Source organism: Leptosomus discolor, chromosome 6, assembly GCF_034619465.1.
Source record: "Leptosomus discolor isolate bLepDis1 chromosome 6, bLepDis1.hap2, whole genome shotgun sequence".
NCBI lineage: Eukaryota > Metazoa > Chordata > Aves > Leptosomiformes > Leptosomidae > Leptosomus > Leptosomus discolor.
The window spans coordinates 19,070,675-19,142,288 of record NC_141396.1 but is presented as its reverse complement, the minus strand read 5'-3'; the positions used below and the strand labels follow the sequence as shown (position 1 = coordinate 19,142,288).

Here is a 71,614-nt window from a genome sequence, read left to right as displayed (position 1 = left end):
GGGAGTTGGTGATGCAGTATATATTACAAGAGCAGCTGTGCAGTATGACATAGTGTAGTACTTCGTAGAGTTTGAGATTGGTAGATGGTGGGGAAAGGAGGACTCTGCATCCTTTGCGATGTAGCTCTAAATTCATTCCCTGGGTCAGAAACATGCTGTTAGCACCATGTTGTCTTTTGCCTTTTGGGAATTGCTTTTTCATAATTAAAAGTAGATTTCTTGCTGGGAAACCCTTGACTTTGTTTGCAACAGACTGAACTAAGCTGCATCTTGTCACTGAGTTACTTTATATGGGATTTCTTAATACATTATTTGGTGTGCAACTGGTGCTGGCTAGCCTGTCCTTACTCTGTGTTGGTCTAAATTGCCACCTAGGAGAAGCAGGGGCATACCAAAACCCTCTGCCCCCCTGGGGTCTAGGGCTCTTTGGAAACAACGCACCATTTTCTCCATTGTCATTAACTGCAAGGGTAGGTCCACGCTGCAGTGTCGAAGGTGAATGGCTGGTTCAAAGACAAGACACTTCATTCTGCAAGGAGTTTTTTGGTACTGATGGCAGTTCAGCTGGGTTCCTGGGTATAAGAGGAGAAAACCCAACCTCCCAGTGCCCCACACAGCAGTATAGCTGCAGGAGGCAGCATAATGCGCTAAGTACCAGGTGAAAGCCAGCCAGAAGACATTAAGTGCTGCTGTCTAGATGCACCCATGCAAGCATCACATATGCTATACCTCCACAGGCAAGTCTGGCTATCAGATTAAGACAGACTCCTGCCAGACCGACTCACCTGCAGCACAGCAAGAGCCCTGACAGAATCTGTCAAACCAAAATATTCCAGTTAAATGCCATGAGATACAGGCGGGTTTTTTAAATAACACAACTCATAAGGTAAATACTTTTGAGGACTTCCCATCTAGTGAAGAGCTTGGATTTAATCTTCAGGGTAATGCCAGCTGCTGACCTAAGATACCACACCATAGCCAGCTTTAACAACATCCCACAACACTAACTGGTTGTACCTCATATCACAACTGAAATTGTTTAAAGAAGTTGAGAAAATCGACAGATTGAGCTGGCACAGTAAGAACCAGGTGTATCAAAATACAATTTATTCTTAAAATGCCTAGTTTACACTTTAACAGCAAGGGGTACATAAGGAAAAAGTGCAATTAGTGGAGGAGGCTTATTTCACCTTAGTATTTATCGTCTTGCTGCACTGGAAGTAGCTTCAGACTCAGGATATTATACTTCTTAGCAATGGGCAAAAATGTGATTTGTATTTTAAGGTTAACACCACTTCTGTACAGCTAAAAGATGTGCCAGTATTCACACCTGCTGAGTACAGTATTGACCAATTTCTCACCCAAGTCTTGCATGAAAAACAGATCACCTTTACCATTTGACAGCTCAGAAAGCTAAATTATAAGCATACAGATACAAAATATACATTGGTTTACTGAAGTCTAAAAAACCCACAACTTCAGCAAATGAGGTACAATAAACCAGAACAGTTTTCTATTTATGTGCAAGCCTATATTTAATCTAGAAAAAACTAGCAGCAACCCTGCTCTTTTAAAGAAATTAGCTTTCACGAAGTGCAGCTAATTCACTGTCTTCAATATGAAGGACCTTGCCTATGTTACACACTTGTGAAGTTATCACTAACTTTGCAATAAGGACCAGGATACTCGAACATCAGATGTTGCAAGAGTAGATCAGGCGATGAGTCAAATCTAATGCTGCTACTGACTAGGAAGATTACAAATCACTTTGTTTTGTCACCTAACCCTATCTTTGGCATGTAGAGTGGTTTTAAAAGACTTTTAAAAGGCACGTTTTTCTTTTAACATTAGAAGGTAACCATCTGCGTGCCGAGTAGGATGATGAAGTCAAGGCTAGATTTGTTCTCAAATTCAAGACATTTATTATGCACAAAGCCAACGAGGACAGAGAGGTGTTCCCAAAGCAGCAGTCACTTCCACCACTCTGCATTGTTTTCTGTGTTCTCCTTTTTATCCCATAGAACTTTCTCTGGGATTTAGAAGACCACCTTTGGAAAGAAGTAGTTAGAACACTGTACAATGCCAAGTTACACAGCACATCTTATGTCCTCCCCTTCTCCCACTTTTCCATCATCCTCTCCAAGTTTCTTAACCTATACAGAAGCCACAAATCCTAGCCATGCATTCCTACCTGCCTCTGCTACAAGCACACAGAGGGTCATTGCAAGCCTCCATCCTGACAGCATCGCCTCATCTACCGCACTCCTAATAGGTGCCAAATGAATTGTGATGTTCTCTTCACGTAACCTCCCCGTGCCCACACACATACTCTCTCACACACACAGTTAACTACTGCTTGCTAAGATACCATCGCCTTCCATACTTCCTCACAAGAGTCTCTCTCCTAGTGACTCCGGAGAGTCTGCAGCAGAAAGCAAGCAGCATGTACTTAAGAGACAGGTGTGCTGTTTCTATAGTAGGTGGCATACGCATGAGTTTTATCTTGGTTTTCTTTCTTCCCAACGATAAGTTTTGGCTGAGAACTTCAGTAGCGTAATATGGTTTAACGTGTCTCACAGACTAGTGAATTTGGGTTTGTTCAGACAGCCAACAAAACCTGCCAGGTGGTTTTGTCACGTAGTATGTGAACCAGAAAACTAACACTGTTCTGTTGCCAAATGGAAGAACATTTCCTTGCTAGTATTGATCACCAATATGGTGATGAATTTTCAATCCGTCCCAAGCTCTGCCACTGTGGAAAGAGACCACTGGACAGCCTTGGACTGCCTAGTTGATCAGGTTCTCTCTCTTGTCCTCTCCTTGGAGTCTGAATATCTACACAGTCTTTCTTAGTAGATGGTATCTGAACGCCATCAGGCTTCCACTCTGCGTGGAGAATCTTGTAATTCTGACCCTCATTATTGTCCCAGAAGGTATGTTCTGCACTTTGGTAGGAAATGCAGAACTCTATCTTCTCTTCAGAGGAAATGGCAGGAGGCAAGTCAATGGTAAATGAGAAGGTATCATTTTCAGAATCACTGTAAACATTGTTCATGTATACACACTCAATGTCCGTGTAGGTCTTCCATGTATCAAAGGTAATTCGAACCTGAACCTTTTTTTCAAAGCTCACATTTTTTACTTTCACAGTGCCTGACAGCACTTTTTCTTGCAGGGTGCAGTTCTCCAGGCAGACCAAGTTCTTCTGCAGGCGGTTCCTGAAGTCCAGGTAGTCAGCTGAGGGCCGAGGGAAACCCAGAATCAAGCTTTTCTCCTCATGTAGCTTTAAGCCAGATGTTATGTTTTCAAGGCCTAAGAGGTCAAACTGAAGATCCCACCCAGGGTGCTCCTGGAAGTCTGAGAAGGTGTGTATCGCCGTCAGGGACAGCCCCTTCGAGTCTGCAAACACAACTCGCTTCTTGGCTCGAGCTGCTGAGTGGTTCCAGTCGCTCTTCTGAGCTTCAGAATCACTTTTCACATGAAGACACGGTCTGAGAGGCTTGAATCTGTTCACAAAGTTGTTTCTTTGGCAGTCCTCAAGGGGGCTGAGAAAACTCTTCAGTGGTGGAGAATGGGCTAAGCAAATTCTCATGGCCACGTCCACCGGCATGATGGAGCTTGGCAAGGGTCTCGGGTCCAAGATCTGTATCATTCTGAGAGGAGCAGAAAGACAGGATGTTATTATTTCTTACATCAGGTAAGAAGCTTCTTAAGAATGCGTATTTGCTTCATCTGCTGTCTTAATTATTCACGGCCTCATCTTTGCACGGCCTTAAATAACGCAGCCTAAATTAAAATTGACAGTTCAAGCTAAGGAACTAGGGTGAGACTATTCAGTCATTTCTTGCTAATTCTGAACTCTTTCAATTCAAATGTAGTCTCGTTTGCTTTTTCCAAACCTCCAAAAAATAGATTTTGGTGACAGCTCATTAAACACATTTCCTTGAAAATATACATAAGAACATTCTAGTAACCAGTAAACAGCTCTATTTACAGTGGAAGTGCTCATCCACTTCAGCCTCCCTTTTAGAAACTCTGAGCCAGGTCTTAAAATTCCAGCAAGCTGGATCAGCTGATTCATCTCTGAGCAGAGACAGCACTATATTAAGCAAGTCACCTATCCCATCAGAGCATCGAATGGTCTGCTATGTACCTTGATGCAGAACCATCGCGCTGTGGCTCTGAACAACCCTAAGTGCATTTGTTAGGCACTCTGGTTTTGGTTAATTCAGATGAATAAAAGTGCTAAAGCACCTTTGGAAATACTTTCTATGAGCTATTAACCCAGGTCTAAGTAACAGAGCTCTTTTGCACTGTTAACGTTGACTGCTGAGCGAATAGGAAAAAAAAAAAAGGGGAGGACACAAGCTTTATTTTTTTACCTCATCATGCTTAGAAAAATCTTCTTATAATCACCAAAGTCCATGCTGCAAGTATTCTATTAAGAACGCTACAGCTTTATTTGTAAAGACTTATTCATAACCCTCCCTCTCAGATGATGAAAGCCACAATTACTATGCAAGAACACAGCCCATCCAAAGCCGGTTAGCTTGAGTATCTGTAAAAAGAGGGGCTCCCACTGCAGCACATCCCTTCTGAGGAGGATGCAGTCCTTGCTGGAAATGCGGATTTTTGTTGAGTCACGGGAAGCCAGAGCGTTTGCTTTGTCACTTAAATAAATGGCCTTCTCCTTCCCAGGGTTCTCACTGGTGTTCCAGAGCCTTGCCAAAAAAGGCAGAATCTGCACTGGCCTCTTAATTCTTCTCCTTGCTTTTTTATTGTGCCAGGATTTGCCATAATAAGTAGGACGAGGAGAGTACCAACATGAAATCAATCAAGTTTTGCTTTGCTTTAATAGGAAAAGAACCAAGCCTTCAAAATACTCTCTCTACAACTTTCGTGACCTCTCGATACTGCTCCTAAGCTTTTGCAGTATCAAAACCCCAAACCCCAGCCAACCAAAAAACGCCCCCGCCACAACCTGGGAAAGGCAGGCTGCTCGAAGGGGCAGAGCCGCACCGCCAGCACAGGGCGCGCCGGGCTCAGCAGCACCCACGGGCACGACGAGCGGAAGGACGCTTTTGCGGGACTTGCAGGACCGGCGGAGGGGAGGAGGAGAGCGCTGCCAGCGTGAGGCTCTGTTCCCCGGGGCTGCAGGCCGGTGCCCGTCGTTCCCGCGGGCCGGAGGAGCGCGCTGAGGGAAAGCGAAGCGGAGGCACCCGCGGGGGCAGCGGGCGGCGCTTACCTGCTGCAGTGCATGGGGCCGCGCCGCCGCGTGCTGCTCCCGCCGCCGCTCCGCGCCTCGCCCGCGCCGCCGCCTTTATGGGGCCCTGCCCGCGGCCGGCGGCCAAGGGGCGGCCCCGGCCCCGGCCCCGGCCCCGCGGGGGTGCGGCTCGGCCGGGCCCGGCGCGGCGGGGCTGCGCGTGCCGCAGGTGCGCGTGCTGGCGGCCCGCGGCGGCGGCGGGGGGCGGCTGCCGCCGCTTCACGTGTCGCGGCTGTGCGGCGGCGGCGGACCCGGCGGCGGAGCGCTCAGCGCCGCCCCCGCGCAGCGACACCGCGCTTTCCCTCTGGTTTTGTTTGTCCTTTTAGTCCCTCTTTTCCGCCCCCCGTTTTCCCCCTTCCTCCTCTGTTTTTCTCTCTTTTTTTCTCACCTTTTCTTCCTTTTTTCTTTTTTCCCCTTTTCCCCCCTTTTTCCCCCTTTCCCCTTATTTCCTTTTTTTCCCCTTTTTTCCTTTTTCCCCCTTTCTTCCTTTCCCCCCCTTTTTTCCTTTCCCCCCCTTTTTTCCTTTTCCCCCCTTTTTTCCTTTTCCCCCCTTTTTTCCTTTTCCCCCCTTTTTTCCTTTTCCCCCCTTTTTTCCTTTCCCCCCCTTTTTTCCTTTCCCCCCCTTTTTTTCCTTTTTCCCTCCTTTTTTCCCCTTTTCCCCCCTTTTTTCCTTTTTTCCCCCTTTTTTCCCCCCTTTTTTCCCCCTTTTTTCCCCTTTTCTCCTCTTTTTGCCTTACTTCCTTTTTTCCCCCTTTTTCCCCCTTTTCCCCCCTTTTCCCCCTTTTTCCCCCTTTTCCCCCTTTTCCCCCTTTTTCCCCCTTTTCCCCCTTTTCCCCCTTTTCCCCCTTTTCCCCCTTTTCCCCCTTTTTCCCCCTTTTTCCCCCTTTTTCCCCCTTTTTCCCCCTTTTTCCCCCTTTTTCCCCCTTTTTCCCCCTTTTTCCCCCTTTTTCCCCCTTTTTCCCCCTTTTTCCCCCTTTTCCCCCCTTTTCCCCCCTTTTTCCCCCTTTTTCCCCTTTTTTCCCCCTTTTTTCATTTTTTCCCCCCTTTTTTCATTTTTTCCCCCCTTTTTTCCTTTTTCCCCCCTTTTTTCCTTTTTTTCCCCTTTTTTTCCTTTTTTTCCCTTTTTTCCCTTTTATTTTCCTTTTCCCTGCCCCCCGCCCCCCGAAAGGCTCAGTGCCCTACTATATTGCCTACTTATGGCCAAGCACACTTACTCTTCCTGTTTTCAGGGTTCTCAAGTCTTACTGCAACTGTTTAAAAGGGGGAGTCAAGCAGACCCCTCCCTGGCAGGAATCAGTCTGCTGATCTGGGCCGGGGCGGGGAGCAGGGAGCTACGGCCCTGCAGGAGCCTGCTCCAAAGCTGTGCCTTACCCTCTTGTCTTTCTTCAGAAAGGCAGGAGACAAGGCCTGACCAGAGCAGCTGGAAGACAGGCAGGAGTTTCAAAGTGGGCTTGCTCAAACACCTGCCTTTTCAAGCAGACGGAAAGCAAAAGAGGATTTGCTACATGGGATTTCCATGTGAAGTGGATATTGTTTCACATGTCAAAGTAGGGCTGCTTCAAGTCACTGCTAAGGGATGTTACCTAGCCGAACAAAAGTAATACCCAGTTGAAATTATAAAGTCAGCTTCATTGAAAATGAGTCGGTGTCCTACATTGTAAGATAATGTTGCCAGGGCCAGAAACCTGTCATCCTGGTATTTGACTGTCCTTGTCTTCAGTGAAAAAGTGCTTTTGAACATTTAATTTGAGTGGTGCTGGTGGCTTCTCACCTCCCACGCATGGTGATCTGTGCACTCTGAGGATGCGACTGCTGTAGTTCCCACATTGTATCTGTTGCCTGTTTCTAGAGCAAAGGGACAGAATTGATAGAACGCAGCCCCCACAGTGTTAGCCATAGCAATGCTGTATTACCGCTTGTGTCCTGCCTCCCAGAAAGCCCCACGCACAGCATCCACAAGGCTGACAAGCCCCTGCAGATGCTGGAGGGGTGGACAGCCCACAGGTGGCAGCGTGCTGTGTTCTGCAGGCTGAGTTGCTCAGAGAAGGTCCATCCCCAAGCTACTGCTCTTCAAAGACTATGCCCTGGCTGTTAACTGGCTCTGTGGGTCTTCTGTGGATCGACTGTCACCTTCTTTCTGGTCCATCTGCTCTTTCCTAAGGGCAACAGATGATTTGCAGTCACCCTGTAAGATGTGATACGGAGTCTGTGAACTGTAATTTTCTGAGTTTGTAGTTTTTACCAGTAGATGAGACCATGCACAAATGAACAGCATGAAGTCCGGTGCTCTGCATGAAGCAAAGGGGCTTACAGTGATGAACAGATGATTCAGAATTTTTCTGTCTCACAGAGATTATTTTTCTGTTCTTGATTTGTAAGCAAAAAATATGAAAAGCTCCATTGCTATGAGAGTTTATTAGGAGATAGCATGTGAGCATGTGAGCATGGCAGGTGGTGACAAGGACACTTCCATTTTGGATTCAAGCTACATAGAAGCAGAGAGAAGAAAACAGTCATGAAAGGAAGACTTCTGACTGACAACGTGGCACACAGATCAATATGCTGTCTCTGCATGTATAATGAGAGTATTCATAGGACAGTAAGACTTCAGATTCTTAGCTTGGACCCTTGGTGATTGAAGTTCCTGCCTTTCATGCCAGTACATGACACTAAGTGTAACACCGATGAAGCCTGAAACACTAACTGGCAATGCAGACAAGGTTTTGGAAAGGACTGCTCTGTTCTCTGGCACCAGCTGTTCTCTGGCACCAGTTGTTCAGGATGACCTTTCCCGGTCCTCTGCTGCTCAAGTCGCATCCCTGCCACTCACATCCTCTTCATCTCCTTTCCCTTCTCCATCTTTCCAATCTCTTGGTGACTGCCAGCTTCCTCTCAAAGGTAGATGATATTTTCTCACCGTTTGCCTAGGGAAAGTGCTAGAAAACAGTACCTATGCTCCGGAAGCCTTGCTAGTTGCAAGGGGTTTATTTCTTTCCACAAATACTTCCAGCCCCAGCTGCCTGCCTGGCAGCAGTAAGCAGGGCCCAGCATCCCTCGCAGGCATAAGGGAGGACTGATCACTTGGCTGGCACTTACCAAATCTCCTCTATTTCCCTGCTATAAAAGATGAGTGAATAACTGGAGAAGTTTTATGAGCATGTGCTACTTGAATCTTTGTCCATGCAGCTTCCGACACAGCACTGCTTAGCTGGGCTGCTGTGTTACTGGAGAGCACGTGCAGCAGCTGGGCCTGCTGTATTGCACTACCTATGTGCAGGCATTAAATAAGACCTGGGAAATTATTTTAATCCATGCTTGAAGCCTGCAGAAGAGGAGTCACCTCAAGGCTTTGCTACACATGTTTCTGCTGTTATGTAGTAGCTCATTGCACTGTTTGCCACTATAAAACATTTTGTTCCCATTCTGTTAAAATACCTGTTTTGCCCAACTTTGAAAACATTATGAAAGATTATTTAAGGTGATGTGCGTAGCAAAAAACCAGTAGTAAGATACAGAGCCTTTCATGGGCAGATCATTGCCCAAGTCAGTAAATACGGACTGGATACAGCAACTTTGTGCCTACTTGGTAACCTGGAACACGTTCATGGCCACAGACTGGTGTCCCAGTTTCCGGTTGCCAATACAAGCAGAGAGCATTGTGCAGAGCCAGGGTAACTCTTTCCTCATCCCAGGAGATGTCTCCGCATCGAGGCAAAGCAATGGGGTTATCTGAGGTAGCACAGCAGTTTGCACTGTCAATGATGGTTCCTTAGCTGTGCTTTTTATAGAGGACTCAGGTTTCCAGTTATTTTGGTTCTGCAGCTCTCCTGTCATTGGCAGCTTAAAATGTAGATCTGTCTGTCTGTCTTACCTTTCAAATAGGGCTGCTAAAATGGGAGCACCGGAGGAAAAAAACATTGTCTTACTGTGCATTTGACAGCACTTTGTGGCGTATCAGCTTTCCTGACATTTGTAGGTGCACATAGAAGCAATGGCAGAAATACATTGCTGGAAGAGGCAGGGTTGATTATAAAATCAAGTGCCACCATAGGGGGTTGTGCCTCCAGCTGCTTCTGTAACAGGGAAACCCAAAATGACCACCTAGACTAGTTCTTTGTCTTTTTCTGATAACATTGCACTTTAAAAATAAGAAGTTAATTGCAACAAATTAGCTATAGTAAATACAGTTTTAGTATCGTCACCACAGTTTCAGTAAACTTTAAATGTAGATTTTAAAGTATTGTTTGCAGCCTAGATGATCCAGAGGCGATGTAAGGCACAGGCTCACTTTGCAAGGAGTTCGCTGAGGCTGCTTGGTGACAAGCAGGGAACTGGGTTCACGTTGTTCTGTTCAAAGACAAATATATGGTATTCACTCCACAGTGAATGCTTTTATATGCAGACAGCCCTTTGGGTCTCACTGTTGTTCACCTGTCTGAACTAACTTTTCAATCAGCAGCTCTGAGAGCAGATAATGAGTGATTGCCTTTCTGTTGGCTATCAGGCAGGAATGGGCTGCTTTGGTCATTTGTTTGTTTGCTCTGGTCATTTTATGGCAGAGTAGAATGAAAGAGCATCTTTTTTCAGTCTGTGTTCTATTAAACAAGGTTTTGGTGGTTTATTCTGACTTTATTACTTTCAAGTCACTGTGCTTCTCTGCTGTCCTCCCCCACAGCTCCAGGAGGGAAGAAAGGATATATGTTGCAGTTGAGGATATACAAAGAGTTGAGTGGCCTTTGGCATTTAGTTGAAGGCTTTTGAAGCAGAGATAAGCAAGCATTTCCTCAGAGCGAAGTTAAGTTTATAGGAAAAATGTCCAGAGAGAAAAAAATATAAATCTCCATTTCACTTGCATAGTAAGGCATCCGTTGAAAAATTGTTGCTGTTTGCAGGGTGGGAGAGCAATGCCAAATCAATGCAGTTATAGTATGCAATTTAACAGGGAAGTTTTTGATTTGATTTTGGGATTGAGACTAAAATCAATTGCTAGGCCAAAGGCAAAATAGTGGGGTTACTAGAAAATAGAAAACATCCACCTTCTTTTGGCTGGCACATATTTGGTTCCTACAGCATCATTCAATACCTGTGAATGAAGCAGGGCTTTGATGAAAGAATATCCATGATACTAGACAGAGAGGTTTACAATAGCTTTTTTTTTTCTTGAATTGAGCTCTTCTGTTCAATATTTGCTGTCTGCTACTAAGACTGATCTCTGTAAACATGTATTATCTATGAAGTTGGGCAGCAGGTTTCTGTGAGTGTGACTATGATGCAAATAGTAATTATTCAGGTACACAGCAAGGCTAGTGAAATCCAAACTGAGTTGGGCCTGCAAGCCTTTGAAAATTTTAAATCACTGATTTATCTGATGATATACAGTGAGCAGAAGTCTTATTTAGTCTTAATAGAAGATTATTTACTTCCTTCTCAGAGCCCTTTGGTGAACTTTGAAAATTCCTAATGGTTATGAATACATACTGAGGAAACTTGTCCTGGAAAACTCCATTGTTGTTTTAGGGATTTCTTCATTACTGGCACAGTCCATATGAGGAATAAATAAGTTTTTGATCCTTTCAGAATTTTCATTATGCCATTCCCCAAGGTTCAACCAGACCTAACATGCTCCAGCCTTTGGTTCCCCTCACCAAGAGGACATCAGTAACTTGTGACTACTTCTTAACACACAAATCACAGAAAGTCAGGAAAAAAGTATTCCAGTGCCCACAAAACTCCACTTTCTCACAATGATACTACTATGCTTTGGGAGACTCTGAGAGCATTTTTTGTTGGTATCATTCAGGATGAAATTGCTGCTAAACCATTTTTGTTTGGAATATGCTGCTTTTGGAATAAACTTTAAATTTTGAAAGAAAGAAGGTAAGAAATAAATATTTCAAAAAGAAAAAATTACAAAGTTGGGGATAGGAATAGTATTTTTTCAGAAATGTTTAACTTTTCTAGATACTGCATTATTAGGCAATGTTAGAAAACACAGACTTTGACAGGGCAGTAAATCCATTTCCTACCCAGTTGCAGCTTGCTTGCACAAACCAGGCCTTTTTGCAGACCTGCCCAGCAGAATACACCCATCCCCTAGAGAAAGGGGCAAGCGGCATGCAGCCAAACTCACCGACAAATTATGTGAAGGTGGATGGCGTTTATGCTCTTTTACAGAAACTACAAGGCTAATCAGCCTCACCAGGACACGTTGTAGGCCTAACTCTTTAAGCACTGGCAGGGGGTCTAGGTCTGGTTCTTTTTAAGTCAATAGCAAAAGCTGGGTCTCAGAACTTTGTAAGGTTAAATTCAAAGGCATTTAAATTTCAGGCATTTAAATTCCTAGAAACTTAAAGCTTTCGACTGAATTAGAAGCTAGAAATTGATTTAAAATGTCTAATCTTATTAAGACTGATTACTGACAGATTAGTCAATGGTAGATGAGTGATTGCGTTGGAAATGCATCGTGCAAGAGAAGTGCATTGCTTTCTGAAACAACTGACATAGAAAAAGCAAGAAAATGTATCTCAGGCTGCTCAAATGTTTTGTGTAATATGATTACATTAAATTCAGGATATTTTGAGCAAGATTCCCTTAAACAGCTTTTAAGCAAAATGCAGCCTTTTAAAAGTATAATTGCTTTGGTTGTGTGTAGTAAGCAACAGAGGAAATAAAGACAACGCAATGTTACTTATAAATTGTTGCTACTTAGAGTACAAAGGAAAGAAAAACTGAAAGAAGGAAGAACATGAACGTAGGTATTCATTCTTGGGATAATCTGAACTTCCAATGAAGGATTCACAAGGGTGCAGAAAACAAAACACATACATATATTTTATATATAAGTCTGGCTTATGAATACAGACCAGTTTTAGAGAACGCAAAGGCCCTCCTAGATATTTGAAAGAAATACAGTATTTCAGTATTTTTTGAAACTACCTTTTTTTTATCTTTTTTTTTTTGTGGTTTCTTTTTTTAACCACACACAGAAGAAGGTTGAATCTTGAGATTCTGTGGCCAAACATTTCACAAATATAAATCATGTTGCTGTGTATAGAGAATTAGCGTTTATTCTTTTTCCTAGGCCCAGGTGGAGGAATTACCTCTGTTGATCAGTAGGCTTTTCCAGAGAAAAGTAAGTGAAATGCTGCTTTGTGCAATTGGGTTTATGTGTAATTCTGTGTGACCAAGCAAATGGTGGTTGAGTAGATGCTTCCATCAGCTACATGGGAAGTATTCTCGTTTGCAGTCTTTCAAGCAAAAACGTTCTTTATCCACGTGTGAACAATTCCTTACAGCCTTGCAGGAGCCACATGATTTTTCAATATGATTACCATTCCTGTAAGACTTATGTTAAATGAAAACCTTCATCCTGAATGAACGTTGCTATATCTGACAGCGGCCGAGCTAACATCTGCAATATGTTCACCCAGAGTGTTTAGAAGCCTTTGAAGGGTCTGAATAATGCTCCTTTTCTTGTTCTGCCACCCAAGAGACATGATCCATTCCTGCATTTTAGGTTCTCTTACAAGGTTCTTTTTGTCTTGTATATCACAAGGGAAGAACAGGGCTTGGAAATTAGCACAGTGAAATTCTGTGTTGAGTTTTTCTTGGATTTGCTATTGGGGGGGGGGGGGGTAGGGGGAAGGCCCCCTTGACATAGGTCTAAAGGCTGAATGAACCTTTTCTCTTTCAGATTTAGTCTAATTTCTAATCACTTCAGCCATAAAATTGGAGTTTCCTAGGATCTGACCTAGCTATCCTTTTTGGATGTACAACAGATATATATATATACGTATATGTATATGTACATTCCCACAGTTTCAGAGGGGTCAAATTTCATGCAGAGATTAATTTCAGTTTTAGATTTGCTAGAAAGAATGAAGGTCTTAAATCCAAGTGCTGTAACAGCATCTTGTTTCATCCGCAGTAAGAGGGGAAGTAGTTAGGGCCACTGAGTGCAGAAAGATCTGTGGCCTAAATAACATATTTGCAATAAATCGGTTTCCTTGGGTTATTCTTGGATGCTGCTTCCCAGAACAGAGAGTTTACTGTCAAAATGTGCTTGCTCCACATATGCAACAATGCTTACAGTAAGTTTTGAAATCTTTAAAATGAATTTAATCAGTGAGAAAAATCTTGCATGCTTCTCTGGAGAATTACAGTCACAGAATAATGGAGGTTGCAAGGGGCCTTTTGAGGTCATCTAATCCAGTCTCCTCCTCAAAACAGGACTAGCTTCAAAGTTAGATCTGGCTGCTCAGGTTCTTGTCTAGAGCTGAGCCTTTAATGCCTCTAAGGACAGAGAGTCCACAGCTTCTCTAGGCAACCTGTGCAAATGCTTAACCACTCTTGGAATTTTTTCCATTTATCTATCTGGAATCCCTTTGCTGCAACACATGACCACTGCCTCTTTTCCTTCTGCTGTACATCTCAGAGGAAAGTCTGGCTCCATCTTCTCTCTACTCCCTCTTTCCGTAGTGGGAGGCTGCACTCTGACTCTCTGTTACTTAGCCTTTTCTTCTGCAAGTTAGGCAAACTCAGCTCCCTCAGCATAACCTGGTGCAGCACTTTCCAGTCCCCTAACCGTTTTGGTGACCCCCCGCTGCTTTCACCCCAGTTAGTCCGTGTGGCTGTCTTATTGAGAGACCCAAACCTGATCACAGTTCTCCAGATGCAACCTCACAAGTGCCCCATGGAGTGGAATAATCACTTCCCTTGGCCTTTATTTCAGGATTTTAAACAAGATCCATTGTTTTCTCTCGTACATAGAACACAACCAGAACGTTGTGCAATTTCTTACAGGGCTGTTTGGTTTGTTTAGGAAACTGCAGTTATCTCACCGGTATTTTGGCACACAGTAAGTTACAGTTTATTTATGGGTTGGGGAATTCTCTCTCCAAATCTGGCAGTTTTGGAAATCACCCTCTCTTGTATATGATTTCAGTTATCTATGGAAGGCATATTGCACTTCTGTAAACAGACTTGCAATCTTTCTCTCAGGCCTTCAAGACTTTTAATTTAACATCTGCCTCCATTTCCCAATGACACCTGTTCACACTTACCTGTAAAACTCAAAAAAAGTTTTCCCTAAAATGCTGATGCACAAACCATTTTCTTTGCTTGCTGTCAAGGATAGGCCAACTTCAAACCTCTTTGGAGGCTTTTGCTCTGGCACTACATCTTAAGATCTTCCACATCTCTATTTCCACACATGTTGCTGCTTCCATCTTCCTATCTCTTCTTCTAATTCATTTTGGCTGTGTGACTTCTCATGCTGTCAATTTACATCTTACCTTCTCAGCCCTTCTGGCTCTCGTTCTACTGAATTGGTTCACCACATTTCCACTTTATCTCCCTTAATCTATTACCCAAGGCTTATTGCCCTGTTAGCTTAGCAAAAGCCACTAAGATTTTCATTACTACTTTACCTTGTGTCACTTAAGCATTCAGTCTGGCAACCTGTCAGTTTTTCTTTCTGAAGCACATTAAAAAGGCATCCAATGCAAAAAATCACAGCTGTTCTTTCACCATGCTGTTCCTACACCACACCAACAAAAATTTGCTTCAAACCACTTAAGGTTGCTCAAATGCTAATCTAACCCCCCCACATCCTTCCTGGCTCGTTCTTTTTAGCCACTTTGTGTTAACCAGGCAACTGGATCGACTTTGTTCATTGAGCAAAACACAGCTCATGCACTAACTTCATCTAACTTGCAGTCTACTCCAAAAGCACAGATCTCACCTCAGTGACAATGACATACACTTACTAGTCATAATGTACTAGTTAAGGGCATGAAGAGTTGTTTGAGGACTTTTCTCTGAAGGAGAAAGTACCGAGTGTGTTGGAGAGGAAAAGGAATTCTGTCTTTATTCCCAGACTAGTAAAAAGGAAAAAGCTTCTCTTAACAAGGGGTAGTCAGAAATTTTTGTTACAAAATTTGAATGTTTAGAGTAATAAATGTTCATCAGAGTGCTTCTTGGAAACAACAGTTTTTTAAAATAAGACAAGGTGGCTCTTTGTCTTTAGCAAAGAGTTCTACCAGAAACGCCTTCCCAGAGAATGAGATGGGACACAAAATAACACATGGCATGGGTGGCATGGCATTCATGTCCTTCTCCTGGGTTAGGGAAAACCCATCCTAAAGTTCCTGATTCTTTTTTAGATGTCTGTATATTTCTCTGCAGTTTATTTATGTATGCAAATCTGCATAGCTCTAACAGGAGAGGCTGAGAGACAGATTCCAGTAAAGGCAGTTTGCTGCCTATTGATAGGGCAAGGAGCAGGCCATCTCTTGAGCTAGCCAGTGCCTGGCTCAGTATCAACTGGCTGCTATGGGAGAGGAAGTCATGATTCTGTCCTTTGGGAACAACAGAGGGAATGGAGGGAAGTAAAATATTTACAAAATAAAGCTTAATAAATCTGATTCCATCCAACCCAGAATGCTGACTTTTAAAAACTCTCCATCCCCCACGGGAAAGGGAAGTTGCTTCATTTGTAGCTTTTTTCTCAGGGTAGTCATAAAGACAGTGGGCATGAGAGAAAATAAATTCTAGCTCTTATGCATAAAAATAGTACCATAGAAATGCTGTATCCATTTTATTACTGCCTTCATGCATTACACATTTGGCTTCTCCAGATAACAGCCATATTCATAATTCATACAGTCTGTATTTGAATATCCCATGAAGAAGGTATTTAAGGAGAAACTTCTCTGCTAGTCATAGCACAGCAATGTTGGAAGTGGGATAGGGTGTTGGTCAATGGAATGTCTCTGTTTTAGAAACGACACCTTATTATCAGGGCTGCTAGCTCCAAAATCAGGTTATGAATGCCCTGCAGGTATAATACCAGAGAATAAAATAGTATACCTGGCCCTTTTATGTAACACACATAAGTACAGATAGAGGAAGAGAAGTGATGATTCATTATCTGTTCATCCAAACAGCGAGATTGCTGATTCATATGCTACATCCTAAAGCCTCACAAGTCTAAACATATTCTGGACTATTGTCAAATTTCTATAAAAAGATGCTGTGCACAGGAGTATGCCCATGCTTTCTGTTATTGAACTCGTTCTAAATCAAAAGGTCTAGATCAGGCTTCAACCCATTGGTATGTAATGTCTCTTCTCGTATGCCCTAATTCTGGCATCCCTTGTTATAAGCTTTAGAGGTAATACAGGATTAGTTTTGTCCTCTGTGTTTTTAAATGCCATGTAGAACTTTAAAAACCCATAATACAGTCTATAGCACACTATAGCTTCTGTAAATTGCATTCCAGGCTCATGCTTGTGCCGTTTTTTTTATGACAGCTATATAAAAAATGAAGGCGAATCAATCCCTCCTTGCACGTAAAGATTGTTCTGTCCAAGGCAGGGAGCTTCCTGGATGCAGTCGTCTTTTTTTTTTTACATCAGTTTGTTGAAATTAGCAAAACCTTCTTTCCACTATTTTTATGAAAACAAGGCATTAATCTCTATCTTGTTTAAACTGTATAAATCTATTAGAGTTGGATGCAATGTTGATTAAAAACAACTGTGCCTAATGAAACTGCAGATTTTCTGGAAAACATGAGACCTACTCCAGCGTAAGCACATCAGACTAGTGGGAAGTGATGAATAGCTTGTTACCATATAAATATAGAAGGTCCCTGCCATGATTTTCCAGCTGACATTTCTAATGATAGGTTCTCAGCTAAGTCAACAGAGATATTCCTCTTGCTTTCGTGGGTCTTTGAGGTCCTCTGTTCTTAGGAACATTTCCTTTTTTTATCCCTATGAATTTGAAAGAGTAATTATACTCCTGAAGATATTTCCCTGAACAATGTTACCACACTCAGTGTGTAACCCTTACAATGCAAGTAATAGCAAGGGTGGAAACTCCCACACGAAACTCCTACTACCAGTTTTTTCTTGATGGGGAAAGGAGATGCTTAGAAAGCCATTCAGTGGGATGTACTCCGAGTTTTGAGACAATTCTGCTTTCACTGTGCATAATCCCCATAGCCATAATAGTTTGCACAGATTTAATGGAGCACAAGGTTCCTTTGAATATGTGGGTTTCTGTAATTTAGTGCCAGTATAATTCAGTCAGCTGGAATGGCAATAACCACACCAATCTGTGGCAATGCTGGAAAGAAACACCTTAAAATTTATGATAGTTTCAAGAAACATTGCCTAAAATTTATTTAATCTGTCTGTATTGTTTATGGAAGAAGAAGTGGTTCAGCAGATGAGCTAGGCAAATCTGCTGCTTTCCCTGCAGACTAATATTGGTGTAAGTTTCGCAGCTGAATGATGATGTGTTCATGCCGTATCAAAAGAGTCATATGGTCAAACATCTGAAACAAGGAACTACAGTGAGACTTTCTAGCAGGAGGGAAAGGAGACTTACAGATATACTGTACTATATACAACAACCTATAGCAAACTACTGTAGATTTCTTTGAGCCAGTGATATGTTGTACAATATTTTAACTGTTGAGTCAGCATACGTTTAGCAGGGTAAGACTACTGGAACGGATTATGACTCCATTGCTGATACATAGCATCATACCTAAGACCAGTTTTCTTCCTTTTTAAGTCTTATGGGTGGATGAGTTCAACTGAGACTTCATTCTTGCAGATAATTGACTACTCATCCACCTTAAACTTGTCTTTGGTAGCCTGTCTCAGAAGGCAGGTGATAGGATGGATGATGCATAAAGTGTACTCACGGATTTAGAGTGGGTAAGGCAGGTATGAGCATACATTCTGAGAAAATGCTTAGTTTACTTTTTTTACTTTTTTTTCCCCATCTGAAAAATAGGGCACTTATTTCCAGGCAGGGGACACTTTTGAATAGGAATGTCTGGAATTATCTACTAAATTTGGTTTAACTTGGAGTAGGAGGCAGAGAACAGGAGAAAATGGTGATGGAAAAAATGGATGCCAGGCTAGAAAATTAGTTGAGTTAGAGGCTCCGTATCTCAGAGGCTTTGTTCCGTCTCTGAGCAGTGTCCCAGAATGAGTATGATGTGGCACTTTGCTATGATGTCCCATGCGTTCCTCAAAGGGGAACCAGAAGAGAGCACTGCCAGTTCTCATTGGTCATTTTATCCCATCACATATGTCATAATTTAAATGTAACATGTGCCAAGAAAGAACTAAGCAAAAATCTCTTATTTTAGTTAAGTTGTCTAAATATGAAGGGAAATTTTAAGTCTTCATAAATTCTGTATTTTCATTGCAGTTAAGTGTTTTGTAGGCACATTTGATTTTATCCAAACATCACTACTCTGGCAGAAATTCCCTCTTGGGTTTTATTTTAAAAAAATCTTTCAGTGTCCTTGAGCTAAGCACAAGGGCCCTAATTCAGAGAGGTGATGCTGGCCACTGCCCTTCCTTTGCTCTGTTCCCATCACCTTGTGCCTCAAGTGATACAACACAAATCTTAGGAAAAGGTGAGAGCTAAAATGGTGCGTGACATTTTAAGAGGCACATTTCCTGCCATCCCATTCCTCCTCCTACTGCTCTTTTTTTGTCCTTGCAGTCAGAGCAGCTGTGCCATCCCAAGCATGTCTGGCTGCTCTGTGTGCCAGCCTCGGGGCTGGGCTCACACATCCGCACAACAAACACTCCACAGTGGAAAACTCATCACTGAATTGAGGCGAGGCAGGTTGCTGGAAGGAATATAACAGGGGACTCAACCTGCCATTCTTGCCCCGAAGACATGAGGGGAAGGGATCAGATCTGTCCTTGCCTCCTCTTACCTGTAGCTAACAGAAGACAGCCAAGAATTGATTCAGTGAGTCTTTCTAATTCATTTTGGGTCATGTCAAAGAGGTATGCTGAAGCCAAAGCAGGACTTCAGATGAACTTCTTTGCCCTGAAAAATGACTAAGAGCAGTCATGTTCTCCCTCACAGCTGAGAAGCAGCTTAAGAAGTTAGCAGCCTGTCAGCTCCAAAGTGGTGCCTCACTGTAACTGTGCTATTAGACTTACCATATGCTAACATGTCAGATGCAAAAACAAGGTTTGCATGTCAGTGGGTCTGCTGTGAAGAAGTTCCAATACAGCAGCTCAAATGCACAACCATGAACATATCTTTTAAAGGAAAGGGTCTAGATCAAATTCAGAAGCAATTTAAAAATAGGAGGGTGTTAGTTTCATATAGATAAATGTGAGAGAGTGATACAAGGTGGTAAAAGGCATATAGCGAAGGAAAAGAACATGCAACTAAGTCTCTGCAGGTCACTGTGGCCTTGATTTGAATTCCTTCTGAATTTATCCTGGAATGTCAATGCCCATGTCAAGTCACTGAACACAGCACAACACAACGTGACCAAGCTAAGCTGCAAACATAAAAACCAGTTCCCCTATCTCTATCATATTTTTCCTTGCTAATCACTTGATGATTTAAAGCCTTCTGATAGCTGATGGAAAAATTGGTGGTCAGCAAACTGTTTAGAGATCCCTGGGTTGAAAGGCAAGTTGTGAAAAGAGCACCAGTCAAGATACCAAGAAATTATGGAAGGTCTTTCCCTCTTCTGTAATCACCCAGGAAAAGATGCTATTGTTTGTCTTTTCACAAACACACGTTTTTGTGTAAGAGAAGCAATATAAATTTTCCTATCAAGCAGCCACAAAGTGCAGATAATTGTCACATGTTGGTGAAAATATTCCCCTCCCCTTGAAATTCCATGACTTTTTTTATACACTCATTTTTTGTTTGGGATTCTTAGTTAACATTTATGCTAACGCTTCCATCCCTCAATTTTAAGTGTCCCAGTGTTTTGCAAATGATCAAGGTACAAAACAGCATGCAGTATTACAAGATAATTTCTTAGCCATATTTGTAAGGCAGATGTTATCAAAATGAAAGCACTATTTCCACCTGAAAAATCAAGGTTTTCCACTGACTTTAAATTTGTGGTTTGAAACTTTTTGACATATAATGCACATCATGTTTGTGTTGGCTTCTCTTCACTAAACTTCTCTTTCCCTGAACATGGGCAGAAGGCAGGGCTTCCAAATGGCACAGACTCTATTCCAAGATATATGAGAGTGCTTGGCATCAGAAGTAAAAAAAAAGCAGCAGAATTTGCCAGTACTCACAATAACCACATATCTAGCTGCTTTACATAACTCCTCCCAATATAGATACAGAGGTGCTATATCAAGCTTTTACACAATGTAAGTTTGGAAGCTCTGTCTGGGGAGTACGAAGTCACCTAAGCCTTCACATTTGTGCTGGGATCAGCTGCTGCAGAAGCAGGGGTTTAAAAGAGGACACTGGCACCTCGCCTAAGAAAAAATAACTTGCCAATAAATCCTCTGTCTGAAGTATTTAGACAAAGTGTAACTGAGAAATTAAAAAAATCTGTAACTGGGAAATTTCGAAAGACAAACATAGACAATCTTGGATTCCTTGTTTCTTTGTAAAGAAGAAATATATCTCTGAAGCAGTTCAGTAACTAAAGGTCACATCTGGTTCCTTAGGTTTCTCTTTCCTAAAGGATGACTTTTAGTGTTGTCCCAAGCTGACTTCTGTCCATATGTACAGATCTCTAGCTTGAGTAACACTATGAACTTGGCCTGTGTGGGAGCATAGCTTGGAGTTCATGCATTTCTGGTGCTCAGACCAATAATAATAGCAAGGTTATGACTACTCCAGTCTGCCGATGTAACTATTTGGGTGGTTCTAATATCACTTTGCAGCACATCTGCTTTTACTTAACTCCTCTTTCATTCTTGAGTTAACACTTTCACCATACCTACAGTGAACTCTTCTACCATCTCTACAAGTGAATCACCCCCATAAAAAAGACAAAACAGCTGTATATATGCTGCTTTGAAAGAGTCCACACAGCAGTGCCATACTCCCTGTCCATCTTCCATCTACCCTGCCACCTCACAAGTTGCTTGCAGCCTGCAGCCTTGGTGGCCTCAGGTGCTGGAGTCTCAGCACTGTGAGGGATCATCTCTTAGCCTGTGCTCACAAGTCGGCATCTCACTGACAAGATTGTTGCTTTAGAGAGTGGTCTCAGGGCAGCCATTAATGCATCATTTAGGTCTTGCCAGTATGGTTTCCCATAGTTTTTTTCAGCAATGTAAGTAGCATGAATACTTGTTTAATTTCTTACTATACTGAAGCATAATGTCTCCAATTTCATATAAGAACTGGTTCTTCTCTTCAGGGGCTTATTACATATTCCTTTTAAGAATGTTACAAGCTCAGCATCAAAGTATGTTATAGATCTGTCCACAGATAAATAAAACACTGAGGAATGCTAGCTACGGGAACCCATAGTAAGATTTATTAATTTCTCTATCCCTTCTGCCAATGCAGAACTCCAGGCCTCCTCCAGCAGAATGGCCTGGCCCAGAAGCAAACCCTTCAGTTTCCTCTCCTGTTCTAAAGGGACTGGCAGCTGGCCAGCTTACTTAGCAAAGCATTTAGGTATGTTACTGAACTTCCTATACACAGGTGTCTCTATGTAAGTCAACATGACTACTCAAAATATAATACTTTGCTAGCCAGAGCTAGGCCACCTGGGGAAAAAAATCACTGATTCAGCTCTTAGCCAAGGTGGGCTACACCTACAGGACTCCATAAGATCTCTACTAAAAGCAAAGCTATTCTCCCTCAAAAGCTGCTGTTGCTGTGCTCTTAGATGCAAGGGACAGTTTCTACTTCATACTCTCTAGAAGGTGAATCCAACTTTCCAGAGCTGCCCTCTCTGTGTTACCTGAGCAGCTGCCAAATGAGAATAGCTCAGAAAAAGTATGATTTTATTTGATTACAAGTTCATATCGTTAAAAGCTACTTTGGCTATATTGGAGGATTCCTAAGACCTCCTGATGTTTCCTTATTGTGATCGTTCTGTCTCAGATAAAATGCTAGTAGCATGAGGCCAGGCATGCTATCAGTTGTTCTAAGAAAAGTCTGCATTTTGGTCACTCAGATCTTTGCTACAGGAAACAGACTGCTTTCAGATCACTCGATCTAGCTATAAAACGGGAAACTGATATTCCTAGTAAAATTATTAGATACTGTTATAGTCTAAAGTGTCTGAATAGACAAGAAAGTCCATGAGCCATTTGTGTGCTCTCCTGTGTAGGCTGTCATAAGTTCTACAGTGCTCTGCACCACTCTGAATACAGGGCTGACACTAGGGACTTTGCTGGTTGCGTCACACTAACTTAAATGATAAAAATAATTTGTTTGCCTGCAACTAAAGATCCCTAGTAACTGGCATGCCTTCCATATATTTTTTTCAAGGAATATCATTTATCTTGGAACAGATACAAATGAGGCCAACTTCTGTCCAGTGTTCACCTGTTGCACCTGTTTACAGACTAAGAGGGCCACAAAAATGGCTGGGTGCTATGTCCTCATCTACACTGCAGGGGCTCTTCTGGTCCACACTGAATAGTTTCTGTACATGGACAGTATCAAGAAAGACAGCAGTAGCTCTGCTGCATGAGCTGTCCAGACCTCAAAGAAAGGATCACTAGTGAAATTATTTCTGAAGAAAAACAGTTACTCATGTACTGGGAGAAAGCTATTTCACTGTTACATGCCTATGAGGCATTTATTTTTTCTGCGTGTACATTGTGTGCAGTGATAGCATTTCAGATGTCTTTAAGGTTTTAAGATGGTAATCATGCCAACTACCTCCACACCAATCTAGTCTTCCATTCTGCTGTCTGTTTCCACTTTCAAAGTTGTTCGGGTTATGAAGTAGATCTGGAAAGTAAACTAGGCTCCCACTGGGCATGAACTGGTGAAGTGAGGTAGGAGATTCCTTCAGCTAAGTACTTTGAGATCCCATCTTGAAGACTAAAGGACCTGGTAAGATGAGGCAAAAACTTGAAAAGGAAAGGGAGAAGGATGACCACTCACTCTCCTGGAGGGACTCCAGAGTGATAAAACCTAAGATATATTTAGTTTTAACCCCAAGTAACCTTGCTGTTGAAATTACATCCTGTGTAACTTCATCTTAACAGCAATAGTTAGCATTTATGCAACTCTTTCAAGTAAAAAGGGCCTATTTTTTTAATTTTATACGAAGGTATTCAGTCACCTCTAAAATACAAAAAGGATAACTTTTAAATATATTTCCCAGATAGCGAAAAAAACCCCATGACATATGATTACCCTATACACTCAAAAACATTGCCATCTAAAGCAGAATTTATCAGGTGTTAGGCACTGGCTGTACTGGCCAAGTATGCAGCGGGTACAAGCTATGCAGAATAATCACAGTCCCAGGTGAAATACAAGCACTACTCTTTACTATTTTTAGGAAGATGGATTATATCACTGTGTAACCATGATCTTGAGAGTGATCATAAGGCAACATTTCAACAATCAAGGTCTGTTTGATACAAGAAGAAAAACAGTAATTTTCTGGAATGAGTGGAAACATGATTTTCGTGGCTCAGTAAAGACATAAGTTACTGTTATAAGGCTTTGTATAACCTGTGCAGAAGAAACATCTCAGTTGCTTATAAAGAATTACAGAAAGTGGATCACAGAAATAATCCTAGAATAAACTGTTTGAATAAAGCACTTAAAATCTTCCTTCTCTTGCTAGAAAAAACAAAATCCAGAGAAAGGTTTTGTATGTACGTAAGTGAACAGTACATTGCCATTTGTTTACACCACTCGACTGTGACAGAAAGCAACAATACTTAATGCTAATATTTTCCCATCCCTTAAATGTATAATATTGGCAATGAATAAAGCCTACCAATACACTAACTCTTCTTTCAATTAAAAAATCAGTTTTAAAATGGCTTTACACATGGTTTCTGTGCGTGTGGCACTGATGCCCAAATGTTTTAACAGCTATTTTTAGTAGGCAGTTGAAAGGGAAGTAATTCACTGGTCTATTTGATAATTCTGTGAACCTGCATGCGAAAGGTAACCCAAGTGAAAATACAAAAATCACAGCAGTTACTTTGAACTTTGCTAATGTATCAGCATTTGTAGCTGGTAAGGCCTCTTCGAACATAACATTAATAATCTGTCAATGATTGAATGTAAAATAAGGATGACTCTTTTCTTGTAGCCTGTGGAGACATAATACAAAAACCCTGCTATAGATAGTCTGCTACCATGTTTCAGTGCCCATCCTTGTGCTGAGTCTTTGTAGTAATATACTCTGGTGTAAAATCCAATAAACCCCTTGATAGCATCAGCGAAACTGCTTGAAAATTTTTTCTTACACACACTTAGCCAGGTAATACATACAAAAATAGAGACCTATGTGGCAGAGTCTCAAAATAAGCCAAGTTAATGACTTTTAATTCAGTTTTTCAATTTAGTTTGCTCTTAAGACTGTTCAAACGTACCATTATTTTAGAACTTTTTGACCACCCAGGGTTTTCTAAGTTTTCTTGTGCCCAGTTCTACATTAAATTTAAGGTATAACCAGCTGTTTTGTTGTTTTGCTTTGATCTGAGAGGTCTGATAAATAGATTCTGTCTTCAACTTACTCATGGAACAAATAAATGAAATAGATGTCCCTTAAGTGAGGATTGTCCCTTAAATGCACTGTGGCTGCTTACTGTGCATTCAGGTATGAAAGCAAATACATTTACCTGGTAAATGCCTGAGTCTTTTGAGATTTATCTGTTACAGGCAAAAATATCTTTGAATGGAGGTTTTAAACCTTGCTTCATGAACCTAAAAATTGTTTTAGTGATCAGAAAACTTCCTTTTTCTTCAAGAACATCCCTTGCAAAATGTACCCTACCCTTCTTGAGACATTATTACTCATTACAGTGAATTATAAGATGTTGGAAAAATCATCCCAAACGAGAAGTTTCTAGTTGTCATGTGTTGGATTAGCTGTGCAATAACTTATGCTTAGCAGGACATACACGCACTCTGTTCACTTCTCATAATCCTCATTTTTTAAAAAAAATTACTATTTATTTGTATTGTTTTTTACTGACAATTTGTGACCATTAGAGTGTGACTTCAATAACCTTTTGAACCTGTTTCCTACTTTCTGTCACTCAGCAAAAATCTGCATAAATATATTATTCACGGTAAGTCTTAGGTTTTTAATGTTTTTATATCTGATTTTAATACCACTGTAATGACATTCCTTCTTTTTATCACAATTCCTCTTCTGAATCAGTGCCATGGACTACCTTTCAGTAGGAGCCTTCCATTAGAAATATTGAAATTCATTGGATTTGATCATTATTACTCCATGGTGAAGCTACCATTACTTCCCAAACCAAGTAACTGTGTTGCTTAGGCTTAAGTCAAGAATAGCTTTTTTTTTTTTTTTTTTTTCCCCAGACTGTGGAACTAGCTGTTCCAAGAAGCATCATTGGAATTGTTGAGAAATTGCCTCTCAAAGATCTGTCCTGAAATAACATCTTGCCAATCTATGTGCAAGTAGTTGGAGTAGTACACTACCACTTTTAAAAAAACCCTTACATTTAGTTGCTTCTTTGCTTTTTTTTCACACTGCATAGTCTGTATGGTATTGACATTACATACTATAGGCAACCAATTTAGGTATCAAATTAAAAGTATAGGCTTCTTATAGCATCAATGGAAAGTGGTAAAGTGCTTCAGAAGGCAATTAAGAGTACATCAGTGAATAACCTGCCTGCTTTGTAACTACTTGGAGGACGTGGACGCTTCTGTCAAATGTCCAGGATAGATTGCGAGAACGCCTCAACCTCCTTAAAAGTCTTTTTTTTTTTTTTTCAGTTGGGACAGGAAACAATTTAAATGCATGGAGAGTCTCTCGCTATTTCTTGCTCCTCTGAAATTTTCTCCCTCCTAGATGATTTTTCCAAGACAATTACTGTTTTCCATCTCAGTCAGTTCTAGACAGCTTATAACCTAAGTAGCCTACTACTTTTTTTCTTTCAGTCAGCTTTAGAAAATCTGAAGATGTCATGGCTGGACAGACATTCTAGTTTGCCTTTATTTGCTTTTAGATTTTTCATGTTATTGTACCTATTTGGGATACAAATGGATCTGTTTTGCTGGCATCCCTAGTCAATGCCGATCTTTGGCCCTGCTGCTCCTGTTCTGCTCGTGGCTTTCTTCCTAAACAATCTCCCAGGTCTCTGCCATGTTCCTATGCTGGCAGCCCACGTAATTCTGCTTTGCATGGGTGGAGTCTATGCTTTTAAAAAAGCTCTCTGTCCTCCCAGGCATGTTCCAGGCACTACAGAAAAACAAAGATCAGCTCCCTTTAAGCCCTCTAGACATGTTTCTGTCTATCAGTCTTTGACAGCAAAACTGGAATAATTTTAAAGAAATCACAAGGGTCCTGGGCTAAAGGCTTTTTTTTTTCTGTGTAATCTCATTTCCACGAACTCTTATACACTTATCTGTGCTTCTGGTGTCAGGTTCACAAGCTTCTCCATACCACCAAAAAGAATCTTCTCTGAATGTATCATGTGAACTGCCATCTCCACAGCTGGTCACCAGGCTGCTGACCAGCTCTCTTGGTTGCTGCATACATGGATACAGTATTTTGATAACTAAACGGCCCACCATTACAGCTTGTCAGCAACTCACAGTGTATCCCATCTCCTAGAGGGACCGCTTGGCTCTGTGTTTGCTCCTCTCCGCAGTGCTCACTCTCTCAGTGTTTCACTATCTCCAAGACTCTTTTTTTTTTTTTTTTTAACTCCTTTATTTTTCCAGAACATTTTATATTTATTCCATGTTACCCCCATCTGCTGGTGGAACAAAGCTGGCACATATAATACGTCACTAACTACAGATGAGTGACTGGCAGAGAAAAGGAACTAGCTCCTGCTTGTTTAAGATGAGTAGCCACAGTACTTGAAAGATGGGATGAGAAGGGGAAGGGAGAAAGTCAGTTCCTTTAAAGATCCAGTTGTATATATAGTCACAGTTGTACAGCCTCTACTGCTATGACTTTGCAGTGAGCTCTTATTTCTTAAACTGATCAGCCCCTCTTTTCATTTAGAAAAAGTAGCTTCCACTGAGAAAATTTCTATTTGTAGTTTTAAAAATTTAGTAACTAAACCATAGATCGCTTCTGTTTCTCTCAAAACTCAACTCTTTTCTTTATAGGCATGTTTTATGATTTCCTTATGTACAGCATTAATTATTGCTCGTTGGGTTTTTTTTTCCTCAAGTCTCATCTAGAAATACTTCAAATAGAATAAATTCTAAATCATTATCTTTTTGGAATAAGCTAAATTTCTGGACACTTGAAATGTCCTAGTAATCCTAGCATTTTACTTTGCTTCCAAAAGCAAGGCAAACCACCACAAGGACCAATTAGAATCAGAAAGAGAAATCCTCATGAAATGAAGGGCTGACAGCTGAAAATCCTAAATGTGATGGACTGCCTTGTAGATTGGCATGGACGACGTCTCTGCCCATAAGCAAACTTTAATCTCCTAAGCAGAAAGGAAAAGGGTTTATTTTTAAAGCTGCCTTAGTCTGTCCATACACAACAGTCCCTCTTTTTCTTTTTTTTTTTTTCTCTTTTTTTCCTTTTTCTGTTTCTTTTTTCTTTTCTGCCCTCTAGCGACAAACTAAGCATGGTTCTAAATAAACTTTAAGCACACTCCAAAAATACTTTAATGTATCTCGCAGGCAAGGTCATGCCACTAACATAAATGCACTGCAAAGGTAAAGGCTATCGGTATATCACAAATTACACGAAACAAAAATAGAAGCAAAATGTTTCCAAGCTGTTCTGAGCCTGAGCCTCTCAGGTGGTGCTAACAACAGGTTATAATCCCCCTGCTTCCTCTAGAAAAAACCCTACCACATATACTGGGTGAGATTTGGCATGTATTTCAGCTACAGTTTTCTAACCATACTGTTGTACAGAAGATTGACGTACTCCATTTTACAGATTATTTTCTCATAAAAGAAATAAGTTTATAAATAAAAGTAATTTATTTCACATGATATAAATCTCTAAAGTCAGTATGAAGCCTATTAATACACCAATCCTAAAATATGCTGAGTGTCTTTGGCTCACTGAATTAAAGACAATTGAATCCTGCTCTTACAGGGGTTTTAAAAATTTTTTTAATATTTTTTAAAATTATTTTCCATTCAGAGAGACCTGCCATAGTTTTACACTCAAACTATCAGGAAGCCATACTGGAAAAGGAAGTCGGGCTATAAGTAATTTAGAATAATATATGGTTTTGGTATAATGACATGGAAAGAATGGGGAATTTCTTTGTGTTAGATCATGCTCTTCATAATCCCGCTCTTTTTCTAACTCAATTTTTTTTTCCATTAGCACTTGATAACTGCTTTTATCAAGGCAAGATATATAGAGTTCTATAGATATATATAGATATTATATAGATATAGATATATAGAGAGTTTATAGTGAACTAGTGAAAAATTGTTCCAGTTCTAAACTTCTTTAGAAGACCTGGGGAGGTTTGTATTTACACAGGTGTTTACCCTTCCACAGACTTTTAGATCCACAGTCCCTTCTTGAGTTTCGGCATGGAAGCATACAAGTCAATGCCGTTGCTACTTTTGCTGTAGGCCTGAAGAAGGGTTTATGAACTCAAGAGCTGGTATGTTCTTTCCAGCTAGGCTAACAGGGCTAATAAAAGATAAATAGCAGCACTGAGGTCTTGTTTCCAGCCTGTGGAGCCTGCACATAGAAGGGGCAGTTTTCATCATGTGTACTTTGGAGAAGTTGGGAAGGTCTGTGACGGCTGCAGGCCTGTGAGACACATTTGATGACAATTTATTCCGGAACATTACAGCCACATGCAAAGCAGTGGATGAATTATGTATGTGCGACAAAGCTGATAGAGGGACTCTGGTCATAGCTTGACTTTTCCCTGCCTGCCGAGCACAGCTCGTAATTTAAGTAAGTGGTGAAAAGCCAGCAGGGTTATAGAAAATGCACACGACCACGGCACGTGTTTGTCAAAGCACACGGTTTCTGTCCCTGTGCTGGCTGCATTCTTCTGTCCTGCTTCCACTGTGGCTATGTGTAAACTGGTAAATTAAACAGCGCCAGGACATAGACGCAGGTATTCAGCCTTGACCTGTTACTGTAGCATGGCTTTGGCCTGGTCCAGCTAGTAGTCTCCCCAGAAAAATTCCTGGGTACAGTTTAGGCATTAGCATGGACCAGGGACAGGCAACTTGGATGTAACTGCCTTGTTTCAGAGATAAGGATGTTTAACAGAATGGAAGTGACCAAACTGTACGAAATAGCAGCCGGATCTCTTCCCTGGTTCTTAGGCCATTTAATTCACTAATAACATAACAGTCTGCAAGTTCGATCCAGCTTGGAGGCACTTATCTTTCCTGCCTTTGGAACAGGAAGCTACTGACACTATTCAACTACCCTTTCCAAATTAAATGTTTTACTATGGCATGAATGGAAAAATACGTTTCAAAATTACTGGATGAATCCTCTTCTAGTTAGTCCCATGTAGGCTCAAGCTTCCCCATCAAGCTCATTAGGCTCACAAGAAGGAAAGGAGATGCTCTCTGCTCTCTTCCAAAACCTTGAATTAGCAAAGTCAACTAACAGTATTTTCTAGTATCTGTTTCATGAAATTAAGAAAGAAAACTATGTAATTTATATTGTGCAAGTTCCATTTCATAGTTATTACACAAGCACTTATTTTGAGCAACGTATTTTGAGCAACATATTTTGCCGTGTAAATAACAATGTAAGGATCATGAAGTTTTAATACCAAGATTCAGTCTTGTTCTTCTACAGCAAAAAAAAAAGTCCCTCTGTAGTTGTCGCCTCCTGATCTACATTTAATCACTGTAAGCGGCAAAGAAACATTTCTACCAATTGCTAGTGCTGTATTTCTGAGGTTTTGTCCTACAAATCTTCCCTTTAAAAGGAGCGTGCAGCAGGCTAAAGACAGACTGTGTGAGTGGTATCTTGTATCTTGCTTCCTCCCCAACTTTTGAAAAGAAGTGTACTGAAAAACTGTTTCGCATTAACAGGAATGCAGCTGCAGGCCCGTTCCGCAGCAGTAAGGCCTTTGGGGGCGAAAGAAAGGCAGCACTTCCGAGAAGAGTTTCGTGAAGTGGCCGGTAGACCGGGAGCTCCCTGGGTTCAAGCCCACCTCCCGCGGCCCATTCCCGGTTCCAGGCCCCAGCGACGACCGCCCGCCCCGTCAGCGCCTCCCAGAGCGCACGGAACGCCGCCCGCGGGGCAGCGGCAGGGGTAGAGCCCTGCCGTGCTACCCACCCCCCGCTCTGGCCCCACACAGGCCCGCAGCCCCGCTGCCCCACCGCGCATGCCCGCTGCCTGCCACGCGTGCGTGCCCCGCCTATCAGAGGTTGGCGCCTGCGCAGTGAGGCCGGCAGTGGTGCCTCCGCCGCTCCGGCCGGATCCCTCCGCCGCGATGCGCCGGGCCCAGCGCCCCGCCCAGCGGCGCGTGCGGAGGGCTGCCGCTGCGCAGGGCCGCGGCCTGTGAGCGCGGCGGCGGGGGCTGCTCGGCCGCCTCCGGCGGGCCCGGCATGGCGGGGCGGCGCTGCGCCGGCGGGGTGGCCGTCTTGGCTGAGGCGCCGGGCTGCGGCGCGGCGGCGGAGCCGGCTCGGGAGCTCTTCGAGGCCTGCAGGAACGGGGACGTGGAGCGGGTCAAGCGGCTGGTGCGGCCCGAGAACGTGAACAGCCGGGACACGGCGGGCAGGAAGTCCAGCCCGCTGCACTTCGCCGCAGGTACCGGCCCGTGGACGCCGTTGCCGCCTCTGTGGGGAAGGCGGAGCGTGGCGGGCAGCCCCGCCGCCGCCGGGCCGCGACCTCCGCCTGCCTCTGGGAGCGGGGCCTGGGCAGGGCTGGGCCTGGCCGGGCCGCGGAGGAGCGCTGAATGCGGTGGTGGCCCGCAGGCCCTGCCGCAGGGGGTGGGCCTGGGCGCAGCGGGGGGTCGGAGCGGTTCGCCGGCCCCCGTGTGCATCCAGCGCCCGTCCGGTGGCGGTGGCCGTCTCTGGGTGCGGCGGCCGCTTTCGCGTGGCTGATCGAGTGTCACCCGGGCGGCGTTGGTTGCTGGGTGGTATAGGTGGCGTCTTGTGGGGTTTTTTTGGTTGGTTTGTTTGTTTGTTTGTTTGGGGTTTTTTTGGGTTTTGTTTGTTTTTTCAAATAAAGTTCAGCTGGCGTTGAGGACATCTGGACTGGGGCTTAGACTGTTCGTGTTGTGGCATGTGAGCTCTGACAGGTGACACATGTCCCAGGCTCTGTTTCCATTGGTTTCAGCAGGCCTGCTCGTTTTTAGAATTTCATGAAGGACGCCTGTCAGATAACACCGTTTCTAAGCGTTTTGCATTCTTATCTTTAGCAAATAGACTTTGTTAATTCGGGACTTAGATGAGCAAACAACTTATGTTACAGAACAACTGCTCTTGCTGGCAACAGGGCAGAAGATTGTAGCCCACCTTTTTGAAAGACCTGACTGTCACTTGATTTCATGTTGTTTGCTTTGATTTGATTACAGCGTTAGATGTAGGACCCCAAGACTGGCTGGCTGCAGAAGACAGCAGCTTCTTTTCAGCTAAACAATATGAATAGTAATAAAGATGCTTGTTTCTTCACCAAATTGTTGTGGAAAAGGTTTCCTCATATTCAGTAGACATAACAGATCTAAGTTCTTGAAAGCCTCTTCAGGGCAGCTGCATTTCACAGGTTTAGGACACTTGATCAACAAGGGAGCCCAGGAGCCAACTTAAAATACCCTGTCAGAGGAAACAGTTTTGCAGCTATCTTTTTATATGCAGCAATAATTCACTAATAAACTCTGAACTTCTAAGTAAATGAGTATGTTTTACAGCATTTTGGAGACATGAAGGGGTTTCTGTTTTTTTTCTTTCTTTCTTTTATGCCTGAGGAGTTTCTATGCAATATAGTGATCTAGTTTGTCTCTGGACAGGAGTGATCTGTCTTAACTTTAAAAAACAGAATTTATGATCTTTTTCTTTGACGATGCATAGCAATAAGTTCAGGTAGTTGTTAGAATTCTAACGTTAAACAGGTTGGTATGTAAATGCAAGATGCCGTTGCTGTGGTTATGTCTACTTCAGACTTGATTCAGAGAAATTGCTCCTCTCACAAGACTGTAGGAGATGCCAAAGTTTCTGATGGACATGTGGCATAAAATACTGGTATAATGTCTTGATTTAACACTCTTCCACTTCTTCAGGTGGAACAGCTCTGCTGTTGTCAGTCTACTTGCAATAGACATGGTGTGAAAGAAGGTCATAAGGAACTCCTGTTTTGCAGGGTTATTGTTTTTGTTTCATTTTGCCTTTCCACCATTATTCACAGCTGGAATAATACTAGCTTCTTTTGTTTTCTCTCTAAAGGAATTACATACCAGGAAGTAAAAGCAGAAGTCTGTTGTGTTCTTGCTTTGTTTAGCCTGAGTGGCTAGGCGTTCTTAGAAAATACACTACAGACTTCTCTTAGTTTCATTCAGTTTCAAGACTTGTTTTATGAAAGAGATGGAGCTGAAATATGAAGACAGGTTTTGTATTGCCCTATTTTTTTATTTTTTATTTTTTAGTGACTTTCTGGGGTCTGAACTTGGGTTTCATTTTTTAAGTCTTTTCCCAGATCTTGCCTAGCAATTTAAGGAAATAAATTCCTCTTTTTCCATGTGTCATTTTGTAAAGGTGGATTTTAAAATATATTAACATATATTTAAAAAACCACTGCAAGCTCTCCCTGGATGTGTGTCGTTATTAGAAGTAATACATATTGGCATCCTGGTGAAGGTTGCTCTAGAATGTTGTAGTACGCAATTGTATGTGTGGTAGATAAGTTGTACTGAAGCGTAAGTCAAGACCCCAGCACCCTTCACAATGTAATAGGCTCAGTCCTCTCACCATGAGCTGCATATGCTTCCCCAAGTCAATCCTTTTCATCACAGCTTGAAAGTATCACAAGGTTTTAGGGACTTGGCAGGAACCGAAATGCCGTTCCTGCAACCTAAAATTCATTGGAAAAAATTAATTCCTGGGGCAGGGGAGAAGAACCAGAGCTCAGTTGTTTGCTAGCTTTTCATCTCATCAAAATTAGGTGAATGTCAGTTATGCCAGACCATATGTGTTGTGACTGTAATTTTTATTATTACTGTAAATAAATAATTTGAAAAAAATTATATACAGTTACAGGTTTCTACTGTGATTAATATTCAGGATTTGTCAGCTAAAACTTTGTAACTTTTCAGGGAACAAGTGCAGTGAGCTACTTGGCTGTCATGGTTGAGTGTCAGGTAGAGGCCCTGAGTAGCTCTTCTACTTTGCAATAAGAAATAAAGTGTTCATGGTGATGAGATAGTTATCTTGCACAATTGCGAGCTGTGATACCATTTAGTTGGTCTTTTGATAGAAGCTCAAGAGCCGAAGAAACCCCCACCCCTTAAAGATTGCAATGTAATCTTTTTTTAAAGTGTTGAAATTATTTTTGCAGCAGTGGACTAATGGCAAAGAGGGACTGTTACAGTAGGTAGTGGCTTCCTTCCCTGTGTCAGCAAAGGCTATCCCCTCTTCCCGCTGTCGGTGAAAACAGGAGAGAGCAGGGAGAGACCACTGTACAGAGTTTGGCCACCTCCTCTGTGCACATACATCCTTTAGAAAATATAGAGAAAATACTTTTCTTTCCATATATGGTGCCTACTTGCACAGATGCTTCCACAAGGAAGTAAAGAATCCCTGCAGTGCACTCAGTGCTGAAGAGAAGTTACAAAAAGTGATGTGATGAAGATGAGCCCGCCTGGACATTAAAATAACTGCAGGTAGTTTAGGGGTGTTGCCATACTCGGGGTATTTTCTGAATGGATGCAGGCTTTGCACAGAGAGAAGCTATGGGTTGCTCATGAACTGTGTCTGATTGAACCTATGTACTAAATACAGGGCATCCAGGTGAACTCTCTATGCCTTTAATGAGGTTTACTACAGCTGATTTTCTATTATGGTATTGATTCCTGCTCAGGTTGGTATTTTACGTTCAGAAACATGGCTATACATCAAAGCTTTGAGGGACAGGAGTGTCTTCTGTACAAGAATGACTGATGTTTGGCTACCAGATGTGTGACTTCTGGACAGGGAGTTTGATCAGAGGTTTTTCTAACATAACTAAAACAGTTCTGGAAAACTTTTTTTAGTGCTGAAAGAAGATACCAAGCTGTCTGTCATCACATAACATCTTTGATGATGTGTTTGCAGGACTCTGGTGCTCGTGAAAAGTCTCATCTGGGTAGATCCTCAAAGAATTTAATAAATTTTGAGTATACATTCAAACTAGAAGGAGATTTTTTTTTAAATTCTGAAGACATAAGAAAAATTCAGCAGAACACTTTTAAGAAAAACAATTTTTATAGTATCTAGTTACGAAAAGTAAATTTATTTAAGAATGAGAAATATGCTGCATATAATTTACTATATAGACAATATGGCTGCGTGGGTGTATGTTGTTCAAGTACTGGTTTCTTTTGGCAGCAGAAATACGCGTGCATGCACAGTGAATGTGGCTTACTGTGCCTGTGCAGATAAATCGGTTTTGCACGGATTCAGCTCTCATCTCAAGTGTGCTGAGCTTCTGTTCTCTGTTAGGACAGGCACGGTGCCTTCTGTTAGTTATAAGATGGATAACCGTAATGTTGAGACTCAAAAGTGAATATACTTTGCAGTATGTGGTTCTGCTGAAGTCAAGGTGCTAGCAAGCCAGGATTTGTTATTATTAGTAATTTATTTTGAAGAATTGAAGCACATCACCAGTATAGTCTTGGGACTGTTATTTGCAGATACCTTGGAGTTCATTCTAGGATTAAAAAGTTTCGCGTAACATTATAATAATCAGAAATCTGGGAGGAACATGGTTCCTTACCAGACTTTTGAGGGAAGAAGAGGAAAGATAGTATTTAACAAAGGCTTTTCTGAATACCTTTTCTGTCGTCTTTATCTTTGGCATATACAGCTTGTGTATGAGATCTGTCAGCAAGCAGGATCCAGAAATTGCTTGATAATGGCAACATTGGTTTTTTGAGCTCTGAAGAGAGAAGGTGAAAGTGCTTCTTGCTCCAGGACTTCAGTTACTGTCAGTCTCAGAGAAGGATTTACTGAATAGTCAGGTTTAGTGAAGAAGATGTTATGAAAATGTTTGGTTGCTACTAAACTAGATCTAAAAAGTTCAGAGTTCAGTTGTAACTAAAATACTGACACTTCTCATATGTTTCTCTGACTTTGCCACTTAAATGCTGGTTGGTTATCAGGAATAAACATCACCTAGATGTTATGGCTGCAGGGACTTAGACCTACCTAATGACCTTCCATGGGTGATTTGTAACAGTTTAAATTTGCTACAGTCTGAGTATCTCTGGTGTTGGCAACTGTGTGATGATTCAGTCTGAGGGAAAAGCTCAAGGCTTCATCCCCACCCAGTTCTTGATCTCTTCAGGAAAACGATTTGAGACTCAGATATTTAAAGCAAGGAAGGCCAAGTCCTGCACACACACGTTATTTCCCAGAAAGTACTTGGCACAAGTCTGATACATACCAAAATATGGCTCTTACCTGCCCTAATAATTCCCAAGACCCCAGGAGACCTTCATGAAACCTTTGACGGATTTCTGTAGGCAGTAGCCTTTGGAACATAACCAGATGGGCATAATGGCTACAAACAGAAGTCCCAAGTCGTTCTGGCTTAGATATTAGAGAAAACCTACAGTTTGATGCCCTGGTTTATTTGCTTTACGTAGATGTGCAAGATAGAGCTGAAATTAAATAATAACAGCTATAGAATTGGCTATAGAATAGAGCAATTACCTTATTTGTGATAAGTTTGTAGCCCCAAATGGGCATATTTTTTGCTGTCTACTAACTTGAATGACAGGTTTGCAAAAAAGTGCCCCAGAAGGTATAAGAACATTTTTGTGCTTCTGTCACAATCAAATATTTATAATCATTTTAGGCATCACTGAAAACAGACGTTATGAACATCTTTAAACTATGGTTGTGCATAGCTGTCAGGATAAATATCATCAATAGAGAATGGTCTTGGATAAACTTCCTGTGTCCCTAAGGGTTTTCTTAAGTGATCATTTCAGAGATGGAAAGTATGTGCACATTGTGTTAATTATTCCATAGAAAGCAAATAGCCATGCTTCTAGTTTTAACCTGAGAATAGTGCTGCTTACTTGCTTTTTTAAAAAATGAGTGACGTGTTTCTGTAAAGTACCTTTCCTGTTATATGAATCTTTTTTAAAAGCTTAGAATATGAATTGTACACGCATTGGCTTGTAGCCAGTCTGATCGTTACTGCTCCCAGGGCTCATCTATTAGTCCATCCACAAACTGTCTGTGAGTTGGCAGAGTATCACATAAAAAGTATTGTTCGGTTTAATGGTCATATAAAATGACTAAAAAAGAGGTTTTGTTGTCAGTGGGGGTTTTTTTTGTTATGTTTTCAGGAAGCTATTGACTCATGGGAGCCCTATCAAGATATTCATTGTTCCAGTACCCTTAACCATTATTTTTTTCCTGATTTTAATCAGTTTTTTAGGGTTTTCAAAAATAACCTTAATGTGTAAATGCTCCTTTTGTAAAGAATACCGGTTGGATTGTTCTTTGGAGTGGTTACTGTTACTTAAGTTTGTTGGTTTAATCTGTGTATGTGGGACAGGGAATTAATTCTCTTACCCCACTCTGACACCTTTCCTCCCTTTATTTCTTCCAGGTTTTGGTCGGAAGGATGTAGTTGAATATTTACTTCAAAGTGGTGCCAATGTCCATGCGCGAGATGATGGAGGCCTTATTCCTCTTCACAATGCTTGCTCTTTTGGTCATGCTGAAGTTGTCAATCTTCTCTTGCGGCATGGTGCAGATCCTAATGCTCGGGATAATTGGAATTACACTCCCCTTCATGAAGCTGCCATTAAGGGCAAGACAGATGTCTGCATTGGTAATTTTCTCCCACTCTTCCTGTGACTGACTCATTTTGTTTCACTGTGAAAAATCAAGAACTTTTTAAAAGCCATTTTTATTCTACGAAGCTATGGCTGGTATAAGAATTAAAACTAAAAATCTTTCATAAACTTAAATTCATATGCCAGTTTTATAAGAAATGAGGTTTTAGATCTGGTTTTGATAATTGCCTTTAAGTATAAAGGTTCATATCGACATCATGGTGAAAGAGCTTTAGAGTGATGTGATGGAGCTAGGTTCTCTTCTACTTTAGCCTAGACTCTTTACGCTGCTTTCTGCTGTTACTCTCAGTGCAGTGGGGAGAACAAAACTGGTTTTGATAATGGATTCATTCTGTGTCTATGCGTAGCAGCCATGTTAAATTAGTTAAGGACAGGAGCTAAACTTCAGTTATATTGAGCGCTTGTTTGCCCTACACAGTTAAGAGTTAGGAAGAAGTAGAAAGTTAGATGTGTGGTCAAGAAACTAGTTTTTTGCTTGTGTGATTTACTCTCACTTACTTTGTTAAGGAGTGTATCAGGAGAGTTGTATATATAACATTGCCTGTTTGGCCCCGATATGAGGGCAAGATGCATGGCCTGCTACTGCTGTGTACGGTTTAGGGCATAGTCACCTGTGGATTTGAGGCAGCATGCTCTGGACCTGTTGGGAGGTAGCTGCTGGTTTTTGTGGTGTGTCAGTCACAGTCTTTCAAATGAGGCTGCTTCCTGCCAGTCTGTGATTGTTCCACTTCTGCTCTGCTTTTATCTCATAAAACGTGCCTAGGCATGTATGTTTCACTAGTTAAACTGTTCACAGATGACATTAAGGAATTCTCACTTGAAAAATTTGAGAGGGCGAATTAGGATCAGTAACTGGATGTTTCTTTTGTTGTTTGTGGCTTACATTAATGATACGTCTCATAAGCCTTGTCTTACAGAATTGTTTTCTCATGGAAAACTTTGGCATTTTGTAGTGCTGCTGCAGCATGGTGCTGAACCAACCATCCGGAACACAGATGGAAGAACAGCTTTGGATTTAGCAGACCAGTCTGCAAAAGCAGTGCTGACTGGTAAGTGATAATCTTTAGATTACATTATGGTTAATAACAGTTGAATGAATGTAATACAGTATTTTGGTTTTTGTCTTTCTGGTATTACTTTTAACTTCTTTCTATTTTACAATTCCAAATAGAAATTCCCTTATGGCCTTCATTATCTCAATCGTGGGATGTGTTCTGGATAAACAGTTTATTGTGCTAGTTCAGTATGGACTGACAAATTTTGGAAGAGGAGGATAAGTAGTGAATAGGTATAGATTCACATATATAGATATTTATTTAACAACTAAAGAAATTCCCTTTTGTCTTCCAGGTGAATACAAGAAAGATGAACTCTTAGAAAGCGCCAGGTATGCGTGTTTGGAAGATACCTGGAATTTAGTTATATTTTCAGAATTGTATGTAATGAATATGTATATTGGCTTTTGCGCTGGCATTCCATCTAGATGCTAAGCCTTGGGTGTTAACTGTGAATAAAAGTACAAAAAATAGTTATATAAGTGCATTTTTGCTTTCCTTTTAATACTGACAATATAGAAGTGAATATATTCAGAACAGATCTGCTGAACATTATAGCAAGGAAAAATATAAAAGCATAATAAACTACCAAAAACTGGAACAAAAGTATTTTTGACCATTTCATATCTTGTTTTTCAGGAGTGGAAATGAAGAAAAGATGATGTCTCTTCTTACACCATTAAATGTTAACTGCCATGCAAGTGATGGCAGAAAGGTATTTTTGTTTAAAATGAGATTTAAAATTAGTTTACTCTTACATGTTTCACCAGTTATTGTTTGACCAGATTTTAAGAATGTTAGACATAAACTATCTATTTTCTTTAACATATGTGGGAAAATAAGATTCTACCTCTGTAGCAGCTAGCTGATTTTTTTGTTGGGTTGTTTTTTAACCTTAAAAGGACTATGTAGGTATTTCCATCTAGGAGCAATAAACAAACAACTTTTCAGTTGGGACTTCTGGTGACCTTCATATCTGTAGTGATAAAAAAAGAGAAAAGCCTTTTCTGAGATTCTTGTCACTATCACAGAAAGATACACACAGGCCCCTTAACTTGCCGTACATCCTAGGCAAGTTATCGCTGCTGTCTCAGGAACAAGCTGTTCATTGCTATAAGTATTGGTAAAGAACTACGTGAAAAATGTTCAAAATCTACATTCTAAAAAATCCTGATAGTCTCTTGGGTTCAGCCCCTAGCCTAGCAAAGGTTCAGATACGGTATCAATTTTTGTCATCCTCGTTGCTCTCATTAAATGTGCGTACTCATTCGCTTCAGTTTTGTTCAGGTGAGTTTCCCTGTTTAAGGCTTCATGTTAAGGTATTGGATCTCCAGAACACCTATGCGTCTGTTTTCTCATCATCTAGTTATGAGACTCGTCCTCTAGGAACTGTACAAACCCAGTTCAGTTGATGGGTTTGTAAGTGAAGAGGATAAGATTTCTCTTCACAAATTTGTAGCTCTGCCCTTCGTGCTGCTGATGGGAATTCTTGAGTGGGTTTGCTAGAAAAGATCGTAGAGCAGTTACCCAACTGTTCTGTGGAGGCCGAGAATTTAGAAGAGAAGATTAAGTTCGCCCCACTAACTTATTGCACTCAGAGATGTGGATAAAAATCTCTGTTGATAGTTTCTAAGCTTAATCTGTTGATGGCAGGGAGACCTCTTTATAATTTAGCAGTCATTGTTTCTGATGGCTATCTTATTTCCCCTTTCACAAGGGCCATAGTTTGTCCCAGCAAAGTATTTGTAGTTAGGATCGACCAAAAGACAAAAATGGACTGCAGGACTCAAAAATCCTTTAAGAGGGCCTTTGTTGTCAGAATGTGTTAATGATGGAGCAAATTCAGGATTTGTGTTTATGGTGACTGAGAGTAGTCAATGAACAACATAGTTATCAAATGTCTAATTAAAGCACTCTGGATTTTTTTTAAAGTTGCAAGTATTTTAAGGACTTCAGTAATTAGTACTGTTAACAAGTTTTGGAAAAAAAAATAAAAAATCAACCGTTGACTTTCTGTTACTGATTACTCCTACATTCTGTCATTTCAGTCTACTCCTTTACATTTAGCAGCTGGCTATAACCGTGTAAAAATAGTACAGCTCTTGCTGCAACATGGGGCTGACGTACATGCTAAGGATAAAGGGTAGGTTAATTTTTCCTTTGTTCAGAATAAACAGAATTTGTTAAAAATTGAGATGAAGTAAAGAATGGTAATACCGTCTTAACCATGAAGAGTTTCTAGCTTGAGACTGTTAGGCCATCTTTAACCTTTCTGTGATGACGAAAATGCAAAGTGTACAGGCTTAAGACTTGTGAACCAGTAGAATCCAAATTGAGCTGACTGTACAACATGCTGCCTTTTAGGTATCACTAGCCAAATTGTTATCTCTTGTTTAATAAAATACATTTGTATACCACTGTGAAGTCAGTAAATATTTCAATGATTCAATCAATCTTAATTTTCATTCTACTTTTAAATTTCTGCACTGCTTTTTGCAAAGAACGTGATAAAAATTGAAGATCCATTTCCCAGAGGATTTATTTGGACAATGTTTTCAGGCATTTTGTTGTTCTGTCAGGAAATACAGTGAAATATAGACACTCTTAAGTTTATTTAGTTACATAAAATATAATGGAAAACCCTATCTTTAAAATGTGTGTTTATGTCCCTTTAAGATTATGGAAAACAACCTCTTATTCCTCCTTTTTTCCTAGGATCACTTCACAGCTACATAAATAGCCACCTGATCAGGCAGCTTTGATTGCCCCCCTTGGGGGACAATTGGAATACACCTTTATCATTTCTCCCTTACTAGCCCACGGTGGAAGAATTCATTTTGGGCAATTTCTCACTTGCTCCAAAGATCACTGTGTTTGAGAGAGTTAGCAGGCTTAGAAACCTCTGTAGCTCTGCTGTTTCTATAGAGTGTTGTACAGTTACTTAAACATTAGCTAGTAAGACTTCTTTAGCTTTCGAGGGAGAAGGTAATCTTACAGCAGTGTTTGTGTGAAAAAGGAAATAATTGCTGTCACTCCTGAAACTCCCCTGTGGATAGTTCTTCCTGCTTAGGGTTCCAAGTCTGAGCAGAACTATTTCATTTGCAGTAAGATGGTGCAATTAATTTCTCATCTTCTGATTATTTTAAATGTTTATTCTTCTGAAAAATGCTGATGGGATTCTCTGGGTTCTTGTCCAGCTTTGTATTTTCCCTCAACTTCATTTGAACATCTCTGATATTATTTTTGTAAAATGTTCAAGGTGCAGCATAGTACCGTTTGCAATGGTATAGATGCATTTGGAATTTAAATATGCATACCAAGATAATCATCCTCCCTCTTTCTCTCCTGTATAGAGATTTGGTGCCACTTCACAATGCCTGTTCATATGGTCATTATGAAGTAACAGAGCTGCTGGTAAAGGTTGGTCTTTTAAGAGATTAAATTGCATATTAATAAATAACATTTTATAATAGGCTAATGCAAGTTGCATATTTTTTATTTTGTACTTAGATTTACAAAACCTCAGGAATGATAGGTTGCTTTTGCTCTACATGTTAGTTAGTAATTATTAAGCTGGAGCTACAGAATCTTCTGCTTGCAAGGAAGCTTTTTCATTATAAATGTGCTTGTCTGTTTTTTACTCTCTCTGCTCCAAAGTTGAAAGGTTTTGTCCCACCGAGTATGTACTTATCTCAGTCTTCCCATCCTTGTCCAAAAAAAAAAAACCAACTTAAAACTGAGCGATATTGTGAGTTTGACAACAGAAAAACATTTCAGAAGACAGAGTATTAAAAAGTTTTTGAAAAGAATACTGGTAAAGGTTGTAAATGTTTTAAGAATAAGGAGTAATCAGTCTCCCGAGGGAATGAACTTTACAACATAAATTCTGGCCCTGAATTGTAGCCTTCACCCCAAAGAAAGAACAATATGTCAATTCTCCTAACATAAGTGAGCTCACAGAACTGAAGTGGCTTACTCGGATTATGTTAATCTTGAAGATAAAGTATGATGCGCATTAAACTAGTGGCTTGAAGATGTGGCCTGCAAAAATCTGTGAGTGTTGTCCACCAAGGGACTTCTGACCTATGCCCATTCTCAGCTACTACAGCAAATCGTGATCATTGTAACAGCTGGGTGTGTTCTGTTAGGTAACTGTAGATGTTTGAATGCTTGGGGAATGGCTGTTGTTGTTCTATCCTGTATGCTCAGTCCCCACTAATTCCATGTGTCTTTCTATTTGTTTAGCAAAAATTAAGTAAAAAAAAATTATTGAAATGAGCATATATTGTAGTAAGTATAAATAGTCAAGGTTTTGGTGGTTCTTACTTCAGAGACCAATTGTAAAGTGAATCTTTACAGTTGTGGTACTAGACAAAAAAAAAAAAACACCCCTCTTGCCTGGACACCACTGTGTTTCCTAACTGTTAAGCTAGAGTTGTGTTCCCTGTTGGATTTCTGCTCCAGTGAATCTTGAATTACTCCTTGCAAAGCACTACAGCTTTAACAGGAGAGGTGGGAAAGAGCATGTCCTATGAGATTTGCTTACAGACAGAACTCAAGGTGCATGCAGAATGTTACTGGAGGAGAATTACACGGATGTTAATCAGCGAAGAGTACTACTTGCAGAACCTTGTACTTAAGTGTTTTGAATTGAAGTCAATTTTGAGTGCCTCTCCTTCTAGATATCTTGGCATTCATATCTCTTGAGGTATTCACAGAACATGTATTTATCTTAGTGCAACTGTTCACTCTCGACCTTCTAGAGCAACAAGAAACAGGAGCTTATTCAAAGGTGATTTGGAGTATATGAATTAGGTTCTTTCTCCGGTTTGACCTGTAGCAGAGCTACTCTCCTTTTAAAGATGCTGGAGAAAGACTGAAGCGACTACCCTGCCTCTGGCTTCTTAGTGTACCTGTGAGATACTAGAAGATTAAAAACTACAATGTGCTGAAATCTTGTGTTATATTGAAAATGAGTGCCTGGAGCGTGTCTTGAATACAGTTTGCGTACAAGCATTGATTTTTATTTTAAGTCTACTGCACTGAAACTAATGATAGAGGTCTTTTTCTAATGATCTGGTTTTGATTATTGCATCTTTTTTACCCCTTTCCCTTTCAAGCATGGAGCATGTGTGAATGCAATGGATCTGTGGCAATTCACACCTCTGCATGAAGCAGCTTCTAAGAACAGGGTGGAAGTATGTTCTCTTTTGTTAAGTTATGGTGCTGACCCAACACTGTTGAACTGTCACAACAAAAGTACCATTGATTTGGCTCCAACACCCCAATTAAAAGAACGATTAGCATGTGAGTATAAAGTGAGATCAGTTCTACAGTTATAGATTGTAATGTGTACTCAGGTTCACTAGACAGTGACCTGCCAGAAATCAGATTTGGAAAATGCTTACACTTTCCAAGCAATTGTGCAATGTTGGACAGTACATTTCACTGTTTGTAATTTGAGATTGCTAGATTTTCTGAATGTAGGCATTTAAAATAATTCTCTTGTCAGTTTTATAGTCATGTGGTTGTGATGGGTTTTCTAGCTCTTCTTCCCTGAATACATGCTTTCCCTCACAACCTTGCCAGTACACTTTCATTTTCCATACTTGTGCCTGCATCAAGACTATTGAAATACTCATTTTTATTCCATTGTGTTTTGTTTGAAAATAAGAAAAGACATAACTGTTTAGAATGTTGAATATGTTCAAGTATGCCACAATCACTAAAAGTTGAAAGAAATTGATGAAAGGCATTGGTTTTTGCCCAGCAAACTTAAGGAGTTGAAAAGAATGCTCTCAAATTCTGTCCTTGAGTGGTGAAACAGTAACTTTCAGGGATGTGTACAAAAACTATCAGTAAATACTACATTGGGCTTCACATTGGCATTTAGAAATGGTTTTCCAAAGACTGGGCAGAAGTAGAACTTTGTATGTGCTTGTATTGGTACATATGTGAAGAGAGGAACCTAGAACAGTGATGAGTGAAATAGATGCTGTTCAGCCAGTTTGGATATCTCTGGCTTTGGTTTAGAAACAGAGCACATTCCTGTAGTGTTTTGACTTGGCTAACAAGTTCTGTCAAGTGATGTAAAAGCTTAAGTCCAAGTTGGAAATATCTGCACCGTGCTCTGCTGAATAAAATTAATATTTTTATCTAACTGAAAGAAACATTCCTCTTGATCCTTCTCGAGTTAGGGAGTGTAACCTTCTGGTATGTATTTACTTCTTTTTAAAGATGAATTCAAAGGTCACTCATTGCTACAGGCTGCAAGAGAATCAGATGTAGCTCGTATAAAGAAACACCTTTCTTTGGAGACGGTGAACTTCAAGCATCCTCAAACACATGAGACAGCATTGGTAATACCTCAGGATTTATTAATTGTTTTGCTTATGTTGTGGCTGACCTAAACATACTAGGTAATAGTTTAGAACTAAAAATTTTCGTGTCAAGCAGTATAATTCAGACCAACCTGAAAATCCAGGGTCTAGTTAAACAAATAACATTGATTAATATTTTGTTCTTAACATTAATGTTAAGACTAATTAAATTGCTTGTTTAATTTAGGTTGTCTAAATGACTGTTTTTCTGTAAATAGTCTAGTTTTAAGCAACAGCAAGCTACATATGCTAGCTTTGTTTGTAAAGCTCAAAGGTTTCCAGCAATTATTGGAGAGGGACCTCTGGAAAATACCAGAGTAAATCCAAAAGCCCCTGTGGAATCTCCCAAATTAAGAAGCTGCTACATGGTTGGGTTTGGGGTTTTTTCTGTTGTCTTTGCACACAACAATCTTGTAACTGCCAGCTGATCAGCAAGCAGTAAAACCTGTATATTGCTAGCTAGTTGTTAACGCTAGAATTTTTAATGTTCTCAGCACTGTGCTGCTGCATCTCCATATCCTAAGAGAAAACAAGTTTGTGAATTGCTGCTGAGGAAAGGAGCCAACATCAATGAAAAAACGAAAGAGTGAGTGGTTACAAATGAATACTCCTGTTTGTTAGAAGATTTGCAAAATACATTTTGAATTATTCTTTCCTCTTTTTTTTTTTTTTTTTTAAAGCTTCTTGACTCCTCTGCATGTGGCATCAGAAAAGGCTCATAATGATGTTGTTGAAGTAGTTGTGAAACATGAAGCTAAGGTATGAGTGGCTATTCATACTGGTTTTTTGTTGAGGTTTGCATAATATGTACATTGAGGCATTGTTGTTGTTTTGGTCCTGTTTTATAAGAAGTGTGAATGTAGTTCTTTGCACTGTTAACTGAAAGGTTGTAGAGTGACTTATTTGGTGCTTCATTGTCCAGCAATAGTAAAGAAATGCTTAAATAAATAAAAAAAAAAGTAGGGGATGTATACAAACAAGAAGCTAGACTGAACTGTATAACAGGTAGACTTTACGTGATGCTGTGTGCAGTAAAAATTACAGTGAAGGCAAAATGTTAAATCATAACACAGTGTTCAGTTCAAATTTCCACAAAAAGAAAAAAAAGTGGAAAGGAGATACTCTCTGTAATGCTTGAATCCTCCAAAACTAGGAGTTGAATCTCTCATGGAAATTTAATTACAGCCTGACTGCTGTGAAGTTTCCAAAGCAATGTTCAAAACTAGAGGAACAGTAGGGAGTTACAAGTAACCTTTCGGTGCAGAGTTTTAAATTGTTAAAGACATCTTGACTGAAACACAGAATGTCCTCAGTCTGAAAAAACACAATAAGCTGATGCAGGTAAAAGCTGTTCTGCTTGTTGACACTGAGGATTTGTGCTGCCATGAGCAAAATAATGGCCTACTTCTGTGTGTGGTAAAATTGCTGTAACTGTTTATGCTGGATTTTCATGTGCCTCTAAAAGGGGGCTGTTCTTCAGTGAATTTAGTTAAAACTTTTTGAAGTGCTTTTGTTTAAATTTTGTCTTTCAAACTGTTGTGACCTTTGGAAATATGCTAAATATGTTCTTTTAATTGAAGTAAGACAAATAGGTGTGAAATTCTCCCAGTCAGCAATGAAAATAGCTTTCGTATTAAGTTTTAATGGTGGTATTTGTGTTATTTTTAGGTTAACGCATTAGATAATCTTGGCCAGACTTCTCTCCATAGAGCAGCACATTGTGGTCATCTTCAGACGTGCAGATTGCTGCTGAGTTCTGGATGTGATCCTTCCATTGTGTCTCTGCAGGGCTTTACAGCCTTACAAATGGGGACTGAAAGTGTGCAACAGCTACTACAAGGTACAACTGATTCATACAAGATCCACTTCTGAAGTAATGTGGTGATTTGTTTTACTTGCCATTTCAAGCACTGTCAAGAAGTAATAGTGCACACAAGTTCAAAAAAAAAAAAGGCACTTCTACAAACCAGTGCTGGGTTGTGCAGTAGTTCTTCCATAAGCACGTGCACAGGGAGAGTGCCAGCTCTAGGTGGTGTTAGCAATATCGTTTACTCTCTAGTATTCAGCTATACAGATTGTCAGAGATGCTCAGAATGTTTCATGGTACAATTTTTGAAAAACCCTGACTTAGGGAGGGAGGAATCTTGTAAGTAGAAAATGAGTTTCAAAACCAAAAAATGGCTGCTTTGCATTTGTGAGCAGAGGCAGCAAGGTGCATGGATTTTTGAGAGTAGGGTTTGGACGTTATACACATAGGTAAGCTTCTTGATGTAGTCTAATTCTGAAACTGAAAGAAGTATGTTTAGTTGGTTCCATAGTACTTCAAAATGGATAGGAAGCATGCTGCTAAAGGCAATTTTGCAAACACTATTAAAGCTAATACATACAGTTTTAGATAGTAAGAAAAGACACAACTTCTCTATGGTTGGCTAACTTTTTTTTTTTTAACAGAAATCTTTGAAATACTCAAATGATTTCCTGTCCTAACAAATTCCTTCAACTACATACACTTATCTGTCATGCAACCTCATTTATTTTGCAGAAGGTATCCCATTAGGTAATTCCGATGCAGATCGACAGTTGCTGGAGGCTGCAAAGGCTGGAGATGTGGATACTGTAAAAGTAAGCTTAAACCTGTCCTAAAAATAAGAGGGAATTATATCACAAACTGTAATTTCTCAAAACAAGCAGTCAAACAGCCCTTCACTGGCTGTTTTAAAGTTGTGGTCTCTGTCCTAAAACCTTTGTATTGCACAAATATTACAGGTGACAAAATGTAATGTTCACCACCTCCTGAAGTTTGTCTTGTATCAAGACTATAAATAAGAAGTCACAGGTATAGATTTGGGAGGAGGGAGTATGTAACTTTTTTTCTTGGGGCACGATCTGTGAAAAGTAAAGATTTTATGTAAAAATACCTGAAAAAAACCACTTTCTTAATGAAAACAATTTTTCAAAATTAGATGTGTATAATAACATTTTATGACTAAATTGAAAGTGTCCCATTGCTATATATAGTGATGTATGTTTTATTTTGGGGATTTCACAGAAACTATGTACAGTTCAAAGTGTGAACTGCAGGGATATTGAAGGACGTCAGTCTACACCACTTCATTTTGCAGCTGGATATAATAGGGTATCCGTTGTCGAATATCTTCTCCAGCACGGAGCTGATGTGCATGCAAAAGATAAGGGGTAAATACTCAAATGTGTGTTTTTCTTGGCAATTGTAATTGCTGATATCTGTCAGCTCTTGAATATTGCTAGCTGATAAGCATCCCATCTTTCTTCAGACGTTCAGTTTTTTTTGTTTTCATGGAAAGTTCTGTTAGAATGAAGATGTTCAGAATATCCACAAAAACATTTTGCAGTTCTTGAGATGAGAGCATCAAGAATTTCTCTGGCACGTTGTTTTTACTTCAGTGCCACTACTGATTGCATTTTCACGACTTTGTCTGTAGATATTCCTACTATATTAGAATATTATGGGAAATTTTTTTTTGAAAAAGGGAGTTTGTTTATGGTTTGATTGCTGAAGGTGCATTGTGTTTTAAGTTTATATCACTTTGTGAAAAAAGACCCAGTTTTTAAAGAGAATTGTTCTCTTTTTAATTGTTTCCAGGGGACTTGTCCCTTTACATAATGCTTGCTCATACGGTCACTATGAAGTTGCAGAACTGCTGGTTAAACACGGTGCAGTCGTCAACGTAGCTGACTTGTGGAAATTCACTCCCTTGCATGAAGCCGCAGCAAAAGGAAAATACGAGATTTGCAAACTCCTCTTGCAGGTATTACATATGCTGGAGAGAGGTTACTTTCTTTTCTTTATTGTTCAGTTTGAAATGAGATTGGATTTCTTTGAGAAATTCATTTGTATTTTGTGGTTTCTAAATGATTGTAGTTAAAGGTATGTTTTCAGTAAAAGGGATATTGTTAGCAACTATGTTGTCCTTTCTCACACAGTAAATGAAAGGCTCTCTCTGAATGTGGCATCACAAATATGTGCCAGAATATTTGCTCAATAAGGCATAAGATGCCTAAGATGCAACATGTTTATTCTACTTACGTACTTACCACCTGTTTTTGATGTGCACAGCATGGAGCTGACCCTACAAAGAAAAACAGAGATGGAAATACTCCTCTAGACCTTGTTAAAGATGGTGATACTGACATTCAAGACTTGCTTAGAGGAGACGCAGCTCTACTAGATGCTGCAAAGAAAGGTTGTTTGGCCCGAGTAAAAAAGCTGTGCTCACCTGACAACGTCAATTGTCGGGACACGCAAGGACGGCATTCAACACCACTACATTTAGCAGGTCAGTGTTTTAATTAACTGGTTTGATCAGAGTTACTAATGATTGTGGCTGAACTTTCTGTGTCTGAGCAAGGTTAAAGTGTAGCCTCAAGCTAGAGGATTCCCTATTTTCTCTTTAAAAAAAAAATCAGTATTTTATGCATATTAATCTTACATTCCCTTTCTAAACTGTGTGACTCTAATGACTGTAATTTCCTATTCTCTCTGGCCAAAGAGGATCTTTTATTGTTTATTGACAGAGGTTTTAAAACCAAATAGTCTTAAATAGGGTGAAGCTGTCCTCACTAACAGATAATACACTGTCTTCACTGGGATTGACATCTTAACTTGCAAGTAATTTAAGTGAATTACTACTTCTCTACAGCCTGTTGAGGGTGTTTTTTAATATATTCTATTTATTCTGTCCTTTTGCAACCTTCCAGCTGGTTACAACAATTTGGAGGTTGCAGAGTACCTATTACAGCACGGAGCAGATGTGAATGCACAGGATAAAGGAGGTTTGATTCCTCTGCATAATGCAGCATCTTATGGGGTAAATATTTCAAACTTTGAGGCTTTATTTAAAAAAAAAAAAAAAAAATAAAAGCTATACACTTAATTGTTACATTTCAGTTACAGTATTGTGAGCCAATGCTCGCCAGAAAGCTTTTGCGATTGATTTGTAATGTGATCTTACTTGTAAAATGCAAAAAAAAAAAAAATTTGATCAGAGGCAGCTCATTGTATGTAGGTCAAGATTCTTTTGAATTTGTAAAATCGTTGTTGGAATTTATAGAATTGAGTTTTCTGAACATGAATGCTTAGAAAGCAAGCAGCCTGAACGGTGTTCCATAAAATGCATTTCCTTACCTGTGCTAGTCAAATTTTATCAGTAAGATCTTATTTGGCTGGTGTTGAGACACTTAATTGTTTTTGTGGACTTCCTGGATCTTTGTGTTTGGGTCAAGTCCTTAATCAAAACAGTTGGAGTACTTGACAAACTGGAAGTTCAAATTCAGGTTTTTTTCCTTCAGATTCCACTGGATTTAGGATTCTGTTGTAGTCTGTCTTTGTTTCATAAGAGAAGAAATCCTAACTTCTTCCTGGTGTGTTATAGGTGAGGAAGAAAACACCTTGTTGTAATACCTTTTTTTAATCACAGTTATAAAGTAAATGTATTCTAAGAAAATTCAGGATGGGATTACAGAGAGTGTCAGTAATAGTTCCGATTTAGTTTAATATACTGTGGTACCTTGGAATTTAACAGGTGTTTCTGTTTTCCAGCATGTTGATGTAGCAGCCTTACTTATAAAGTACAATGCGTGTGTGAATGCTACGGACAAATGGGCTTTCACACCTCTGCATGAAGCAGCCCAGAAAGGAAGGACACAGCTTTGTGCCTTGTTACTGGCACATGGGGCTGATCCTACTCTGAAAAACCAAGAAGGGCAAACACCATTGGACCTGGTCACTGTAAGTGATGGGGCTCTTCTTGGAAAGTCTGTACTTACCTTCCATTTGTGGCAGCTCATCTGAAAACTATCCTTTAAAAAAAAAAAAGAGAGAAGTGATACGGCAGCTTCTGCAAAATCTAAAATACTGTGGTTTCTCTGGTGTTTATATATGCCTGGTAAGGAAAGTCAGTAAAGCCTTTATAAACCTTCCTGATCAAGACTTCTTATTTCAAGATGGAGGGGGGGGGGGGGGGGGGAGAAACAAAACCACACAACAAAAGGAATTAATGCTTATAATTTGAAGCTTTTAATTCAGTACTTATAGCTTGACTAATACAAAAATTATGGCAATAAAATGTAAGCAAACTTTGTAGGAACATAAATTTAGAAACTATCTGGCTGTTACATTTTTTGGGTGGGTTTTTTTTTCCTAAGTATTACAATCCTGTTCAAAGCTATGCTCAGAATATGTTTTGTTTCATAAATTCTGGTTGCCAGTAGAAGCTTTTTTGTTTGTTTTTCCTAGAAAATTCATCCTGTTTAATTGTCCTTAAAGTATTTTTGAAATTATTAGTCTTTACTTTTTATCTTATTACAGTTTTTATTTATAAATATTTTACAGTTTCACATATACTGTTGGCACAAAAGGCCATTTGTGAACTGCGCTGTAAAATGCGTATTTGTCCAATATGTATGTATTTATTTTGCTATGTATTTAAGTCTGGAGTAATGATCATGCATTCTAGGAAAAAACATTGCATAAAAGTTTTCCTCTGTTTTAATAAGCTGTTTTCTGCTATTTAGGCAGATGATGTCAGCGCATTATTGACAGCAGCAATGCCTCCCTCCGCCTTACCGACTTGCTACAAACCTCAGGTTATAAGTGTGTCTCAGACTACAGGTTCTGCAGCTGATTCCCTGTCTTCTGTTCCATCCAGTCCATCCAGTCTGTCTGCTGCAAGTAGTCTTGACAACTTGTCTGGTAGTTTTTCTGAACTTCCTTCTGTTGTTGGTACAAACAGTGCAGAGGGAGCTACTGTTCTGGAGAAAAAAGAAGGTGAGGCTTTCTCAGTTAGAAATGAGTAACATTTACTATCATGTGGTGAAAAGAATACCCAAGTATGAAGTTTCCCACATGTGCATGCAGTTACTATGACATATGCGGTATCCCTGTGCCTTATGATGTCATAAACAAGGAACAGAAGTCTTAAAAGTCTTGTAGTGTAAGATTTTAGTGCTTCGCCTCACAGAATCTTTAAAATGTTCCTTTTTTGCTGTACAGAACTGAAATGCTGAATTGTGTTAAAAGAGAAGTCAAATGAAATTTGGCTCCATACCAAGCAGTATTTTACTACGGACTTTTGTCTGGTTTCTGAGAGGCTATTCTTAGATGAGATATCTTGAAAAGGTTACTTCTATAATGTTTTAGTCTTCAAAATATTTTCTGTTTGAACGTGCGTTTCTGGTAGTTAGTTGCTTATCTCATGGAAGCACAAAGACTGCTCTTGGGAGGGATAGAAATCTTCAAGTACTAGGGTAGATTAAGTAATAGTTGCCACTGGTCAGTGATAGAGGTATGTATTCTCCATCTTCAGAAGACCAGGACTTTCTGCCTCTCTCACTATTGCCACAGACAGCATGAGATATGTATACTTTTATTTTGCAATATGTGCCTAAATGTTCATTGCTGGTTTTTCTTCTTACTCAGTTTCAGGTGTAGATTTTAGCATCAATCAGTTTGTGCGGAACCTTGGCCTTGAACATCTGATTGACATATTTGAGAGAGAACAGGTGGGTAACTATATTTATTTCCAGATACTCAGCTAGAAAGCAAGGGAATGTATACTGACTGTTTAGAATAACGTAATGAGACAGATTGAAAATAAGTGAGTGTCAAAAGGTGTGGAATGAAAGGAAGGAATGTAACTGGATTTTTTAAATTGATGTATAATATAAATGTGTATTAAAATACATGTATGTTTAAAAAACTGGGGGCAATAATCTCTATCAGTTTGAGAGTTTGAGAGGCATGTTTCAGCAGTATAAGTGGTGGAGTAAATAAGTAGTCAGTGTTGTTTAGTAATTTCTGGTTTTATTTCTATTTGCTTGAATACATCCAGAAAATTGTATTTCTCCATCAGAAACATGATCCTTACAAGCAATAAGAGTTACACGATTGTAGTTTGTAGCATACTTATTTAAAGATGAAAGTTTGGAGAAAACAGTTGAGTAAAAGTACAAGAATAATACTCGTCTCCAGTGTTCATATTCTTTTCACTCTTGCTTTTTATCTCAGCTGTTGCGAGGTATATTTTCACTGTCGCTGGCAGCTGTTCTAGTCTGTTTATGCTGTTTCACAAAAAAGTGGGTTTGCTTTCATTATAGATAACACTGGATGTATTGGTTGAAATGGGACACAAAGAATTGAAAGAAATTGGAATTAATGCTTATGGCCATAGGCATAAAATCATTAAAGGAGTTGAAAGACTGATTTCTGGACAGCAAGGTATATACTTGTTTCACGTAACACTGCCTTTATGAATCCACCTTTATAAATGTTTTGTATTATTGAATCTCAAAAAGAATTACTAACAAAACTTGTCCTAGAAACTGGCACTACAAATCATAAGAATGTCTTCTGACTTGAAACATAAATGCTTTTATTTGTGCTGTGAATTACTGTGAGTCTTCCCTTTCAGTTCTCTAACTTATTTTTCTTCACGATCAATGTTTGGTGTTTACTTAGGTGAAGTGTAGATCTAGTGTAGAATGATTGTAAGCTTTTTGAGGTAGGGACTATTTCTTTTCATCGGAGCACTCTGGAGAGCAGAGCACGTTCTGTTGATGGGTTAGGGCCTGTAATGTACTGTTCCATTGAGTTCTGCAAAAGAATACTGTGTTTGCTCTCTGAGAAAGCCAGCTGAAATTCTTTTATATATGTTTCTTTAAAAGTACAGTTAGTGTCCTTCCAGTGAACCAAAACTAACATAATTGCTTTAACAGCTTCGGCTTGTATTGAAGTTTATGCTAAAGCCTCTTTAATATGAGCACAATCCTGGGAATAGTATGATGCATTTAACTATGGCTGCTTAAGAGACAAAAAAACCAAACCTTTTTTTTCCTCCTTGTCTCACTGAAACATCACTTACTATTGTTTATCTGTGTTTCATGGAAAATGAATAAATTAGTTAGAATTGGTAGGTTTTTTCCCCTCTTGAATTCACCATCTGTGAATTCTCATTCTAAAATCTGCACTAATGAGGGAGTCACTATCCCAAGCTCTAAGTTATTTTTCACTCCTTAAAACAGTATTAACCAACCTTAAAGATAATCCTTTTCCTAGTAATGAAGTATTTAAGTGAATCTTTGTAATTTTCTCTTAATTGACTGATAGTTTTTGACAGATTCATTGTGTATTGTGGACCGAAGTTACTTTTAAGATGTCATTTCAGCCTCATGTCCTATTTGAGTTCTAAGTTTACACAACCAGTAATCATATATGGGGTTTGCCTTCCAAGTAGGACTGATGTGTTTTTGAACATATGTATATCTGTACATACTGTAATATGTTTGTATATGGACAAAATGTCAAACATCTAAATTCTTCACCACTCCCACCCACATTCTTTTCTAGACTCTTGCTGTCTTGCCGTAAAAGGCTTGACGTTTTAGTTTGTAACATTAACTGCAAGCATAAGTACTTAACTGAGTATTTCAACAGCTCTTAATTTTTTTTTCTAGGGTGTGTTTTTGAGACAGGGAGGATTGTTGTCGTTTGTTTGTGTTTGTCAATTTCTATATCCTAACCTTGTGCTCTTGCACTCAAGTATGTTTGCATTGGTATTTTGGCATCTCTTCCTCAACACAGTATAGCCATTATTTTGAATTTAGTAGGGCTTTTGTGGAAAAGCTTTATTTTGGTGCTTCCTTGCCAGAATTTCTTGCTCCTGAACACTCTATTCCAGTTGCACCTGCTAACATGAGGCTCCTGCCTGGATGAATCTGTAATTTCACTTTTCCCCACATTATTCCTTTTCATAGAGATTATGACAGGCCCCATAACTAACTCTGGTCACCTGCTAGTTGTCTGGGAAGGCCACGGGCAAAAGACACCTGATAGATGCTGGTTTTGTATTCCTATGTCCAGTAATTACGTTCCTGTTACTTGTCAGTTGTGACTGAAGTCTGTATGTAAATCGACAATGGATTCTGCATAAAATTCAACTTTGTTGTTGGGTTTGGGGGTTTTTGTGTATTTGGAATGATAGAGATGTAGCCTTTAAGCATTCAGTATCAAGCTCGGGCCTTTTAGGTTCACAGACTAATTAGTTCTTCTATTAGCTCTTTCTGCATGATCCATGGGAAAAATATTCCTACTGAATTAGCACTTCAAGTCAATTCTCTTGTTCATGATGCCATTGCCATCAGTAGTCATGGACTCTGTACAGGGACGGGTTGCTTACTGTTTCACTGCCTAGAGGTGAAATGAACTCTTAAGTAAGCAACTGCTTACATATAGTTTCCCTGTCATGTACGTTAACATACTGAGTTAAGCACAGGCAAATGGGTTAGTGTGTCTGAAATGTTTGTTCTTGTTGAGGGAATGATTGATCAGTATCCACAGATTAGTGAAAATGATTGGCAGTGATCTGCATCCAGACCGAGCTGCTATGCTTCTCAAGGCATTTAGAGTGAATACATGGTAGTATATGGGTAGAGTTTATAAACAGAGATGCTGAAAAAGTCAGTTGAAATTAATCGAAGTTATTTGAGGAATTGGACTTTGACATCCACACAAACGTGTGTGGCTGATGGAAGGCAGTTAAAGTCATTGGTAATCTCTGCCTGCCTTAGCAGCTAACATCTTCATCTTGTAAACGGAGTCTTGAGAAAATTGTCCTTTTAAAAAGAACCATCTCTTTCTGGTTTTCATTCCAAATAAGCAGTCTTAAAGCAGTTTCTGAAACAGTTGTTCTGTTTTGTAATGTTCACAGGGCTTAACCCATACCTGACTCTAAATACTTCTGGTAGTGGAACTATTCTCATAGATCTTTCCACTGAAGATAAGGAATTTCAGTCGGTAGAAGAAGAGGTATGCCTTTCTTTGGAGTCTCTCAGTGTTCTTGTTATTTCTACTAAAGCAGAAGATAAAGAAGTATTGCTAGGCAATTTAACAGTGCAATAAGCATCTCTAAGCCTAAGAAAAACTTGCATAAGCATACTCCAAATTTCCAACTTTGACTGTGCTGCTTATAATCTGTGCTCATGACATCCATCATTTTTTTCTTACTTGTGTTATTATTGTTTGTAGTAATTTTAAAACCACTCCTATATAGAAGAGCTCTTTGATATAACGTATGAATTCTATGCTACCAATTGCCTGTTGTACACAGTTTTAAGTCACTTCCTTCTAAAGTGTCGTCATCACACAGGACAAAATTCTGAAGAAACAATATTCTAAAGAGATTAGTGACGGTCTTTTTCAATTTTAAAACTAGACCATGGACTATTCAAGATGCGTTTTTTTTTTAAAGAAATCATTAAATCTATTCGTGTGCATACACAAAATCTGGCATTACTTAACATACAGTCATTGCCTAAAAACTTCTTGTATGATTTTTTTGGGGGTTTTTTTGAGACAGAATTAGTTCTTTTGATTTCTTTGACTGTGTGAAGGATATGTGTGTTGAATGTATTCTGAAACAAAGTGATCCTCCTTTAAAATTCTCAATCTTCAGATGCAGAGTACTGTCCGAGAGCACAGAGATGGCGGACATGCTGGTGGAGTCTTTAATAGATACAACATCTTAAAGGTAGCTGTTGCATTTTTGTGGTCGGTAGTGACACCTTTAGAGTTTTGGTTGAAAATAAAATGTCCATAAAATGTTCTACATTTGTTTGTTGAGTTCTATAACATGGTAAGATGTGCCGCTCTGAGACATGCACAGGAAAAAGATCATCTTCCAGGGAAATTCAAAAAGGATGATTATATGGAATACCTGCTTATGTATGGGTTAATAGTCATTAAGAAATTTTGTGAGAAATTGACATAGAAGGACCTCGCAGAAAACTGCAGAGTGTTTGAAGAAAAAGACAAAAGCTTTTATAGGAAACAAAAGAAGGATTCCGGTTGAGGGAACGGCAGGTGGAAAAAACAGCAAGAAGTAAAAGCAAACCTCTTGAAGCACGGTAGTAAGGGTACCTATTTTGGCTTGATTTAATGCCAAAGAAACTTAAAACACCAGGCAGTAGACAACCTTGCTTTAAATAATTTATTTTTAATTAATTAATTTTATTAATAATTTTGCTTTGCAATCATTTTTTTTCCCTGAAGAAATGGTCATTTTCATTAAAATGATAGAGATTTTGATTTGCAAGTAAGTAGTACTAAGTTTTATTCTGAACTGATGCTAGTTTCCCCAGTAGAACTGATATGCTGTACCTACACACATAAGGCTTTGCAGTGTCCAGCATACTTCTGCAGAGAGGACATAATTCACTTTCTTATAAAAGTATTCTAGAAGTCTTCATGGAAGACACTTCTTAATGTACCAGATGAACTTTTTGCTAGTGGTTTGGCATCAAGCTATGTTTGGAGTGATACTCAAGTAGAATTGTGACTCAGCCTGCTAAATTTAAATGCTTCACGGATGTTTAAAATTATTTGATTCTTAATTAAGCACATAATGATGATTTACTTCAGTTATGCTGCAACAATCAACTTCTGCAGGGTAAGTTAAAGAATTTGTGTTTCATTGGGTTCTAAGGAGAGTCTTCTTGTTTAAGTGTAAGTGTACTGTGGTATAACTGCTGTAGATTAAACATCTGTCAAGTAAAGCAAAGACGTTTTCAGTTTCAGGGCAGAACTTACATTTTGACTGTTTCAGATTCAGAAAGTGTGCAACAAAAAACTATGGGAAAGATACACTCACAGGAGGAAAGAGGTCTCTGAAGAGAATCATAACCATGCTAATGAAAGGATGCTGTTTCATGGTGAGATACTGAAATGCACCTTTTGCATGAGTTTTGTATGAACAACCATTTGTATGTTTCACAGTGAGGACATAGAACACACTGCATCTTTCTTCTGAAATTTGCATTTCCTTGTCTCACCCTAGAGGAGACTTCAAAGTTCAAAGTTAAAACATTTTAGCAATTATCAATAGAGATTAAGGGGTGTGCCTTCTCCTTGACTAAATTATTAATTCGGCTATATGACCAAAATGATTAAGGCCCGAGCTTTATTCTGCTATGGGTTGTTTTGGGGCTTGGCGTGGGATTTTTTGTTTTCTTGTTTGCTTAGCTCATTCTTGTTCATCATTCCAGAAAAGATTGCTTATAATTAGAAAAATTAAAGCCAATTGAAAGCTCTCCTGTGCACAAATACGTAGCATTTTTAAGCAAGCTCACGGTACGTCCTTACAATGAAAGTTACATAGTTCCCAACATTATACGTTACTGTTGGAAGCCGCAATAACACAATAATTAACTGCTTGCCCAAACTTGTAGATATCTAAATCCTGTCTTTTGACTGTGGTCTCTACCTGTGTAGGAGGAAACGGCCTCTTAATGGAACAACCAGTCTTTAAAGGAAAGTCTTTTAATTTAGTTGGGTAATAACAAAATTATCCCTGGAACAAAGCAATTAATGCCTTCTGAGTGTTCTATGAGTGTTCTTTTTTTTTTTCTTTTAAGTCTTTAGTTTATATAATTATTTTTTTAAGCATTAAACTATGTCTTTACGTATGCCACTTGCAGGAGATATTGAGCAATTATAGGTTGTTCTCATTCTCGTCTGGAATATTCTGCTTCATATACAGTTTTATCATCTTTAGGCTGGAGGATAGGGCTTTAGATTTTCTCTATAATTCCCAAAATAACTCTGAAATGCCATGTTCTCTTAGAACAGCTGTTTTCTAAAGGTGCTTTCATATTTATGTATACTCTTATAAAAATCCTTACTAAAAAACCTTCACTTTTTGTGAAAATGAATGGGTATCAGGTGTCTTGAGATGCAGAATCCTACCATTTTGAACAGATTATTCATTAAGGCTAAATTTTATGACCATTGCAAGTCTATAAATACTGGTTTACGTTTATTGCTTTTTAAGTGCAATCTACTTCTTCGTGTTAGGAAGAAGACAGGATTTGTGTAGCGATGCATTTGGTGAATCCTGGTTAGAATGAAGCCCTGCCAAAGGGTGTGCAGATTGATAGAGCCTTCCCTTGCAGCAAGAGCTGTCTTGGATATTATCCTTTGTAAATCTTTGTTAAAAATGTACGCTTACCAACTACTGTCATTTGTATAATACCTCTAGCAAATCCGCTGTGTAAATCTGAGGTCAGAATTTCTAGCAATTGATTTCCTTGTAGACATAGAAAAACTGTACAAAAAATAGTTGTGAATGGATAATTGAATTGTGACATGTACAAAAATCTTTATACTGTATTTTCAATATTTTACTTCCTTTCTCTTAGGCTCCCCATTTGTAAATGCGATTATTCACAAAGGCTTTGATGAGAGACATGCCTATATAGGCGGCATGTTTGGAGCTGGGATTTATTTTGCTGAAAATTCTTCCAAAAGTAATCAGTATGTGTATGGAATTGGAGGTGGCACTGGATGTCCGATTCACAAAGATAGATCTTGCTATGTTTGCCACAGGTAAGTCATTCAAAAGAATTTGATTTTGCCTTTGTATATTATGTTAGAGATCATCAAGTCACAGAGTCTCTCTCTGAAGAAAGATTTGCTTTGTAACCAAACCTTCTTAGCACTCTATATGCCAGGCCCAATAGAGGCTTTTAGAAAATTCTGATATTTGAATCTTAAAGAACCTTTAATCTTCTCCAGTGCATTTAACCCAACTTTTGCCCTTAACTTATTGTAAAAATCAGACTTAGGTAGCCAGAGAGTGAAGAGGATCTGCTAGATGCTTGTGTGAAAGATGCAGCAGTATGAGGGTTTAGTCCACGGCCTGTTACGGAGAAAGGAGAAATTCAGTGATCCTCAGGTGCTGTATTTCTTTGAGGAGGATGTACTTTGTAACAGTCAGCCCCCAGGTCACTGCTGCTTCAGACACCAAAATACAGATGTGGATTTGTGGACTCTCTACCACTGAGTGAGTTCTTAAATCCACTTTTCTGGAAAATGCTTGTGTCTTATTGACACCATCAGTTCAGAATTAAGTTACTCTTCATGGAGTTAGCTGTGGTAGAGGCCATCATTTCAACCAGAGTATTTCGGTGTTTGTGTACATGCTATTTTACATTGGCATCAAGGGTTACGGTCAGTCTTCCAGTTTCCTTCCTTGAGTCTGCCCCTTTTCGTGCTGCTTACTCTTTTCTGGCAGTCTCAAATAAAGAGAATAATCTTCTAGAGTTATTGAAGATGTCAGAGTCTTTTTATGCTTTCTAAAGTTTTGAATAAGAAGCTTTTTTAATTTGTCTTGTGCGAAGAGTTAGAAAAGCAAAAGTTTTAGCTGAGCAAAATAGTACATAACATTAGTCTACAAAAATGCCATTGCAGTAGTAAATATGTAAAGAAATAAATACCCTTGTTCTTTCGTTTTGTAATGAAAACAACGTAACATACTGTGACAAATGCTAGTATGAGATATTTCGTGTTGACCTAGAGTTTGCACGCGGCCTTGATGTTGATTTGGCTGTTAGATACAAATCCAGTGTTAGAACACAAATGGATTATGTTGTTAGTCTGAGAGATGGGTTGGGCACCCTCAGAAAACTTTTTAAAAAAACAGACATTTAAAAAAAAAAACAAACAAACAAAAACAAAACAAAAAAAAAAAGCAAAAAGGTAGTGACAATCTTTGAGCTTTGAGTACATTAAGCATGCTGATTCCAGTAATTAAGATAAACATTTTTCAGTGTTATTACCAACCCTTTCCTCAGGCTAAAGAGCTTTTCCAAAGGCAGCGTAACTTCTTCCTTCAAAACAGAACTTCAGAATTTTGTGAACTGCAGAGAATGATGAAAGTGGCTTTAAAGTTCAACTGTTCTCCTCAAGTAAAAATTTTGAATTATGAAGACAGTCTTTCTGGAGCTCCGCAAGCATTTTGTATTTATGGTCCTTTTTCCCTTTTAACACAGGCAATTGCTGTTTTGTCGTGTAACCCTGGGCAAGTCTTTCTTGCAGTTCAGTGCTATGAAAATGGCTCATTCGCCCCCAGGACATCACTCAGTTACTGGGCGACCCAGTGTAAATGGATTGGCATTGGCAGAATATGTCATTTATAGAGGGGAGCAGGTAAGTAGCTTTTTGGTTAGGTTTTTCAGACATTTTTTTTTATAAAGGCATGTAATGAGTTGGGTTTTTTTTTTTACTTTCAAGGTGCTAGGACTTGCTTTTGTCTTAAAACAAACTCCGGCTGTGGCTGCAGGTGAAAGCATCTGCGCTTCCTCAATGCTCCAGGCATTTTGCCTTTGGCATTTTGCCGCCTTTTCTTTGGCATAAATATTCTTTCCCCTCTCTAAGCAAACATTCTGAATTTATCCAGAAAATGAAATCATAATAATGTGTGTGTCACTCTTTCAGGCTTATCCAGAATACTTGATTACTTACCAGATTATGAAACCTGAAGCCACCACTGAAGCTTAAGATGAATTACTTGTGGGAAACATCAGACTTTGGATGCCAAGACACCAGTGGCTCCCATCCTGTTAATTATGAGTTGTTGAAAAACTTTCATCCACAGGTGGTGTGGTAGCAAATGTGAACAAAATATACCATTTTTGACTTGATAAAGCTTTAATAATGTACAGTATGTTTTTCTAAAATTTCAGAAATGTCCTCTTTTTCAGCACTTTAACAGATACCATTCCAGGCATAAACTGGGGTTTGGCTGTACTAAATTATAAACAAAAATTAACTTGAACCAATGGTTTTATACAATACTGCATTGAAATTTAGCAGAAATTGTAATGCTCTATACAGGAACTCATTTTAGTAATATTGTGTTCTTTAAAACACTGCATTTACACTGAAAACATTTTCATTTGTAAAACTGTAAATAAGAGCTTTTGTACTAGCCTGGTATTTATTTACATTGCTTTGTAATATAAGTGTTTTAGAACTGCAACCTTGTACAAAATGTTTTTTCCAGTTATTGGTTCATCTGTGTTTTCTCATGCACCATAGATTTGAAAAGCCAATTTTTTTCTTTTTCAGGGTTTATCACTTATTTGTGAGGGAGAAAGCAATTTTTATCTGAAGAGGTTTAGAAATATCCAGCTTTAGATTGAATATGCAAATTTTTGTTCCATATTTTTATTTATGAAATATACATTCCTGAGAATGGTGGGCTATGAAAATAGAATGTTCCAGCTGAATACTAAAGTGGTTTTCCACCTATTGCCTAGAGTTTAATATTTTATTTCTGTAAGATGTCTTCTGAAGTTTTTTATTTAACTATACGTATGGTTAGCCTGTATCCTCGCTTCAAGGCTAGTAGACCTTGCAAGTTACAGTTGTAGTAAATTATTTTCTTTGAATGTAGCTGGAAAATTAACCTCAAGGAGGTCTTTCTTGAGTTCCTCTTGCTTACATTTAAGCCGGGAAGTTAAATAGCTTATTCCTAATATGAGGGCAAACAACTTGGCCTTTGTTGTATGGTTCTTTTGGTAAATTAATCTACCTGTTGGTGCCCTGAGGATACGAGTGTTGCAAGGTGGAAATGTTAAAAACCATCCTGTCATCTCCTGTGTTTCTTCCATGTTCATGTTCAAGCTGTAGTCGAAGCGGGTGTGTAGAAGTGTGTTTATCTGCAGTGCTTTTAGGTGAGTGGAACTGGTCGGGGTGTGCCCTGTGCTCGTCTGGCTAGGCAAGGAGTGTGTGAGCAGGATGAGCAGCTTTTCCATGGCAGCAGCTGCGTTCGGTAGCCCTGGTATGACCACTTGGGTTCAGGAAGAGCACGAAAGGTAGAACTCCTTGTTCAAGTCTCATTTGGGGTTGGAATGCACCGATCAGTTCAGTCAGCCCTATCATAGCTCTCTTGTGTGTTCTGCTTCTCTCCCGTCTGCAGTTTTTTACCTACGTATTTCAAAAATATGTAAATACAAATTATAGTTCATTTGGGGTTAAAGTGTTTAGGAATATATTTTAGTTGTTTTATATTTCTACATACAGGACACTGTCCCAGAAGACAGTTTGTTTGCAGGGCATGTTATCATACCATGGTTTTAAATGTAGTAACTGGTCAAGATAATGAAATCGTCTTGCTGATGTGGTGGTTATGTGACTATGCTCTATGTAAAAATTTATTCAACCTTACCCAGTTATGTGGGGAATCCGAGTAGTAAGATTGCATAACTCTTGCAGAAAGTAACATTGGCTATGAATAAAAAAGGCTTTGATTTTTAGGTACTTTCTCCCAGCATGTTGCCTGTTCCTTAGGTATAGTAATGCTGGCACTGGTGTTCATGCAAAATCTGTTAAGTATGTTTAAAACTTTTTGTTGTTGTTGCTAAAATGCTTCATTCTCTATGAATGATCACTTAACGTCTTGTAAAATGTTGTGGTATGATAGCATTTTAAGTGGTACCACAATGTTGGTTTTGTCTGGGGATTTTTTGAGCTGTTTTTTTTGCATGACATACCTTGCACTGAAGATGGAAGCTGTAATGATTTGATAATACTGACTATTGAGGTGAACTCTTAATCTCTTGTGCAATTAGTTCTGCTTTACTCGAAGTGTCTTTACCTGTACTGTATAACATTCCATATCCATTTAACACTAAATAAATTTAATTCACTGGTTTTCTGGTAGCATGGGAGTAATTGCAGATGTAGTATGTCAACCCGTTGTTTTAAACATAAGCATACACAATACTATAACAAACTATATCATTACAGGGGAAATTAATTGCATTAAATGGAAAAGATTTTAATGTGGATGAAAAACTGTAAATACTGTGGAAAATTGTAGTTTGATATATAGCTAACAGCTTTAGCTACCAGTGAAAAAGTTTTAATAATAAATCTAGAATTAAACTTTAGTTTATGCATTTAAAACTCCATTATATGGTCCAAAACTGAAAAAGAAAACTGCTGTATGTTAGATTTGTAAAATGAAGAGTAACCTGAATATTCTTACCTCTCAGATAACTGCACAGGTAGCAGTACGATACATACATGAGCAACAATAAAAGTACTGCTTAGATCACTTGTAGTATCACAGTAACTAAGTAGTTTTACTTCAGTCGGACCACTTCTGTGGTGGGAGGTTTCTAAAACCAGACTTGTATAAAAGATTTAAGTAGATATGAGCACTAGAGGGCGGGAAAGCAAATGTTTAGTAAGATCGAGGGTGATGAAAATCTTTGAATATCATGGGAGTGCAACTTCTAATAAAACTGCTTCTGAAAATTCCACCAATGTGGGTTGTAAAAAGTTTAAATTTTCGTTCTGCATTAGTTTTTAAAAAGTAATTGGTGTAAAAACATCTGCTGCAACTAAGCAAATTGAAAATGTTTGGGTTCTTTCTTAAAAACTTAGACCTTAGTTCTTAGAAATTAAAAAATAATTTAGCCAGATTCTTCTGTCATATATAACTGAAAAACTAAAGATTATCCATACAATGCATGTTCAAGAGGTATTTTAGCACTAATTTTGAATGGAAATAACTGTATGAAAGGAGTTGCCCCTCTCTTTTCTACCCTGAACTTGCTTATTAAACACCATGCTGTGTGTCTACACGTATGTGTGTATGTGTGAGTACACACACTTGCTCAGTCTCACTCACTTTATTCACCAAGAAGCTGAGAAAAAGCAAAAAAAGTTAGTTTTCCAGCAGACCACCATTGTCAGTGAGGGTGCTGCAGCCTAGGAGCCATTTCTCCTTCTTCTGCCCATCTCCTGAACTTAATGTAATAAAACAGTTTTTCTCTTTTCCTGAAAATGAGAACAGAATCCTGTGGATGGCTTGCCTTCTGCCTTCCAGTAAAAAAGTAGAAAGGCTTGATTTGTGCTCATCTAATGCAACAATACAACAGACTGCTTTCTCACCTTCACTGAACTGGAAAACCAGATTGTCTGAGGTCTGCCCCTCTGTGGTTCTTGGAGCTGTGCTTTTTCTGCACCCACTGAAGTTGCGGTAGGAGGTGGAGATAGTGTCAGCAAGGGGAGAGCTATGGTCAAGGGTGTGGAGGGAGGTGTGTGCCTCTCTTTGCCCCTCTCTAGCAAGCATAAGCAATAGTACTTCTGAGAGTATCAAGGGGGTTCTTCCCTCTGCCTGTGGCTTGCTAGCTCAGAAAAAGCTGCAGGCAGCCAGAACAGAGTGCAAGATAAAAAGCAAAAGCATGTAGATGACTGGTTTGAAGTTAACATGTTCTGCCCTAGAAAGGGACAAGGTTGATAACTGAGAGAAGACAGACAGGAGGGGAGAGATCTTAAAAGCACTAATAACCTGTAAAGAAAACACTGAAAAGTTACGGTAGGAATAACTAATATAATTAGTAGGAATGGCCAAGATAATCATAGTACATCAATTTCCCAATTCGTTAAAACAGCAAACAAGCTTTGATGTGTAGACGTTACAGGGATTTCGACATAGCCCTTTTTGAGAAGAACACACATGTTTAGGAGGAGAAAGTTGCAGCTGATTGAGAACATTAATGTTAGATCCAGGAAATAATGTGTGCAAGAAAAAGAAGTACGGTTTAAAAACTGAAGGCAAGTGTCCCATACAATACTTCTTAAAAACATTGGTTTGAAGCATTGATTATCAGAGACAAGCTGAAAAACCGCAATAAATACTATAGCAGTAAAGTGCGTCACATTAAATGATCTATGTGGGCTATGTCTAGTGGTAGGATGTCTGTGGGCAGGTGGGGGTGTGGATTTTAATACCGCCAGAAAATTCAAAGGAGGAAGTGGAGGTCTTCCCATCTGTAATCTTGATAAAACTGCTAAACTTATTCAGCCACAATCAAGTATGTTTCAGCTGGGGTCTGAGTGGTTTGCAGTAAAGGGGATTGCTGTGGTTTCTTGTACAATTGCGGTGTACATGATGCTGTTGCACAATGCAGGTACAGTGACACACTTCCTTGCAGGGGAACCCTTACTTGCAGTTTGTCAGTTAGGACCATTAAGGGTTTTCAAAAGATCATAGCAGTAGAGTTTGCAAGTGTTAATATTTAAAATAGATGTATATTGTTTAAGGAGCAAAAGAAAATGCACCTAGTGCCTAAGAGGCTTTCTATAGTTGGGAAAGCAGCCTCGTGTCAGCTGGTCTAGGCTGGTACGTGTGGGAAAGGATTAATATTGAATGGTGAAGCTAATAGAAATAGCCTGAGAAATGGACTTGAAAGTAGTCACTTCTTTCTAGGGTATTGGTTTTATGTTGTCCAGCTGCTCTTCCAAAAGGTGACTTTTTTCCAGCAATGTATTTGGAAGTTTATTTCACAACAAGAAATTTATTCAATTTTGTGAGGCAGTGGGCATCATAGATCGATAGACAGGTATAGAAGTAGAACTTCTTACTAGCCTGGTAAAGAAGTGAGTGAATAGATTAAGCAGGTGAATAAATTAAGCAAGTAAATAGGATGTAAGTAGAACTGAAATTACATGAACAAAGGGAAAAATTGATTTTGTTGCAAAAATGAGTAACAGTAAATCAATTAGTGTATATAATATTGTGTGGCCCAACTGAGGAGGATATTGAATCTAGTAGTTTTTAATAATTGAAGTAGTCAAAGTGGAAGCTGACAGCAGTTACATTAAGCATTGTTTTAATTAATGACAGAATGAAGTACCAAGCAGTCAAAAAGTGTCATCTTTAAATAAATACATCTGTATATGATAGCCAGCACCTGCTGGATAGTGGTCATCTATTTGGAAGTACTTTAACAAAGCTTTGAAAACATGCAGTAAAATAAATTAGATTTGGGTTGGTGTTAAAGGTCTTCGTTCTGAATAATAAATATTCATTAGAGCACCTGTTTTCATAAAACAGTCTAATTCAGGATTTAGGGAAAGAACTAGGAGAATGTAGCAGTAGGTTACTAAAACCCAAACACTTATAAATAATCAAACAACTATGTAATACGGGCAGTTTCACAGGTAGCATAGTCCCAGTAATAACATAGGGCGCCTGAAGCACGTAGTGTAGAAGGTGTTACTTAATGCAATGATTCTAAAACCAGGAATCAGATAAAGAAATAAATCTGACTTCAAAATAAAGGGACTAATGGTAAAGCTTATTTCAAAAGATTGAGGCATGTGAAATTGCACTTAGAAGCTGCAAAACACATGTTTTAAGAGAAGAAAAAGTTCTCATTGGGACTGGAGCTCTATGAATGGAAAACAGGTTAATGCATTACTAGTAGGATGGATTTCTAAAGGTGCAGAACAGATGGACCTTGAAGAAAAAAAGTGAATTAAAAAAGGGGGGGTGGGGGGATTCACTGAGTAGCTCCTGAGGGTGGTGGCAGATATGTTAATGGAGAAAATCTGCTGAGTGGTATACCAGAAGATCTGAAATTGCCTACAGAAAATTAGAATGAAAGGCACTAAGTGTCTTGATAAGGAGACCAAAATAGAGAAAAGTGCTGCTCTTAACTGTGGTGAAGAGGAAGTCAGTTTTCTGAATTTCTGAAATAAAAAACCTTAAAGTAAACCTTCTATCCAACGTCCTATTTATATATGCTACGTAAACATTTTAAATATCTTTAAAAGCCTCTGAGTATTTGTATAATCAGACTTGAAATGAGACACTGGCAGAATGATGAGCTGGCACTAGCACATTTCAAGCAGTCCTCAATAGTAGCACAGAGCAGGCTCATCCCAGGGGTGAATTCTAATGGAATTAACCCATTATGGATAGGATTAGACAACAAATACAGAAACCTGCTCTTCCTATGTGATTGTGTATTAGCCCATATTCCAAGGCACTACTTCTGAAATACCATCTGCTATTAAAAGTGTGCTTAATCAATTATAATGTTGGAAACACTTAATAAAAAAATGGACGTTTGTAAAATACAAGAAAGAAATAATATTCGTTTCAGACCTTGACCAATTAAAAGGAATGTTTCACACTTACTGTAAATGGAAAGATTTATTCGGGGACATGCTTTAAAACCAGTTTGGGATTGTTTTATATATAAAAGTACCATATGTCTGCTGTAGGGAAATAGTCCAGCAGAATACTGAAATCATGACAATAACTTGGAAGAGATATGAGAACGTTGTACATGTGGCAACTTTTAATAGCCAAGGACTCATACGAAATTGTCTGTAAATGAACAGTTAACAGATTTAGGTATGCCTGCTTTCTGTCTTCTGAGACTCTCCTCCCCATTCCCAGAAAGTGCCAGCTTTTCAGTAAAGGGGTTTATGGCTTAAATATTTCGTACATCAAGTTTTGGTTGTGTTTATTTTTTTGAAAAGAAGAAAGAGTAATGATGTGGTGATGTACAATTAATAGCTTAAATATTATTAATTGTGTAATAGGGTGCATTGTTATGTATTACAGATGTTTTATTGCAATATCAATAAATAACGTATTTTCTGTTAAAAAATACTTTTTTAAAAAAATTATTAATATGTCTCCTTCACTGGGCTGATTTTACAGTACAGATTTTGGGGAGTTTGTCATTCAGCATCTTTAAGCTGCTTGAAATACTGTTAAAATGCTGGGCTGCTGACCTACTAGTTCTAGCATAATGACTTTTCTCATATCTGTAAACACAAAGTCATGTATTTGCCTCAAAATTCTGTTACTCTCATAAAAATTAATCATAACTGTATTTATACATACCCTAATTTAGCAATACAGGTGGTTTAAGGTTATTAACTGCAACAGTTGGTTTCTCAAACTTGGGCACAATTTGTTCTCCCCTGTTGTATCTAATTCTGGAGGTAAAACGTAACCAGGATTTCCCAAGTTTGTCCTTTAGTTTTAAAACTTAGTTTATTCTGGTTTCTTCTTTTTCATAGCATTTTGTCTCTTTTGACCCAGTGAAATTCCTGTATTTATTATTTAGCTGTAGCTACCTGAAAAAAGCCTTGCTTTGTTATCACTAGTTCTCCCTTATACTGAGGTCAGAGTGGGGTCTGGCATGGATGTAACGCTACGGGGAACAGGCTGTACACACATTTTGTCTCTAAAACTTCCTTCCTGAACTAAGCTTTTGCTTTTCACATCAGGAGGGGCTTGGGGGTAGCTCGGGAAGGTTCAGGTGGCCAGATGCGCTGCCTCTCTTCCCTGAGCGATGCGGAGGGGTCCCGATCGCCTTCTCCGTTGTCACTGCTAGAGGTGGCCCTGCTGTCAGATATGTCACTAAACAAATAGTGTTGCAGCCTGCATTCACCTGGCTTTCATCGGTGCCTTTTGCACCCTCTCCCCTGTCACAGACTGCAGGGACTTGCTGCCGTTGGGGACCTCAGCTTCTTGGGTCAGTCTGCCCTGCTGTAGGCTCTGTACCGGATCTGAAGACGCGCTAGAAGGCTGTTGGGTGTGGCTGGAGCCTCATGATCTACAGTGTTTGAGTGATGCGGATGGCGTGTGACAGGAATGTGCACACCCTAAATGAACAGCGGTTTCCATGGGGATCTCTGTACCTATAGATAGCAGGCAGCCCAGTATCATTTTTATTGCTGGAAATTCCTGTTTCTCTACAGCTCTTTCTCGACAACTTTCTCTATAATTTTTCCTGGTTTCTTTTTCGGCCCAACTCTGTAATAAGGCAATCAAGCCGAGTTCTGTGATAGTCACGATAGCCGCTGAGAAGCTGCAAGGCATTTCAGTTTAGATAAAAGTGAGGTTTATCCAGCTTGCTCCCAGGTAAGTTCACACAAAAAATATCTGCTGTGGCGCTTTAATATACACCCTGTAAAAGCAAATTATCGTAGAACCATGGAATGGTTTGGATTGAAGGGACTTTAAAGGTCACCTCATCCCACCCCCCTGCAGTGAGCAGGGACCTTTCAACTAGATCGGGTTGCTCAGAGCCCCGTCCAACCTGACCTTGAATGTTTCCAGGGATGGGGCTTCTACTACCTCTCTGGGCAGCCTGTGCCAGTGTTTCACCACCCTCATTGTAAAAATTAGATTATTTCTGGTTGATACTAAAGAACCTAAATTGCAACTGGTAATTTTAAACCTTGTGTTTGAGAATAAAATGAGTGTATATTTCTAGAGGTCTTTGATTTAAAGAACTTTGCTTGCTTTGACATAGGGTATTTCTGTTCTCAGTGTTCTCAGAGTAGGATCCACATCATAATAAAAGCTGTTTGCCATTTTAAGTAGTTTCAAGTAAATAAGGAGTATCTGCCTGAGAGAAAGGAACTATATCCAGCTTGTATTTATAGTTCAGGATTCAAGAAATTAAGCTGAGGAATATATACCAGTACTGGTTAAGAACAAGATAGATTAATCTGCATACTAACGATGTAAAATGCATGTGAAATCTATAGCCTCTGATGTGGAAAGCAGCACAAGTGGGACCACCAGTTCTGCCAATCAGTCACTTCACATTTCCCACTGTTTTCCTCTATTGTAGCAAAATGTGAGAAGCTGCTCTCAGGCCACACAAACAATGCTCTTTATTGGTCTTTACTGAGGCATGATCAGGCGTCTATGCTGAGACTGCCAGCCTCAAAGAAGTGCTGCTGGATGACATCTGGCAGCCTGGCTTTGCTACGGATAGATTTATGAGCTGTGAAAGATGGTCAAATCAACATCTTCTGCATTCTTGATAGGATTAGGGTTTCTGGGACATGCAGCCATTTGCATATTGCCCTGACTTACCACATTAGTATTGTGTTTGTGGCTCATTTTAGTAGAGTTGGGGGGGGCTTTCTCCCTTGACATCCTACCATTTTTCAGCCACTTTTGGCAGCGGCGCAGCTGTGTTGGTGTAACAAACCTAGCAGAAATCATACTTTTGATCTGACTTCCAGTTACAATCTTAATGCAAATCAAGAGCAGCAGCAGTTGTGATAAGCTCTTTCACTCAGGGAAGGATGCTTTTTACTGTGGATGAGCTCACTCGCACACACACACACACAAAGTTGAATGACCAGTGCAGTTCTGTAGAGAGTCACAAAAGTTGTCCCTAGGAGCTGAAGAGAGAACATCTGACCTAAGCTACCTTTCTACAGCCTCAAGCAATGACTGAAGTTTGTGGAAAGCTTGATTTCATCAGTAAAAACTCAACTAAAAACCCTGTTAGCATTAAATGCCTGTTCCTATCCCTTTACTCCTCCTCCCAAATATGCCCAAGACTCAGACCACGGTATTTTTTTTGCAATGCTGGTCATCCAGTGCTCCTAAATTACAGCCTGTGCTTGTCACTAGACTGGAGGTGGCTTCACGTTGCTATGTGTGCACTGAGTGACAATGGCCACGCACCCCTCAGCAGCTCCCTTGTGGCCTGCCTGGATAGTGGCACAGGACAAAGCCTCTTCCTGAGGGACAGGGAAGGGTCTGGGCTGGAGACACGGAGCCCTGGTCAGCACCAGGGCAAGGCTGACAGCAGGGGTGGGAGAGGGGGCTTGTGGGGCCCCCGTGGGATGGCAAAGCAGGTAAGAGCTGGTGGGGCAAGAGCAGGGCCAGTGCCGGAAGATGCTGTATGAATCTACAGGCCACCAAGGGCGGCTATTGTCCCTTCAGGCCCATAGTGGGGCACTTACAGCCATTTCAAATGAGACTTCACCAGTCCTGTCACCAAAAGAGCCAGGCTCGCCTGCCGTTGGACACTCTTGAGCTCCTGTGCCATCCCTTCCCTGATGCTGCTATAACCACCTGGGGGATCTGACCCAGCCAAAACCTCACCTGCCCCAACGTGCTTCAACCCAGACTGGTTCCCTGATCTCGTTTGCGATGTGGCTGCATAAACACTTGCACTGACATAAAAACATGGGCAATAGCAAAAAAAGGAGAAGGACAAGGCTGCCTCTTCCAGCTGCAAGGTCAGCTTCTGCTGACTGAAGTTGGTGGCGTAAGCAATGTTCCCCAGCCTTGGCATGCCAGTGTGAGATAACAGGGTTAACTGCACAAGTGTGCAGTGGACAGGATTTACAAGGTGCATAGAAAAGAGAGGGTATCCAACAAATCACTATTCCAAATTTACAAAGTCCTTACCTAGACTATGTAATAATAAAAAATAGATGAGCTATTCCTCTTCAGGAAATGATGACTTTTCCAGCCTTATCTTCTGATTTCCTTACACCAATTTTTTTACACTCACTTCCACTCTGATTTAAAGTTA

The 71,614-nt window shown here is 39.7% G+C and overlaps 2 protein-coding genes across 3 annotated transcripts; one reads left to right on the top strand and one right to left on the bottom strand.

Annotated features, from left to right (window-relative positions):
* Window positions 1–2,707: 2,707 nt before the first annotated feature.
* PPP1R3C (protein phosphatase 1 regulatory subunit 3C) lies at window positions 2,708–5,259 on the bottom strand. Its single transcript, XM_086467072.1, has 2 exons — window positions 5,246–5,259; window positions 2,708–3,653 (listed from the first exon to the last, which is right to left on the bottom strand). Exons 1-2 carry the CDS (start codon window positions 5,257–5,259, stop codon window positions 2,708–2,710), a joined length of 960 nt encoding a protein of 319 aa, XP_086323198.1.
* A 25,483-nt stretch (window positions 5,260–30,742) lies between these two features.
* On the top strand, window positions 30,743–63,772 carry TNKS2 (tankyrase 2). 2 transcript variants are annotated; one of them, XM_086467253.1, is made up of 28 exons: window positions 30,743–30,944; window positions 36,951–37,175; window positions 38,154–38,249; window positions 38,551–38,587; window positions 38,895–38,970; window positions 40,304–40,398; window positions 41,609–41,675; window positions 43,376–43,562; window positions 44,493–44,614; window positions 45,130–45,221; window positions 45,316–45,394; window positions 46,304–46,475; window positions 47,178–47,257; window positions 47,685–47,830; window positions 48,258–48,423; window positions 48,732–48,951; window positions 49,373–49,482; window positions 49,964–50,035; window positions 50,214–50,402; window positions 51,188–51,440; window positions 52,092–52,174; window positions 52,769–52,889; window positions 55,378–55,475; window positions 56,122–56,196; window positions 57,271–57,376; window positions 58,862–59,048; window positions 60,494–60,650; window positions 60,939–63,772. In XM_086467253.1, exons 1-28 carry the CDS (start codon window positions 30,743–30,745, stop codon window positions 60,999–61,001), a joined length of 3,576 nt encoding a protein of 1,191 aa, XP_086323379.1. In that variant the 3' UTR covers window positions 61,002–63,772. The 2 variants fall into 2 exon arrangements, with proteins under 2 accessions (XP_086323379.1, XP_086323380.1); XM_086467254.1 differs by lacking the exon at window positions 49,964–50,035.
* Window positions 63,773–71,614: the final 7,842 nt, after the last annotated feature.

Bases quoted from the DNA above. Each gene is read 5' to 3' on its own strand.
- TNKS2 (XM_086467253.1), top strand. From the start codon at position 30,743: ATGGCGGGGCGGCGCTGCGCCGGCGGGGTGGCCGTCTTGGCTGAGGCG. The intron at 38,588-38,894 runs GTATGCGTGTTT...CTTGTTTTTCAG, and splicing joins GAACTCTTAGAAAGCGCCAG to GAGTGGAAATGAAGAAAAGA. The intron at 57,377-58,861 runs GTGAGATACTGA...CCTTTCTCTTAG, and splicing joins TGAAAGGATGCTGTTTCATG to GCTCCCCATTTGTAAATGCG.